General features: G+C 48.2%; 2 protein-coding genes across 5 annotated transcripts in view; one reads left to right on the top strand and one right to left on the bottom strand.

The window, feature by feature from the left end:
* The window catches only part of Kdm8 (lysine demethylase 8), a 22,928-nt gene extending 11,928 nt beyond the window's left edge, over positions 1–11,000 (top strand). For both annotated transcript variants that reach the window (XM_057778655.1, XM_057778656.1), the window contains 7 exons: positions 1,314–1,823; positions 4,486–4,652; positions 6,493–6,625; positions 7,060–7,104; positions 9,413–9,562; positions 10,420–10,512; positions 10,610–11,000. In XM_057778655.1, the coding sequence (XP_057634638.1) occupies positions 1,323–1,823; positions 4,486–4,652; positions 6,493–6,625; positions 7,060–7,104; positions 9,413–9,562; positions 10,420–10,512; positions 10,610–10,774 (1,254 nt within the window). In that variant the 5' untranslated portion in view covers positions 1,314–1,322 and the 3' untranslated portion in view covers positions 10,775–11,000. The remainder of the gene's footprint in view (positions 1–1,313; positions 1,824–4,485; positions 4,653–6,492; positions 6,626–7,059; positions 7,105–9,412; positions 9,563–10,419; positions 10,513–10,609) is intronic.
* Positions 11,001–13,941: 2,941 nt separating this feature from the next.
* Positions 13,942–44,954, bottom strand: Nsmce1 (NSE1 homolog, SMC5-SMC6 complex component). 3 transcript variants are annotated; one of them, XM_057778584.1, is made up of 8 exons: positions 44,921–44,954; positions 37,641–37,786; positions 20,850–20,971; positions 20,611–20,688; positions 19,624–19,770; positions 15,487–15,603; positions 14,621–14,741; positions 13,942–14,165 (listed from the first exon to the last, which is right to left on the bottom strand). In XM_057778584.1, exons 2-8 carry the CDS (start codon positions 37,774–37,776, stop codon positions 14,086–14,088), a joined length of 801 nt encoding a protein of 266 aa, XP_057634567.1. In that variant the 5' UTR covers positions 37,777–37,786; positions 44,921–44,954; the 3' UTR covers positions 13,942–14,085. The 3 variants fall into 3 exon arrangements, with proteins under 3 accessions (XP_057634567.1, XP_057634566.1, XP_057634568.1); XM_057778583.1 differs by lacking the exon at positions 44,921–44,954 and adding an exon at positions 44,758–44,914; XM_057778585.1 differs by lacking the exon at positions 44,921–44,954 and adding an exon at positions 42,557–42,575.
* Positions 44,955–70,965: the final 26,011 nt, after the last annotated feature.

Below are 70,965 nucleotides of genomic sequence, written 5' to 3'. Positions count from 1 at the left end.
TCAGAGAAACTAGCCCACTCTTGTAAGGTCGGTATTGATACCCTCCCACAGTGGTAACCTTAATGACCTAATCACCTCTTTCTGGGCCCATCTCTTAAACATCCCCTACTGAGGACCAGATTCCAAGCCTATGAAAGTTTAGGGATAAATCACATCTGACCCGTAGCAGATGACAGAGCTGTTAGGACAGTGCTAAGAACAGAGAGAAGGGCAGGTAGCCATGGTTGTCTGTGAGCTGCAGCTCCTGTTGTTAGCACAGTGACTGTCACGTACACACAACACTCAAGCTAAGCCACCAAGCTACCAGTGGTGAGCATTTTCTTTCTGCTTAGGTTGTTGTGTGTTTGTTAGCTTTCCATTTCTGTAACAGATACCTGGGATAAATTAAAAAGAAGAAAGATTTGTGTGAACTCACGGTTTTAGAGGTTTCAATCCAGAGCTACATGGCCATGTTGCTTTGGACCTGTGGCAGCTCAATGCATCATTGTGGGAGCATGAGGCAGAGGATGCCTCTTTACTTTATAGACCAAGAAATAAGGCTGGGGTCTTAATGTGTCCAACTTTACGGGCATGTCTCCACTACCTTAGTTTCTCCCCCTAGGCTCCAAGCCTAAGGGTACCAAGCCTTCAACACACAGTTCTTCGGGAACACTTAAACAGAGCACTTCCTTCTGCATCTGTATTGAGACTTAGCTTTAGGCTTTAGGGAAACCAACGTGGGATGTGCCACAGCCAAGATTTGGAGAGGCAAACCACACAAACATGCCTGTAAATGCCCTTTGGGACAAGTGTAGCGGGAAGAGCCCAACTGTGGGAACTCAAACACTACTGAAGAGTGTCCTCAAGAGTCCACATAGATGATGTAGGCTGGGCCTGCAGGATTGGGCAGGAGTTCATCAAGAGAGAAGGAGTGTTGGGGTCATTCCAGATGAGGACAGCACACATCTCTCCCTGAACAGACATCTGTCAAGTGTGCACTGAGAGCCAGGCAATGTGCAAGGCCCTGAAAGTAGAGCAGAGACCCCAAAAGACGGCCCTGCACCAGTGAGGCAGCCAGCAAGCAGCAAAGACTTTGTTTAAAAGCTCTGGTATAGCCGGGCGGTGGTGGCGCACGCCTTTAATCCCAGCACTCGGAAGGCAGAGGCAGGCGGATCTCTGTGAGTTCGAGACCAGCCTGGTCTACAAGAGCTAGTTCCAGGACAGGCTCCAAAACCACAGAGAAACCCTGTCTCGGAAAAAATAAAAAAAAATAAAAGCTCTGGTATGGGCCATAAGGGTAGTGTGGTCTTTGATTCCTGTCTTGTTCCTCTCAGGTGCTGACCATGTCAGAGGACACTAAGAGTCCCGCAAAGCCTTTGGTAGGGCCTAGCACCCTCTGGAAGGACCTCAGGGTACTCCTGCCTGACACAGAGGAGGAGCTGAAGCTGGAGCTCAGCGAGAAGGTAGACAGGAGCCTGACCATGCTGCTACAGCAAGCTGTAGGGTTGTTCTATGGAGGACATTGGCAGGAGTGCCTGCAGGCCAGCGAGGCCATCCTGGACTACTCCTGGGAGAAGCTCAACACTGGGCCCTGGCAAGATGTGGACAAGGAATGGCGCCGGGTATACTCCTTCGGCTGCCTCCTGAAGGCCCTGTGCCTGTGCCGGGCTCCACGGAAGGCCACTGCAGTGGCTGAAGCATTGCGGGTGTGTGACATGGGCCTGTTGATGGGGGCAGCCATCCTTGGAGACATCCTTCTCAAAGTTGTCACAGTCCTCCAGACACACCTGCTCCCAAGAAAGCAGCCTGCCTGTGGCCCCCACCAGGATGAGCCTGTTACTAAGGTATGTATGGGTAGTCAGTCATTGTCCATGCTGAACCGTTCAGCAGATCAACCCATCTTCTAGAAGAATCCAATCCTCTCCCTGAGTACAGCCTCTCACAGGCAGCCTCTCTGCTAAAAAGGGTGTTGTGTTGATTTGGGGAATGAACAGTTGGACCCATAAGTCTCTGCAAAGGCAGTGCCTTTTAAGAGGGGAGGTGGCAGCTTCGTTAATCTGAGAGGCAGCTCACAGGAATGAGGCAGAGCTAGGCTGCTGCAGCCTCTGGGAGATTGCTTCCAGCATGCCTTCTCACCTAGTCTGGAAAGATACTTCAGCCAGAGAATTGAGGCTCAAGAAGTCAGTGTATTCTTCCCCTCCAGTCCTCATGGAGGTTGGCCTGCTGTTTAAGTATCCCAGAGTTCCTTCCAGACCTGGAGCATGGTTTACAAACCTCACCCGGCTTCTGCTGGGTAAGCCAGAAACCATCTCCTTTGGGCTTCGGTGTCTACTTCTATAAATTGTCAGGGCTGTGCTGGATACCAGCCATGGAATTCTGGACTGTTTCCCATGGGTTTCTCAGTGCTTTCCTGCAGTTTTAGAATTTCCTATTGAGTGTGATTTACGTATAAGAAAGATATGATGGATGTCATAAGATATGATATGAGTGTGCCCACAGTGGAATGAGAGCCCAAGCCAGGAAGAGAGCCAGGGCTAAACCTTTCACCTGGGGACTTGGAGAGGTTGGTAGGGAAAAGCTAAAGCCTGGACGGCCAACTACTCATGAGGACATAGAGCCACTAATGAAATGGGCCTGGCCTCTGTTTACCCAGTGAAGAGAAGCTAGACATGGTGGCACACATCTGTAATCTGATCGCCTGGGAGGGAGAGGCACAGGATGAACAGTTTGCAGTCAGCAAGGTCTACAGTGAATAAAAAAACAGACAAACAAACAAAACAAAACAAAACAAACAAAAACCATGAAGTGAATCAATAGTAACAATAAGTCACAAATTAAGAAAGACGCACATAGCCTCGGGGACTGCCAGCCACCAGTGCTTATGTGATGCCCTTGCCATCTGTGGGGCCGTGGGTGGGGCCGTGGGGTGGTGTGCTGCTTCACTCTTCGGAGAGCAGGACAGTCTACAATTCAAGAGACAAATGTGTCCCCTCTGACCTAAAGGCACCCCCCCCATCTTCCCACCAAGTGTGTCCCAAGGGGATGTAACGGTGGAGTCCTGCCCAAAGTGGTCCTCTTTGGGGTGGGGTATGGGATGCATAACCATAGAGGAGGGAGCACAGGCCTTAAGTCAGCCTGTCTGGGCTCAGTTCCCATGCTCCACCCCGTCTGATCAGACAGGGTCTCTGTGCCTCAGTCCCTTACTGGAAGAGAGCACCGACAGTGCTGGATGAACCTGCTGAGCGTGTACACAGAATATCCCCATCTCCACCCCCAGAGCTACAGTCCTGAGAGGCTGTAGAAGAATCTTCTGTTGCTAGAAGAGGGCAGAGGAGGCTTCTGTGAGAGGCTGTACCAAGGCCTGTGCTGAGCGTGGTTTACAAAGGAAATGGCCAGTTCAGGCCAGCCAGTGGTCCTGGGTACCACACGTGAGTGCGGTTGTCACCACCAGGAATAGTGAATGACCCACTCAGCTTTCCTGAGGGAATGGATAAGGAAGGCATGGTGCAGCCATTGGGTGGCGGTGTGGAAATTCCTAGGGTAGTGCTTGGATGTGAAGGCAGAGCTACTCACTCTTCAGGACTGCGGCCAGCGGTGCTCTAAGACTACGAGATGGCTAAGAAAAACAGGGACCTTGAGCTGGTGAAAGCAATTGGTGTAGAAATGTTATCTACTGCTGGGTGTGGTAGGCACTCTGGAATTTGAGGCCAGAGGATTCTGGGTTCAAGGTCATGCTGGGCTTCCTAGTGAGACCCTGTCTCAAAAGCACAAAACATAACTCAGTGTAGTGGTGTACATCTCTATCCCTCGCACTTGGGAGGTAGAGGCAGGTGATGTCCATGGGTTTGAAGCTTGCCAGGGCTACACGTTGAGATCCCATCTCAAAAATAAAACAAAGCGGGCTGGAGAGATGGCTCAGTGGTTAAGAGCATTGCCTGCTCTTCCAAAGGTCCTGAGTTCAATTCTCGGAAACCACATGGTGGCTCACAACCATCTGTAATGAGGTCTGGTGCCCTCTTCTGGCCTGCAGACATACACACAGAATATTGTATACTTAATAAATAAATATTAAAAAAATAAAACAAAGCAAGGGACTGGGGAGATGCGCAAAACAAGGGAGATAGCTGAGTCAAGCTTCCCACACATGTAGGAGCACTGGAGTTTGTAGAACCACTTGGGATCAACTTGGCATGGTGGCATGTACTTGTCATCCCAGAGTTGGGGAGGTTGAGATGGGTGGATCCCAGGGGCTTGCCAGCCAGCCAGCCTAGCTGAATCAGTGAGCCCCAGGCCAGGGAGAAAACCCCATCTCAATAAGGTAGATAGTGCAGGAGAAAGAGTAACACCTGAGGTTGTCCCCTGCCACACACATGTGCACACACAAACCCACACAGATCAAAACAAAAAAGAAATGTCTGCTGTTTATAACGACACCAAAGACATCCTGCCAGTGATATAGCTTCCAGAAACAGTTGCCCAATCTTGCTTTGTTTGGATTCTAAACAGAAGACGAGGTGTGATGCCAACTCAGCTCCCGATGTGGTGTTAGAGCGGGCAGTGCCCAGGCTTCGCTGCCCAACCCTGCAGTACTTCAGGAAGCACTTTCTAGTCCCTGGGAGGCCTGTGATCTTGGAAGGTGTGGCTGACCACTGGCCGTGCATGAAGAAGTGGAGGTGAGTGGCCACTGTAGGGAGCTGAGTTCCTTCCTCCTATCTAAGTGTTCCCAGGATTCCTTAAAAGCCTCTTCTGGCCACTCATAAGTCCCCCTTCAAAAGCCCCTTGATTGATTGCAGAGGATTAATGAAGACTATAAAGTGGGATACTCTGGGACTGGCAAGACGGCTGTAAAAGCCTAGTGGCCTTGAATTCAAGCCCTGGGACCCACACAGGTAGAAGGAGAGAACCACAAAGTTGTCTTCTGACCTCCACCTGTGTCACAGTGGCATGCTTGCCTCCCACACAGAGTAATGAATTTTCCAAAATTAACTAAAACTGTAAGTGAGGTATCCTGAGCTCCAGGGGTCTAAGCTGCTCGCTGACATGTGCTTACCCAGAGCCCATCCTTAAGAGTACCCAGCGATGTGAGATTCCCCTCTGTATGCTGTGAATACCATTGGTTAATAAAGAAACTATTTTGGGCCTGCACAGGGCAGAATAGAGCTAGGCAGGGAAAACTAAACTGAATACTGGGAGAAAGGTGGTATCAGGAGAAGCCATGTAGCCCCACCAAATACAGACACAGGAGGGAACTTTACCTGGTAAGCCACAGCCATGTGGTGATATACAGATTAATGGAGATGGGTTAGTTTAAGATGTAAGAGATAACCATAAATATGCTTAAGCTATTGGCCAAACAGTGTTGCAAATAATATAGTTTCTGAGTGATTATTTTGAGTCAGGGAAGTCAAGAAATGAACAAGCAGCCTCTTGCTACAACCCAAGTTGTGGGCTCAGAAATGTTAGGTGTTAGTGTAGAGTTCATAAGTCCCACAGGTCTTCCTTCTCAGGACCCTGAGGCCATGACTGGAATCACCCAGGAGATGGCTCCTCCTGGGATTTGGTATCTGGGTACCTGAGATCTGCTGCCTGAGAGAGGTGTGTGGCTGCAGCTGAACATGGGTCTGGGAGTGAGGGGTACACTTGCCTCTTTCGTCCCTGTTCATGGGTCTTGTCCTCATACAGCAGGGACTGTGAGTGAGCAAGTGGGCTGCCTGGGCACCTTGTTTTCTCGTTATTCCCTAGCTACCCTAGTGAAGCAGCACTTCCGTAGCATTGGCATTACAGCGGGTAGCCCAAGTAGTCATGAGATGGCTTCAACACAGGAGATGCTCAGGTCCTTCACAAACACTGATGTTTCCAATGAGGACTGCAGAGTCCTGAGATTTCAGCATCCACAGTGGTCATGTAGGCAGTACCCTGGACACTCTCTGTGCAAGATAGCTGTAGCTCAAGGGAGTGGGTTGAGTTTGTGGGGGAAGTGGCCTGAGACTCCAGTGAGGAGTCTGTAGGAGTCACAGCATAGCCAAACGAAGCAGGCTGGCATCACCTCCTTTAACAGTTGTGGCTCAGGGACTCAGGAAGGTCAAGAAATTCACTGAAGTATCCCTACCTCACCCTATGCTATCAGAGTTCAGAGCCAGCACTTCACACACACACACACACACACACACACACACACACACACACACCCATACTGCCTTCCGTTTGTCACAGGTTTCTCAGCTTGGTGACAGGGTGAGAAAAGTGAAGAGATAGCAGGATCCTGGACACCAGAAGTTGTCAGCATACAATGTATGTGGCCGAGGTTGAACCTGAGGGTTGGGCTATGTGGGCTTGGACAAGTAGCTTCACCTCTCTATGGTGCAACCTCTGTCAGGAGAGTGAGGGCAACAGTGGTCTCCACCTCATGAGGTTTTATGAGCATGAGAGAGCCAAAGAAATCCATTCCTAGATGTCTGTAGCAACAATGCCTGCTGACGCCTATCCTGACGGTTCCAATGTCCACTCTTGTAGTCTGCAGTACATCCAGGAGGTTGCTGGCTGCCGCACTGTCCCTGTGGAAGTGGGTTCAAGGTACACAGATGAAGACTGGTCCCAGACCCTCATGACTGTCAACGAGTTCATCCACAAATACATCCTGAGTGAGGTATATAGGAGTTACTATTTAACAGGTAGACGGTGCAACTGAACTTAAAGGCAAAGTTTATATCATGTATATCACACTGTGATTTATTTATTTATTTATTTATTTATTACCGTGATTTTTAAAACAGCTTCTAATAAAAAGCAGCAGCCCTTGGCTGTGTGCCTGCCACACCTGCATTGTCTGCTTAAAGGAGAAGCTGCAGGGGCTGGTAGCTCATTCCAAAAGGACAGAGTTGCACCCCTGGCTCTAAGTCTCCTGCCCTTCACCTCTGTCCTGCCTGGGAGATCATTGATCATATCAGGTCCTGGGTTGGGGAAGGGGGCTCCACAGGACAGTGGCCGGTGGGACTCAGCAACCAACTAAGCAATAGGGCCATCAAGAGGACCCAGCACAAACTAACCAATAGTCATCTCTGCTTTCCTCCTCTGGCTCAGGCAAAGGATGTTGGGTACCTTGCTCAGCACCAGCTATTCGACCAGGTAAGCCTGAGATCATGTTCCTGTCCTGTACCCCTCACCTGCTCCTCTCCTCCCAGGGAGCTGCTGTCTGGAGTGAGGGCTCTCTCCATTACCATAGGCAGCAGCAAGGCAAGATGAACCCCCAGGCTTGAGATATTGAGTGTACTAAGTCTGGAGTCTTAGTTTGGATCCCCAGGATGAAGAGACTGAAGGAGGAGCCTGGCTGAGCTGGAGTGGGATAGGGTAGGAGAATGTTCCCATTGAGAAGCACCCCAGCCCCAAAGTACAGAGACCACTAGTCAGGAGGTTATTTACAAGAGCCAGAGAGCCAGGTGGTAGAGGTCCTGAAGGCCACCCCAGGACTCTGGGTTTAAAATGGACATGGTAGGGTCCTGGGAGGCCCCTGATGAGCAAGAAGGCTCCCTAGAGATCCTAGGCACCGTGAGAGACAATGCATGTGACTGCAGAGAGAGGTGCTGCAGCTTCCCTTCCCAGCACAGGCCCTGAAGAGCAGGTCACAAGGCCTGCCCCTCCTGGAGTAACCCACCCAACACAGGCCCTGAAGAACAGGTCACAAGGCCTGCCCCTCCTGGAGTAACCCACCCAGCACAGGCCCTGAAGAACAGGTCACAAGGCCTGCCCCTCCTGGAGTAACCCACCCAGCACAGGCCCTGAAGAACAGGTCACAAGGCCTGCCCCTCCTGGAGTAACCCACCCAGCACAGGCCCTGAAGAGCAGGTCACGAGGCCTGAAACAATGGCAGGGGCTCATCCTGGGGAAATTAGACTTCGGCTTCTTTCCTGCCCTGGCCCTTCCGCTTCTCTGGGGCCTTGACTGAGGTACACACTGGGAAGTCCGTGTCAGTGGGGGAGCATGCCAGAGGCCAGGCCAGCACACTGAGCCACACTGGAAGTGACAATGGCATTATTCCCTGGCAGAAGCTATCCCTGAAACTTTGTATATCACCTCTCAGTCAAATCCCTTTAGGTGGTTTCTTTGCTCAGCCCTATCCTGCCAGGAAGCAATTGCCATGGTTGCACAAGCCTAGGCTGTGAAAAGCCAGAAGCCAAGAAAAATCCACACCACTGTTAGAGATGCCCCCTCCCAGGGAGCTCAGAATGAAAACTGTTTAAAGAGGGTGGAGGAGGCTGGGGAGGGGAAAGTAGGGGCAGAAGCAAAGGGCATCGTGGAGGCAGACGATACTCACTGCTCCTTCTGAGAGGAGCTGAGACCACAGCATGTCCCCTTCCAGCTGGTCAGCCCATAGTGCTCTGGAAGTTTGTTCTGGTTACCAGGCCGTTGTCTGGACCAAGGTCCAGCAGTCTGTCCTATCCCCATTATACCAGGTCATCTTCAGCCTTGGCTGAAGTTAGTTAGTGGGATGTTGACTGCTGAGTCAATTCTGCTCACTTGCTAATAAGACCCAAAGCCTTCCTCACCACTGACTGGCTTCTGAGGGCCTGCCTTGGTCCCCTGGGGACTGGCAAGCGTTTGTACTTGGTCCTAAAGCTCTCTTTTCAGAACACGATCCCAGGGTGAGTTTAGTAAGCAGCCTACTTGGCTGGTCTTTGTAGGAACTTAAAATATACGAATTGTGAATCTGATTTCTTCACAGATAGTAACTTTTGAAGGCCATCCCCTCCAGATATCTGATGAATATCCAGTGCATTTGACTTTTGGTATTGTTTTTTGGTTTTGAAACAAGGTCTCACTATGTTACCCAGGCTGACCTCCAACTTGTCATGCTCCTGCCTCAGCCTTCCAAATGCTGGAATTATAGGTATGCACCAACAAGTTCAAAACCCGGGGTTGTTTTAGATTGTTGTTTTTAACTTAATGCTTTCCTGGTGTGCTGACTCAGGCCTTTAACTCCAGCGGAGGGGGGTGGAGTTCTGTGAGTTCGAGATCATTCTAATTTATGTGGTGAGTTCCAGGCCAGCCAGGGCTACAAAGCAAGCTTGTCTCAAAAACAAAACAAAACAAAAAGTCATTACCCTTTAATAACAGAATGATTTTGGGGGGATAATAAAGCAACAATACCAGGTTTCTAAAAAAAATCTATGTGATATAGAAACAAATATGAAGATTATAATTATTATCTATTGTTTACATCCTAAGATTTTATTCATTAGAATATGAACTTAAACTGGGCAGAATGGCACATACCTGCAATACCTGTACTTGTGAGGCTGAGGGAAGAGGATGAGAAGCAAAGAAACTGTCTCAAAAACAACAAAATGAATCAAGGAATGTATCAAGCAGTCAGGTATCAGCTGGGTCCTGGCTGGCATACCTAGCCCTGGCTTCTGCTTCCTCCCACTACCCTCAGATCCCAGAGTTGAAACAGGACATCAGCATCCCCGATTACTGTTGCCTGGGCAACGGGGAAGAGGAAGAGATCACTATCAATGCCTGGTTTGGTCCCAAAGGAACCATCTCCCCACTGCATCATGACCCCCAGCAGAACTTCCTGGTCCAGGTAGGAGTTGATGCCAGACAGGGGCTTAGTAAGGAGCTTGTTGTGGTAAATACCCATAATCTCAGCACTTGGAGGTTCAAGGTCATCCTCATCCACCTAGTCAGTTCAAGACCAGTCTGAGCTACAGGAGACCTGATCTCAAAAGGGGGTGGGGGAAGAAAGGGAAGTAAAAGGGATATAGACAGAAAAACCAAAAAATAGCCCTGAGGCCCTGGAATAGGGCTTCTCCCAAGTCAAGGCTACACTCAAGTGGGATTTCTCTGGGACCAGGCAGGAAAGCTCTTGGAAGGAGGACCTGGCACATTCTAGCAGCCCTGTGCCATCTCTGTCGCCTGCCAGCCACCCTCATCCCCACTGCTAGCTTGTATCTGTGGATTATGGCTGACAGGACAGGTCTCTTAGCCACTGTGATGTTCCAGAGACTCAAAGGTTGTCACAAGAACTTAGCACAGGCTCAGTTGCTAAGAAGACTTAATACATGAGCGCATGCTTGGAGAGCACTGAGCCAGCCCTGCACGGCAGCTCAGGGGCAGCTAAGAGCCAGGGCCCATGAGCCCACTGCCTGGATGGCTACCAGTTGTCACCTTAGTAAATGTGAACAACACTTTGTCTCCACATGAAGTGGAAACTCCTCTGAGATTTAGCCAGGTCCACACTCAGTGCTTGGCGAAGGTTAGCTACATGCAGAACACTGATCTGTAAGGTCCCTGAAGGGAGCACTCTCAGAATGCCAGCATGTGGTGGGATGAGGCGGCGGGACATTAGGCACCAGAAAGGCCTGGAAGGACGGGACCGTGGGCCTATAGTGAGCAGGACAGCCTTGCTGTCCTGAAGCTGACAGGCCTCTTCTCTCCCAGGTCTTAGGAAGGAAGTACATCCGGCTGTATTCCCCACAGGAGTCTGAGGCAGTGTACCCTCATGAGACACATCTTCTTCATAACACCAGCCAGGTGAACACATGGGGAATCGGTGGCATGGGGTCTGCTGTGCCTAGAGACCAGCAGGTGAATTTTTTTTTTTTTTTTTTTTTTTTTTTGCTTTCTACAGGTTGATGTGGAGAACCCCAACCTAGACAAGTTCCCCAAGTTTTCTGAGGCCCCATTCCTGTCCTGTATCCTGTCCCCAGGAGAGACCCTCTTTATACCTGCTAAGTATTGGCATTATGTGCGTTCCCTGGACCTGAGTTTCTCAGTCAGCTTCTGGTGGTCGTAGCCAGGGCCAGAGTGCAAAGGACCCACTGGGCAGATACCTCACCAAAGGAAGTGAGCCAGGTGGGAAGCCCTGGGTGGGCTAGAGTCCACGAGTCCCGTTCTCCCAGATACTCTCTGTAGGACACGTTGTGTGCAGAGCTGTGCGTACCCAGGTTATGGATCCCGATTATGGATGCTCCTTTTCTTTGTAACATACATTTTTTTCAATTAAATAAAAATATTTTCTAAATTCAACTAAATTCCCTTCCTGCCTGTGGCAGGGCAGGCAACCACAGAGGCATTGGGAAAGGAAGAGTGGGGAATATGGGCCCAAGGGAGACACCCCTGCCCATGAACTCTCTTGGTAAGTGGTGCTGAAGGAAGGGAGCCAAATGTGTCACACAGAGGCTGGCTCAGAAAAGCAGAGACCAAGGGGCCTGCACAGTAGGTGGGGACTCTGGAGCCTTGGGAGGCTGGCAGAGCAGGCTATAACTAAAGGTGTGTAGAGTGTGCAGGCCTAGCTCTCGATGGGCTGGCCTGGCTTGTTGGTGATGAAACTATCCTTAACTAGCTTACATAAGCCAGGTCTCCACTCCAGGCCACGGTTCCCGGCCTTCCCTCCTCCACCTCTCTGGTCTCCAGTTGGTTTCCCTTTTCTGGAACGGGGAAGAGGGCAGCTCTGACTTCATCTCCTTCTCCACATCTTGACCCCCAGTGTCAACTGCTGGACCCTTCACCTCAGACCAAGAATCACCAGTAAGGATGCTGGTGGCTAGGCCTGTGGCATCAGGGATGGCTGATGATTGACAGGCCTAGTTTCCAGCTCCACCCCACCCCAATGACAAGAAGATGACCAGGCCAAGAAATCTAAGCTTGGTCACACAGGATCTAGGAGTCTAGACCATCAGAGTATGCATTTTTAGACAGCTAGCTTTGGCAGGGAGGGATGTACATCAGGCTGAGGCAGCCAGAAGCCCAGGGAGTAGGCAGCAGGGGCCTTAGAGGTTGGCATCCTTTTGGCTATTAGCAGTTGCTTACGTCATCTCACTTGGACAATTACTACAACAGCAGTGCTGCTCGGAGCACTAAGGCATAGAGTAGGAAAGCCAACATTCCAGATGATGTGCCCTAATGATGAGCCACTCATCCCCAGGAGGGTGGGGGGCACTGGCCCAGCCTGTACCCCTATAACAACCAGCAAGTTCAATACTATCCTGGGCCACTGCTGAGCAGCACAGAGATGGCAATCACAGATGAGGGACAGGGAGGATGGAAAGGCTCTGCCTATGGACAGGTCCCAAGGCTGCTGCTGGAACCTGCCTGGACGGCTGCCTTCTGCTTACTGGCGAGAATGGACTCTCAAGCTGTCTTGGAAACACAGCACTAGCAGCCCTGTCCTGGTTGGGGTTTTGTTTGTTTGTTTGGCTGGCTGGCTGGCTGGCTGGCTGGCTGGGTTTTTTTCTTATCAACTTGACACAAGCTAGTCATCTAGGAAGAGGACTTTCAAGACAAGTCTGTAGGGCATGTTCTTTTTTTTTCTTTGTTTGTTCATTTGTTTTGGTTTTTCGAGACAGGGTTTCTCTGTGGCTTTGGTGCTTGTCCTGGAACTCGCTCTGCTCCACCTGCCTCTGCAGACTAAGTAAGGCACAGGGAGAGAACAAGCTAGTAAGCAGCACCCGTCGACGGCCTCTGCTTCAGTTCCTGCCTCTAGGTCTCTCCTACCTTGAGTTCCTGCCCTTCGTGATGGACTGGAAAGCTGTAAGGAGAAATAGTCTCTCCTCCCCAGGCTCCTTCTGGCTGTGGTATTTACCAGAGCAACAGAAGTGAACTAGGACAGGCCCAGGAAAGGGAAAGGAAGGGCAGCACAACTGGAGCAGTATCAGGGACGAGCACAGGGTGAAGCCACTGGTCTTTGATGTCACAGTGTAGACCGAGACCTGGAAGTGGGAAGGCTGGGAGCTGGGAAAGCAGGAGGGCCTGGTCTAGTCAGTGATTCCCACCCATGGCACCAGTGGGACCAGAGGGCACTGGCCGAGAGGGCAGAACAGACTGTAAAGGACATCAAACTAGGGTCTGGGGTAGTGAGGGTTTGGGGTGGAGAGTATTAATCCCTTTGAGATGTTTATATGGTACCCTGGGAAAACACTGGAGACAGGGAGACAGGTGGCAGGAGAGCTGCTATCTCCAGAGCTCCTTGGTCACCTCAGGGATGGCCTGAACTGTAACACTGCAACACAGGACAGGGAGGCAGTTGGACATCCCAGCGCAGGGACTGAAAAGGCACCATGCCCAGGGTAGTCCTAGGGCAGAGCTACAGGGATTGCTCCTGAGCTACACCTTAAAGGCCTGAGGGTACAGGACATCCTGGGACTGGGGACTCAAAAAAAGCCCTGGCCTTTCTAGATGGGCTCTGCTTTTCTGCCAGAGTTCGACAGAGGCAGAAAGTGACATCACAAAGGTTCCTCTGACATCACTGGAACCACAAGCCTAGCCCCTCCAGAAGGAACCTGTGACCACATCAGTCCTCATTTGGGCCAGTATGGGTTCTGACGTGTTGGGGCAAAATAGAAGCAGGCAGAGAACCACAGTATGGCAAGAGCTGATCAAGGAAGGGCACTGGGTACTATGGTGGTGAGTCCAGGGACCAAAGGGGAGGAGTTGAGAAAGGAAGGAAGGCTGAGGTGAGCAGGTGAGAACTACCACTGTGTGTCCTAATTCAATTCAATCATCCTAAATCAAAACAGGTCTCAGCAGGGTGTGGCATGTGACTGTTCAAGGGGAATGGAACCAGGACCAGAGCAGCTGCTAAGCTGGTGATGGGGTAGGTTCTGGTTTGGACAGCAGTTGTGGGGCCAAACAGCAAGGGCTTTGAAGACAACCTCATATAGATTGCCAGGGACAGAGACTGGGCTCTCAGGCTACTTGCTGAAATAACCAGTGGACAAAAGGCCCTATGTGAACAGCACAAAATGAGTCCAGCCCAGCCTGCAGGGGCTACTGTCCTACACTGGGGCCAGAGTAAGGTCCTATTGTAGCTATGGACACTAAGGCCAAGGTCATGGACCAAAACCACCCAGAGCCACAGAGACACCTGCCCAGGACTGGCAGTGACTCTGACCCAGTGCTGCCGTTCAGTTCACTTGCCTCAGCATGGGGAACCCAGCCCCACACAAACTCGAGATTGCAGAGTACAGCAACCATCAGGAAACATTTACTAAAAATATGTTAAGAGCAAATAACAAGGGAGGCAATTCATGTGCCATCTGTCAGGTCCCTGGTCTGAATGGGTCGTGAGGATCAGTCCACCAACAGCCAGAGCCATGCAGGGCACAGCTAGTGCTGACGGGTCCGCAAGGACTTTCTGCTTGACCTGGAGATGCCAGCCTCCCTCTCCTTCTCAGGGTCGAAGACTTCTGTGTATAGAACAGCAGGGAGACACAGTAAGCGGTGTGATCAATGGACTGATCACACAGAACACAGCTGATAGCTACAACTACTTCCTATGCAGAAGACCTGTCCTGTCTGTAATTCACTGCTAATCCCTCAGCACGTGAGCCAGGCAGCAAAGTTCACTGAGGGTGCTGGGAAATGGCTTTCCCATCCCTCTTCCTGGACGGGCTATAAGGCAAGCCTTTTTTGGGACTCTCACGAGCTTTTAGATTTCCCGTGGATATGGATCCCTTTAGAACAAGGCAGGCAAGCAGCTTTCACCTGTGCTTCAGCAGGTCACCAACACTGACCTTCATGCTCGGAGTCGTCCTCAGTCCTCCCTCCAAGGGTGCTCTTGGTGCCCAGCCTCAGAACTGAGGTCCCACAGACAGCCCATCACAAGGCCGCCCCCTCCCGTGGGCACTCTGGGGTCATGTACCTGGTATGTCATGGGGCCAGTAGTCATTGCAGTGGGGGCAGCGGGGCTCAGAGGTGGACTGGAAGTACTTGGCCACACAAGGCAAATGCATCCTAATACCACACGTCTCGCAGCTCTGACCCTGAAACAAGAAAGGCCGATGACCATGAAGCAAGGACATCCCTCAACTTCACAAACCTTCAGAAAGCTGCAAGAAAATGGTGAGCAGGCTGGAGAATTTAAACTTCTAGAACCCAGCTTAATGCTGGTAATAACCCCAAGCCCTACTGTAGGGCCTGCACTACAGAATTTTGAACAAGTGGAGACACTGAAAATCTCACTCCCTACTAGGCCCCTGTAGCTCCAGAGTCAGGCTCGCTGTTCAGAGATCCCCAGGTGGGAGGTATAGACGGAGCTGTGCAGTAGGCTGAATGACAACATGTATTGCACACTTAAGATCAACACAAGCATGGGATAAGCCACAGACTCCACCTCCCAGAGTCTGACCATGGAAAGACCACAGACACCTGTGGATACGCACTCAGAAGGTCAGCATGGAACCTGCTTGCCCACGATAAAACAAAGCAAATATGGGCAACCAGCCTGGCTGAATGGTGGGAAAGCCTACAGTGAGAAGCAGAACGGTGGGTGGGTACAGAGAGACATTTGTCACAGAGCCACCAAGACTTAAGGAACCCTTTCTACCAAAGTTATCAGCAACACCCAGCAGCACCCTGGGCTAGAGTGGAATGGCTAGGGAGAGAACCAGGGATGCACCAGCAAGAGAGTAGATCATGGCCTGTCCAGAAGGCGCCGACTGTTGGGGACACAACAGTGGAGGCCAAGTAGGCTGAGCATCAGAACCCTGTTCCCAGTGTCTCCAGTACCTGGATGAGGAGGCTGTGGCAAATGTTGCATATCTTCACGGCATCCGGGTAGGACTCTCGGATGAACTGCTCCATCTCCAAGATGGCCCGGCCATGCAAGGTGAACTCCCCCTCCTTCTGCGGGGACAAAACACACTCACACGCTGGCTCAGTGCTGACTCCCCTGATCCCACAGTACAGAGTGCAGGAGGACATGGTCTAGTCATTGCAGGATGTCACCAATCCCAGCCAACCAATGTCAGCAGCGTCCCCTTACCCAAACCTCAGAAATGGTAATCAAGGTAGAGATAGAAAAAGACAGCGGAGGTGAGGATCCTGTCACCCCCAGACCTCAGACCTTCCTGTCACCTTTATAGACTGATGACATCATGATCAGACAGCGGAGGTGAGGATCCTGTCACCCCTAGACCTCAGACCTTCCTGTCACCTTTATAGACTGATGACATCATGATCAGACAGCGGAGGTGAGGATCCTGTCACCCCCAGACCTCAGACCTTCCTGTCACCTTTATAGACTGATGACATCATGATCAGACAGCGGAGGTGAGGATCCTGTCACCCCTAGACCTCAGACCTTCCTGTCACCTTTATAGACTATTGACATCATGATCAGAGAGTGGAGGTGAGGATCCTGTCACCCCCAGACCTTCTGGTCTCCATATCTGGGTACAGTTCATACCTTAGGAAGGCCAGGCAACATGAACACGTAGTTATATAACTGTGGAGCAAACTCTGGCTTCCTTTGGAGGCTCTGCCACTCACACCAATATAGGGGCTCCTTCCAGCTTCATTTGTAAAATGACAGGACATGAAAATGGCTGTGACGTGGGAGCAGTGGTGGGAAGGGAAGAAGTGGGTACCTGACTGGATCTGTCTTGGGTCACCCTTTGGGACACTGTCTCCCTTACTTGCCTCAGTCTTCCTTTGCTGAAGCCACTGACTGTGACTCACTTGTGGGGCAGCGGTCATCACATCTGTAAAAGCACAGGTGTGGTCTGAGGTCTGGGGGTGACAGGATCCTCACCTCCACTGTGGAGTTTTGGTGGTCCTGGGCATGTGACGTGGGCTGAGGGAAGCTGACAGCTCAAGCCACATAAGATGGTGCTGCAGCAATGGAGGCTGAGCATACGGCCCCAACAGTCCTCCTGCTGTCGTTGTCTTTCATAGCAAGGGCTGACTTGAGTCTGGGACAGTTACACACCTCGGTTCCCTCCCAACCCATCACTTGGTGTGTGTGTGGGGGGGGGGGGTGCTTGTGGAAGCTGGGCTCCTTTCTGAGGCGGAAACTCAGAGATCCATGTATTATGATCTATTTGGCCTGGTGACCAAAGGAACAAGTAGAGGTGGGCTAGGAGCAAGAAGGGGCAGTGGAAAGGGAGTGCAAAATTAGGAAGGCCTGCCGGGCGGTGGTGGCGCACGCCTTTACGCCTTTAATCCCAGCACTTGGGAGGCAGAGGCAGGCGGATCTCTGGGAGTTCGAGACCAGCCTGGTCTACAAGAGCTAGTTCCGGGACAGGCACCAAAGCTACAGAGAAACCCTGTCTCGAAAAAAAAAAAATTAGGAAGGCCTTTGTACACAGATCACTAGTGTCCTGAGCAGTGGAGACTGAGCCGCCTCAGGTGTGGTGGGAGCGTGGCACTCTGGCTATTCTCAGTCCTGTGGCTATCATCTCCCAAAGATCCAGATCCACAGTGGCGGCCCACTACTTGGCTAGCTCGCTGACCCACCTTTCCCTGCTCTTGAGGCTAGACCCCACTGGAGGGAGCCAACCTGGCACGTGGAAAGATGTGGCTAATAAGGTGCCACCTTCCAGTCCAGAACCTCCCAGTGGACCACACAGCTGATAGCACCTCAGAGCCAAGCTAGGGCCCCAGGGAGGAAAAGTGCCCATGAGCGATACATGTGGGAAGCCTTCTTAGCAGATGCAGGCTGCATTTCTAAGGCCAAAGATGAGTCTAAAGTCCCTCTGATCAAGGATCCAGCTGCCCAGGAAGGCTCGTCAGGGATCAGCCAGCAACTCAGTCCTTCAGTGAGTCCCCCACAGACCTCACAGCTGCCCTGCCCAGGTTGTCCAATCAGAAAACACAGCCAGAGACAGTGGAGGAGCCAGAAGGTACTCTCCCAACCACAACCCGGACTGCCTGATGTTGCGGGAGGTCCTTCGGCTCCTCCAGCCAATAGCCGCTGAGATACCACGCCCCAACCTCCAGCCAATAGTCTGAGCCTACACCTTCCTTCACCAGATACATGGTGAACAAGAACTCAGAGGTGCCCAATGGCAAAGCTGAGGAGAATGAGGGGCTGAAGGGTGCCAAGGCAGGGGCAGCTGGCATGCTGGTTTCTGCAGCACTCCCTCCACAGTAGCTCACAGAATTCTTAAGAACTCTCATCAAGCCCAGGTAACAGCTCAGCTTTCCCTGCAGAAGGCAGAACCAGCATCTCCATTCTGAAAGGAAGGCACCAGAAGGATGGGGCCTGGATGCCATGGATACCATGGTAGGCCTCAAGACGCTGGAGGTGGGAACTTTCCTCTCAGCAGGAAAGCTGGGCAAAGAGAATTGTCCACGGCGAGCAAACTTTTCTCCTACCATCTCTCTGGAGCTTCATCTCTGCTAGCCTGGTCACCCGTTCAGCAAACATTTACTGAACACTACAGGAAAGAGGCACATTCTGCAACAGGGCAATTAAGTCTTAACCTCTGCTCTCAAAAAGTTCGCCTCAAAGAGAGCACACCAAGAACATTCGGCACTGACAACCCCAGCCCAGAGAGGACAAGAAACTGAAACTGTGAGAGCCATTGATGTGTGTTACAGGCACCTAGCCAGGCTTGTTACCTGGGCTTCATGTCTACAGGGTGTCAACATAAGCAAACCACCAAGCTGTGGTCAACACACACACACACACACCTTCAAGGGACACACAGGATGTCCCCGCCTGGCTCTTACTTCCCATGGGCACTCCTGCCTCTCTTCCCAGCAGATACCGAAGATTAGAATTCTAGCAAGGTTCCCAGAGAAGAGGTTAAGGGCCACTGAGGTTACAAATGGCAGCCTCAGACTATGGGTCTGACTTCCTAAGGAAGAAGTGGGGGACAAGGTAGCACTGCCAGCAGATGTAAGCCAGGGCTCTTGTGGGGGACAGAGTTGTGATCAACAGGGCCAACCTGAGCCCAGGCCTGGGCTTATGTGAACAGCAGTGCCTTTTATGGGGGAAAACCTGAGGCATTTGCTTCACTCCAGTCAGGAGGCCTCATCGCACAGCCTGCTTCTCTCAAAGACCCACCTCTTTGTACCTGTGGGTCAGTGTCCTAAGTGGAAGGGTGAAGAGCACTGGACCCCAGCAATGCCACACTGACAGCGCCATCACAACAAGCACTCTAAAGGCCTCCTGTGGCAGGTGGCTCTGCAAGGCACTCCACACTCACACTTGCCCCATCCTTGCCAGGGTTTGTTTCTCCCCAGGTACAGGAATGAAAGAGCGGTCCTCTGCACCAGCCATCGGAGCCAGGTAGGGGTCAGGGCCAGGATCCTCCCAGCCTCCTGCCCTTCATCTCAGTTACTTTTTCATTGCTGTGACTGAGGGAACTTATAGAAGAAAGCATCTGATTGGGAGCTTACAGTTCTGAGGGTTAGAGACCATGACCATCATGGCAGACAGGCCAGGCACTGACAGCTTACATCCTGATCCATAAGCAGGAGGCAGAGAGCATACTGGGGATGATGAGACTCTTCTAAAACCTCAAAGTGCCCCCCACCCAGTGACACACCTCCTCCAACAAGACCACACCTCTTCATATTTTCCAAACAGTTCCACTAGCTGGAGAACAAGCATTCAAACATATGAGCCGGTGGGGGCCTTTCTCACTCAAACCACCACACAATGCCTCTGTCTGCATCAGGGCTCAGAGGACCCCTTCAGCGACTCCAGCCTCTTCCATTTGTGGCTGCAGCACAAGACAGACCATGTGAGTGTCAGGAAACACAGGCTCTCCTCATAGGTCACAGACAACTTTCAGCAAAGAGGGGACTGCCACAGATGGGCCTCGTTCAGCTGACATCAGTTGGGTATAAATATGAATGCAGAAGAAAAACTGCTGGGCACCTTCAAGTGACCCAGGTGGAAGACCATCAGGGTACCTCAATCAGCCACTTGCTCTGCACGAACTTCTGCAACACCTGCTCCGCCTCTTTCTTCCTCATCTTTTTGCCTTTGAGTTGATCAACCAGGTTCAAAATGTTTGTAGAAGAAGCAAAGCCAGTCTCTGAGTCAACGATCAGTTCCAGCTGCAAGAGAAAGGTGTCTCATTCATCTACATCTATGTGATAGCAAACACAGTACCTAAGCCACCAGCTAGTCCTGGCAGGGATGGGTTAGAACAGCCCAACACATGCACACCACTGACAGCCCTTCAGGAAGATACTTTATAATATACATCACTAGACATGTCCAGTCCAACTGATGAGATGCCAGAATAGGGCTGTTGCCCTGCCCCCATCTCCCTGAAGGAGAAAAATGACTGGGCACCATAAGGCAGCACCTCTCCTCACTCAGAGGCGGAGGAGCAGACACAGTGTGAGTTAGGAGAAGAGGCTGCAAGGACTTGGGCAGGCCGGGCATGTTCCCTAAGACTTCTGTCTGTGGCAGGACAGGTATCCTGTGTCTATGTATGCACAGGTGTGCCCCAGCCTTATTCTCCACACCTTTGCTGACAGCCCAGGATCATTATGAAACCATAAAACTAGAAAGTTTACCTGTCCTGAAGGGCTCAGCTAAGGTGGGGCCAAAGAGGGCACTCCTTTCTTACCTTCTCAATAACTGCTATATGCTTCCAGGACAGAACCACTGTCGTAGCCATGTGTAACAGATGGGCTGAGCAAACTGCTCCAAAGCTTGGAAGAACAGGACCCTAGCACGTCAGCGTTCAGTGAGCACCTCATTAAAGTGCAGGTTTGGGTTTAACATTCCATGCATTCCAACAAGCACGATTTGGCAGGTGATTTAAGGTCTGTATCTCCCTGTGAGACCCAGGAAGCTGGAGCGTGACAGTGGCCTCCGCGGCTGCAGCTCCTCTTCCCTCCCGTTAGAAGCACAGCCAAGGCAGCAGTGGAAACTGCTGTACTCACAGCCTTTCTAAATAGGTCCAGCTCGTTCTCTGCAAAATCCGTGGCCATTTTGGAAATTGAAGTTGTAGCAAGATTCACCTAAAAATAAACCACACAAGAATGAGGCTGTGTCTCCATCAGAGTTGACCGCCACTGCCTCTTCCTCCACCCTCTCAGAAGAGTGGGTCAGGAATGCTACCTGTAGAGGCCTCTGCTCCAGTTTCCCAAAGTGCCACTAGAGGGCACTTCCTCACACATACCAGAGCATAGATGGGTCTCCCGTCGTCTTCCGTGGCTCCTTTCTTTATCTCAATATACAAAGACTCCAAGACACTGTTGATATTGCTGATGAAGTCCTCCAGCTTATCTACAGTAGCATTTCCTGGAAATATGGGGGGGAGGGAGAGTGGATTCATCAGAAAGCACACACAGCCTGTTTCAATAGCTCTGGCACCTGACCTCACTGGCAGCCCAGCCAGAAATGTTTGAGCTCTCTTGGGCTAATGCCAATGCTGTGCGGTTTCTTTCTTCCCGGAGTGCTCAAGAGATAAGCTGAGACACAGAGGGTGTAATAAGGCAGAAAGGCCCCAGAGATTACTATCTCAGACCACTGAGACTGTGGCCTTCCTTCCTCTGTCCCCAGGCTTCATCCCTAGCCAGTGGCCCTCATTCAAGGAAGCCATCCAAGGCCACAACTGCAGGCCCTGGGCCAGCCCAGGCCTAAGTACAGAGCCACAGCAGGGTAAGAGAGGCTCACAGACAGACCCATGGCCTAAGAGGTCCTATTCTGAGGCATATTCCTTGCAGCCATTGCTCAAACTGATCCTGCTCGGGCCCTAGCACCCTTCCGAGCACAGGCAGGGCTGGTATGAGCTGTGGGAGCCTGGTTCTAGCAGAAGTTCATGCTGTGCCACCAGCAGGAGGCCACAGCCTTAAGCGCCCTGAGTCTGAGGAGGGGCAAATCCAGAACCACTACTGTAAGGAACTCAGGTGAACAGACACCAATTAGCTGGTGAGGAAGGACAGGAGAGGCTGTAAAGGGAGGGGACACACCTTACACAGAAAAGGGAGATGGCCAGCTCTGTGCTGGAATTACGCTTCTACGATGTGATACCTTCAAACCAAGTATTACTGTTTTCATTTATTAAAATTGCAAGCTGGGCAGTGGGAGCACACGCCTTTAATCCCAGCACTCAGGGGGCAGAGGCAGACGGATCTCTGTGAGTTGGAGGCCAGCCCGGTCTACAGTGAATTCCAGTACAGTTATAACTGTTACACAGTGAAATCTTGTCTTGAAAAACAACAACAAAATCAGCTTGGTGTGATGGTGTACACCTTAATTCCCAGCACTCAGGAGGCAGGGGTACACAGGTCTCTGAAGCCACCCTGGTCTACATAGTTCCAGGCCAACCAGGGCTGCACTAAGAAATCCTGTCTCTAAAAGAACAAAACAAAACAAAATTTAAAATAAAAAAAAAAAACCGAAAACATGCCACCGTTTATGTTTAAAACAATAACAGAAACAAGTGAATCGCACACAAGGGAAGGGCTCAATTGCTCTCCTACTCTCTGTAGATTACTAAGGCTAGCACTAGGAAGGAGACTCAGAAAGGGCTCATCGCAGGGACATAAGCTGTGGCCATTTGGCTTCCTACAGAAAGTAGGTATTTCCAACCTTGTGTAATGAAAATGAAGATAGTTTAAAAACCAAAAGGTCGTATTGGTAGCAGAGGACATGCCACATTAAGGAACCAGGCTCACTGAGGTCACCAAAGGGACAGGTTGTACAGCTAATAACAGATCACCACTGTAACAGTAACATACACGTGTTTGCGTTGGCTTTCTTTTTAATAAATACAAGTTAAATGAAAAATCAATAGTAGCTAATAGGTGGAAAACAGTGATGCAGATGGAAGCCAGGACTTAGAACTGACAGTCTCACCTCCCACTGCTGTCTCCCACCATGAGAGCTTCCCTGGGCATGAGATGGCTCCCCACATAGCCCAGGCCCATTGCAGGCTGAGGACACTTTCTGACCCCCAAGCACCAACTCTGGAAGACTGACACTGACTCTGGCAAGGGAGCCAGGTGCTTGGGAGGCACTGTATTAGAAACAGCACTCCTTCCCAGGGAGGAATCACTGTACACGCTTAGACATGAATGACAAGTGTATCCGGCTCTGGCTGATGCTGAAGGAAGAGCTGGCCTTGAGCAGAAAGTTTCACTAACTTATATATACCATGAACTTATACATTTCACATACTCTATCATCCTTAAATCTCCTTCAGGTTCCAGCCCCAAGTCACACTTCAGACAATTTAAACAGAGACAGGCGACCGCAAGTCTGTCTACTTGGAAAGATGGGAGATTTACACAGAGGAAAAAATATTATCAGAAATAGCTCTTAGGCACACCAGTGTTATTCTTTTCCAATAGTTGTTGCTCAGATCTATCCTGCCCACCTGGCAGAATAGTGAGTGCTTTTCCTGCTAAAAGCACAGGGACTTAATGGTGACCAGAACTATTAATGATTGTGACCCTGTGCCCTTGAGTTGCTATTAGAAGTACATCTTTGGGGGATAGGCCTAATGCCTGGTTCTATATCAGTGCTATGTCCTTTGTTAAGAGAATGGAGCCTAAAAGCTGGTTAATCCTGGTGAACAAACATTTATACCCTAGCATCCAACAGGCCTGGTTGGCAGACCCTCTAGAGTGTTTTGGAGGCAGAGCTCCTTTAGCTAAGTTCCACTGTGTGACGGAAGGTCTCCTCAGCAAATCGACTTATGATCTCTTCAGATCGGTCCTATTACTCTGAGTTTCTTCTACATCACCACCTCTCACTGAGTAAATAACAATAACCCTTGTAAACAGGATCAGCCTGTTCACCCAAAGTGACATAAGGGACAAGTCTTACCTCCTTCTGAAAGGGACAATTCACATTTTCCACCAAAGAAATACCTCAAGGTGTCATTCAGAAAAATGTAGTCTGTGGGCAGATCAAAGGCACTCTAGCAAACTGTACTTTCCAAGTACTCTGGGGGCGAGATGAGATCCAACTCTCTTTTCACACAATCCTCCAGAGGGGCCAGGCTCTGTGGCTGCCTCCACTGATGACCTTGTATTCAACAGGTCCCCAAACCCCCACTGTCTCCAAACTGGCTTTGCTATTTGGTGGCAACAGGGCCAGCAGCAGAGACCTGCTTCTCTGAGCACACACGTCTCCCCTTTCATCTCTGAAGGCCAATACATTCTTCTTACCTCCGTCCCTCCCTCAACTACTCCAGCTGGCCTACACAGCTCTCAGCAGTGTAGGTGTGGCCTACACACCCTCTCTTCTCCACAACCTCCTGGCCAGGCTCATCCTCGATGAGCCTAGCCAGAGTTCCCAGCCCTGCCCTCCATAGTTCTCAAGCAGTACTTCAGCATGGTCCCCGCTTAATACATCTGGCCACCGAGGAGTCACCTGCACCTGATAATGTCTGGCTAACTCAGCCAATCAAGACCACAGCTTCCTCTCTTCTTCAATCTGTCTTTCTCTATCACATGGCTTAGGTGGGAGTAATTCTAGGGACTTCTATTCAGAAAAGCAGATACAGGAAGTCCCTGAGAAGCCAAGAGCTTAAGTCAGTCAGAAGGGGACCCAAAAGCCAATGGATGTGTGCTAGGACAAAGGCCAGCTGGTGCTGCTGCCAGCCCAGCAGCCACTAGGACAGGGAAGACCACTCTGGCATGTGTTTTGTGCCTGGTCCCTAGCCTGGCCCCGGATGTCAAGCAGCCCCGTGTCCTCCCAGAGGCCTCCCAGCACATTCCATTCTAATCTAGCCAGTACTGGGGTCTCTCTTGTGCTACCAAAACTGAGGATGCTGTCACCCGGTGCCAGGGCTACACAGGATGGTGCTTCCCACCCTTGCAGTCTTTGAACACTGAGTGGTCACTGGTCTGCCTCTATTGCTCCAAGAAGTCTTGGTCGGAAGCTACAGGCTGCAAGCCTGCAAAGTCACAGGAGATAGCATGTGGCCCCATGTGACTCCAGGGCAACTATTTCCAGTCATGAGATCCTAATGTGAAGGATTTAGAGTGTCGATTACCATTACTCACATCAAACCTCCTTTCAGCATCTTGAACCTCCTGAAAAATGGCACAAACTTCAAACACCAAGGGCCACGCGAGCTAATCAGTGTGGAGTACAGAGCTAGAGGAGAACAGGTTCTGGGCCTAACCAGGATCTCTCTCCTTACTTGTCATGCAGGCACCTGCTTTTCTTCTAGGCTGGGATTATGTAGCTGTGATGCACCTTACAGCCTGCTGGGCACCGGACACTGGTGGGGTGCACTTGGCATTACAACCACCCTGCCAGGTGCAATATTAATGTCCTCTTTATACACTGGCTGCCTCGAGAGTAAACAATGTGTTCAGAGTTTCCCTAACTTGGACATGGAGCTGACCCGCCAGACTCCAGATCCGCAGCCCCGGGCACTAAGCCACACGCCCTCAGTATAGAAAATCTGAGGCCTTCCCACACCAGCTCCCAGCCCCATCATATCACTTCAGTCACAAAACGGGGCTCTGCCAGAAGGGAGTGGAGCACAAAAGCTATAGTACCCCAGATGAAGTCACCAGAAGGGCTACTGAAGTCAGAGATGATGCGCTGGAAAGTAAGTGGCTGTCACCAGCATGCCAAGTCCAGCCCCCCTCCTTTGGTATAGTCCTTGTCTGGTCCCACACTAGGATGGGTTGCAGAAAGGCAAAGGCAAAGACCCATTGGCTCTGCTGCTTCTCTATTAGGGTATGCCTGACAGAGAAGCAATTAGAACCCAGGGCCCAGCTTTACGGGGTGGGTGTCGCACCAAACAAAGCAGTCCTCTGACTCGAGAGTTTAGTCCACTGAGACCACTTTCCCCTGGCTTAGATTTTTCCTTTTTTTATAATTGAGTTTAGTCTGCCTTTCCTGATGTACTTCCTGCTAAATCAGAGCCTGCTCCTAAGGCTATGGGACTACAGTTCACTGCACACTGTACCCTGACAGCAGGCAGCCAGGAAGTCTGCTGCCCTAACCACTGGCCAACAAGTATTTTTTGTTTTAAATGAGGCACCAAAGATAGAAAATGCTATTTTTGGGTAGAAAAAATAAGAGTAAAAATCAGCCCCTGGGGACCAAACCATTGTGAGCCAACTTGTCCTGTGATAACAGGAAGGCCCTGCTGAGTTTACCAGTGAGCCAGGCCCTGCCACAGATCCCAGTGCTGGGCAAAGCTGTCTGAGAGTTCAGACTCTTCAGCTGGAGCAGTGGTTCTCAACCTTCCTGATGCTGAGACCCTCTACTACAGTATCACAACCATAAAATTATTCCGCTACTTCATAACTAATCTTGCTACTGTTATAAATCATAATGTAAATATCTGATAAGACGGATATCTGATATGTGATCCTGTAAAAAGATCGTTCAACCCTCAAAGGGGTCTCGACCCACAGGTTGAGAACCCCTGAACAAAGGAAAGGCTGGCAAGAAGGACACAAAGGGTGCATAGGGGCTCTGGGTTTTCCCCTGCAGCATGATCGAGTGCAGCAGTGTGCCATGCTAGAGGGCAGGGTGAGAGGTGGAGCACCTTTCATGAAGCATAGAATAATCTGACAGTTCTCAGCACCAGCACATCGGCTCACCCCAGCACTGGTCTTTCTTCTGAGCCGACCCTCAGGAACCACCACCTAGGACAATATGCCGTGACAGGTCAGAGAGAATATCTTACAAAAGTCATCCTTCTGGTTCAGCATGGATTGAAGCCTCCTGCACTGGTCTCCATCTTCTGTGGCTGTTCTTCCATGCAACGACATTTAAAAGGAAAACCCCTGGGCTCACGACTGCCTAACTTGTCTCCTCCATTATCAGGAGTCAGGTCAAGAAATAGAAACATAGCCTGCAGGGCACCTGGCAGATTGACTCCAGGCTGGGATAAGGAGATGGACTTTCCTGCCTTACGCGGGTCCTAATCTTATGATAAAATACCATGACCAAATCAATCTGGGACGGAATAGGTTTATTTCTGCTTACAGTTCCACACCACAGTCTTATGCTAAGGGGAGGCAGGGCAGGAGCTCAGGGCAGGACCCTGGAAGCAGAACTGAAGCAGAGGATGTGAAGGAGTGCTGTTGACTGACTCAGTCCTCAGGACTTACTCAGCCTGCTTTCCTATGGCACCAAGGACCGCCAGCCCAAGGGTGGCACCCCCCACAATGAGCTGGGCCTGCCCACATCAATCAGTAGAGAAAAAGCACCACAGACTTGTCCATAGATCAGTCTGGTCTGGGCATTTTCTCAATCGATGTCCCCTCTTCCCAAATGACTCCAGCTTGTGTCAAGTTGACATAAAACTAACCAGCACAATACAAAAGGATGTGGGTATTTTTGTTTGGTTTTCAGACAGGGTCTCTTTGGCTGACCTCAACAGACTCATGGTCATCCTGCATGGTCTCTGCATGGGTCAGCCAGTTCAGGTTCTAGACACTTTGTTCAGAGGCCCATTTCCAAACATGCTGTAGCCACAGTTTACCATAGGAAGACATTCTAGCAAGCAAGTCTGTTCAGCTTCACCAAATAAGACAGGCGGCGTGCTCACTACAGAGCACCTAACTGTCCAGCCTCTGGCATGAATGCCCATGAGCACTGTCACCCGTGTACACAGTATACCCATGCAAGCACGTTCCTCTGGCCAGAGCTCTTCTGTGCAGCACTGCTCCACGCTGCCACTTTTCCAGCATGGTTGAATTCTGAACGTCAGCACAAATGGCCACAGACTATGCAAACTACTTGCAGCAGAATTTTACTGGTGACCTTGTTAGTATAGATTCTATACAACCACTCTTACAACCTACCCTCTAGAGAAGCAGCAGCTGTGACAGCTCTGTGCTTCCCAGTGCCCTCGAGGAGTATCTGATAGGGGGCACTTCAGGGGACAGGAGAGGCCCAGCTAAAACCAGAGCACCCCACTTTACTGTATCCCTGATGGGCAAGGTTCTTCTCAGGTTTCCACCTAAGGGGCAGGTTATGACAACTGCGCACTCAGCCAGGTTTTTATTAAACAACCAAGCAGACACACACGTGGTGTTTCCTTTTTTGCATGTTTACTGACTTAGACCCTTCAGGGCAGTGTACACCACAGGGCTCTACCAGTTCTCAAACTCCACTGTGGGCTGGAAGCCTCCTGTGAGGAGATTTAAAGATCCACCTTGGTCCCTGGCCATCTGATGAAGTTGTAATTTCTGACTGAGGCAGGATGAAGATATCTTCTCCAAAAACTGGACAGACAGGCAGTGGTCAACCATACTCAAAATTTAACCATGAGCTGGTAGCCCAGGCAGCCACACGCCTAGCTCAGGCAGCTTCTCAAGCTCCAACTAGACTTGTGAAGTCAGACCACAGCCCTAACAACCAACACAGGAAACAAAGCCCCTACTCAGAGCTAACAGGGTCATCATGGCCAGGACATATTAATTGAAAAGCTTCCCTGCTTCAACTCAGGCCAAGTGTGCATCCCCTGGATCTGCCTGCTTCCAGCTTCCCCAGGCCAGCAGTCTGCACCAACCTACCCAAGGCCTCCACACTCCTCCTCCCAGGGAGGAGCAGTCCCTGTACAGAACAGGCTCGAAGCCAACTGCTACACAGCCCAGCTGCTGTACAGCCCAGCTGTTGTCCTTCAATACTTTATCCTGCAGGTCTGAGGTGGAACACAATCCCTGGGGGCTAGATGTGGGTGGAGGCATGCACTGTCACCAGGACTCTGGGGTCCCCCTCTGCACAGGCCACTCGTTCACCTTCATTTGATACCCTGCACCTTGCACTCTGCCCTGCTCCATGTATTGTCTGAGTGGAGCCAAATGCAGTGTCCCACCTTCAGGCCAATCTCTTTACTCTTAACCACACCCTCTCTCCTTCCACAGTCCCTCTCCTGATGAAGTCCAGTGACTCGCCCACAGAACTCCACCCCATCTTAGCACCCCTTCCAGGGGAAACACACCCAGACTCAGGTGCGCCTATTAACTGTTCATCACAGCCACGGAAGATAGATGCACAATGAATTCATTAAAAATACAAGATCATTTTATTTGGAGCCAGCTTCTAATTACTCTGGGAAGGTGTTTACAATATGACAGAATGGAACATAGCTAAAAGGTCAGCATGACGTGACTCACCAGAACAAGGAAAGCAGTGCAGGTGTGTCAGCAGCTTGCTAGAGTCACAGCAGGGTGAGGCAGGGAAAGGTTTGCAAATGCTGGGAAGACTCCCATGTTCGGTGGATACCAAACTCACTGAGCTGTTTATACAGCAGATGGCAGGCACTTGTTGTGTGTTAGGCTTACTGCGAAGTTTTCAAATCTTCCCACTTTTTAGAGGTATTTATTTATTTAGTATCTGTGGGTGTTTTGCTTGCCTGGATGCTTATGCACTCCATATGCTAGAGGTCAAGAAAGGGTATTGGATCCCCTGGAACTGGAGTTCCAAATGTTTGTAAGCCACGGTGTGGATGCAGGGAACTGAGTACACAGGTCCTCTGCAAGAGTTGCCACCCCAAATGATAGGCAGTGGGGGCACACATCTTTAATTCCAGATTTTGGGAGGCAGAGGCAGGTAGATCTCTGTTTGAAGCTAACATAGTGAATTCCACAACAGTTTGGAGTACACAGAGATATCCTGTCTCAAAAAAAAAAAAAAAAAAAAAAAAAAAAAAAAAAAAAAAAAAAAAAAAAAAACAAGGAAAACAGAAAAAGAAAAGAGTAGCCATCCCTGAGCTCTTAATCCCTGGGTCATCTCTTTAGCCAAAAATATTTTTTGTTTGTCTGTTTGTTTGTTTGTTTGTTTGAGACAGGGTCTATACAGCCCTGGCTGTCCTGAAACTCGCTTTATAGACCAGGCTGGCCTCTATCTCAGAGATCTGACTGCCTCTGCCTCCCAAGTGCTGGGATTAAAGGCATTTGCCCAACCCTTAATTTTTTTATACCTAACATTTTAGATATTTTATCTTCAAAATGATAATTTTTAAACTTGACTAAAAATTAACATAAAACTTACAGGAAAATCAACACCAAGGTGTCAGTGGCACCAACAGTCCCTAGAGGAAGAATTTAGGGAGAAATGCTAGTGGGTGATGAGCCAGTGGGTCCAAGTGGACATTACCTTGTCTCAATATGTCTCCTGGCTTCAGAGATTCTCAGTTGGCAAAGCACTTGCCATGGAGGCAGTAGAACCAGAGTTCAGGCCCCAGAACCCAGGTAAAGGTGGAAGGACAGACTGCACAGAAGCTGACTTCCATAAGCACGCGTTGGCAGGCAACCCCTACACCACACACACACACACACACACACACACACACACACACACACAACAGTAAAACGTATTTCTTAAAGCATCTTCCCACATAATACGTATCAGTCACTTTAGTGAGCAGAATCCTAGCACAACATCTCCTCCATGCTGCAGCCCATCTGAGAGGGACACCCAGAACTCCATGCATGCTGGGTAAACACTAGCAGCTGAGCTCCATGACCTCACTGGTTGACTTTTCCTTTTTTTGTTTTTTGTTTGTTTTGTTTTTTTTTGTTTTTTTGAGACAGGGTTTCTCTGTGGCTTTGGAGCCTGTCCTGGAACTAGCTCTGTAGACCAGGCTGGTCTCGAACTCACAGAGATCCGCCTGCCTCTGCCTCCCGAGTGCTGGGATTAAAGGCGTGCGCCACCATCGCCCAGCACTGGTTGACTTTTCAAACACCAAACTCACCCTCCACTCCCAGAACAAGCCCACTTGATCATCTGTACCATCTTTTCATACATTGTTGGGTTCAGCTCATCAAGGTTTGAGATGCTCATGGTAAACCGCAGTCTATGACTTGTTTCTTGACGTGACAATGACACAGGACGCAGGCCTCATAAAATAAAGGAGCAGGTACTGCCTTCTCTTCACCACAATTCCCTCAGAGTCAGGGCAGACTTGGAATTACAGGCAGGCAGTCTGGATCTTTTTCAGACTTGACTATACATAACAAGACATCTTGGGATGAGAACCCAGTCTAATCACGAAATTTACTCACACCTGACGACAAAGACAATTTTATATAATAGCTTAAAGAATATGCATGCAAGTCTCGGTGAGGAACCTTCTATCTGTGCCAGGCTGGTACTCAGAAGGTTTCAAATTGTGGAGCATTTGCTTTAGGAATGCTTAATCTGTATTCTTTTGGTTTTTCTTTAAATATTTATTATTATACAATATTCTGTCTGTGTGTATGACTGCAGGTCAGAAGAGAGCACCAGACCTCATTACAGATGGTTGTGAGCCACCATGTGGTTGCTGGGAATTGAACTCAGGACCTTTGGAAGAGCAGGCAATGCTCTTAACCTCTGAGCCATCTCTCCAGCCCCTTAATCTGTATTCTTAATTTGATTTTCTTTTACAGTTGTTTATCTCTGCAAAGGCCAGAGAGTTAGTTTTCTCTTTCCACTACGTAGGTCCTGGGGAATGAACTCAAGTCATCAGGCTTAGTGGAAAGCACCTTTACCCACTGAGCCATCTTGCCAGCCAGCCACCAATCTATATCTCTTACTTAAATTTACGGAGAGGGTTCTTGGGCTTAGAAGTGGCAACTCTTCCAGTCTTCCCAGAAGCTGCCTGGCTCTCTGGCCTTCAAGAGGTCATTTCTCTGGTGACAGGGACTCTCCTGACACTGAGAACCTCTGAGGTGCTCTGGATGTGTCTCCAGCTCAGCTTGGGCAGGCTGCCATGGCTGTGCCCTGCACAGCTGACAGCCGGGTCAGCTGCAGTATTACCCCATTGCTGCCTATCATACAAGAAATGTCACCCAGCCTCTGCCCTGTTTCTGACACAGAACTCCTAAAAGCCCTGGAATTTCCAGGGTGAAAAAGGTGAAGGGGGTACCTTTTGTTCTAATGAGGAAACTCTAGGTAGCTTCAAGGTAGGGGTTGGTCACCAGAAAGATACTGTCAGCATCAAAATCCCCCAAACTCTAGAGAGAGGAAGGGCTAGAAACTGAGTTATAAATAGGTACAGTCTAATCAATTAGACCTATGGAATGAGACCCTCATAAAACCTTTGAGCAGTAGTGGGACCCCAGGAGCTTCAGGTTCCAGGAGGGTGGTATACTTAGAAGGCTCAAAAGCACCATGCCATCTCACCTTCCAAGCCCCACACTACACATTTCCTCTATCTGCCTATGTCTGAGCTATATAATTGACAGCAGACATGGCCAGCCTACAGCCAACATGCCACATGCATCTCAGAACAGCTATAAATGATGTCATATCACAACATCACTAGGGCGGATAATCCACTAATAATCAACCAGCAAATGTATATAGATAGAGTACTTTCCTGAGTGCTGAGTCAGTCTGGCAAATTATCTAACAGGGATGGGGTCACAAAAGCCCTTGATTTACAGTCAGAAGTGCAGGTGACCCAAGACTTGCAACTAGCACCTGGAATTGGGACAGTGTGTGGGACTGTCACCCTTTAACTTGTGGAATCTGATGTTAATCTCACAGAGTGTCAAACTTAAGTGAATTGCTGGATACCAGTCACTCTCTGGAGAATGGAGAAAGCAGTCTGTGTCTAGTGTGGGGCAGGGGACCCCACAGTATGTCTCTCAAGAGCTCACTGGCCTTCGCTGGCACCTTGTCCATCTCTGGACTGCTTGGGGTACACCCAATATGGAAATCCTCCACTTAGGTCGTGACCTCTGTTCTCTAAATGTCCTGTGTACCTATGATTACAAGGGGCGTCTGCAGACATGATATGTTTTGTGAGCCTCAGTCACCAGTTCCTAGCACAGAGCTGAGCTGGCAGCCTCAGGCTGTACTGCTGGAACAGTGTACATGCACATGGATAGAAACCCTGGATAGAATTTAAGTTCTCTCAAAACACAGACAAGTCTCCAGATTCTTTCTGAGGAGCCAGAAGGCTTTACACCAGAACTTCAGGACAATCTACACTCTGCCCTGGAAGGAGAATGAGGAATAAACTCCCCTACAGGCAGTAAAAGGGGAGGTTAGAACAAGCAGGGCTTTTGGTGTGCATGAACGCGGCAATAGCGGGGCAATGCCCTACAGGTCAGTTGCTGCTTTGTACCACACTTAAAATGCTTTTCTCATTGTACAAGGGACCTTCCTAGGCACTGTTTCAAAGTATAAAAGAAATAATACTCGGTCTTGTAAGCACTTTTAATTTCACATCATTTATCTCCATTATTATTTGTTTTAAAATCTCTAGTAACAAAAATTCTTGGAAAGTGGCCCTTTTATTTCTTTAATAGTGGGCAGGAAATGACAGACTGGCTATATCCTGTTTGCTTCAGCACGTGCAGGCACAAAAACTGGTGCACATGGCCAGGTGTGGTGGCACACACCTTTAATCCCAACACTCACAGGCAGATCTCTATGAATTCAAGGTCAACCTTGTCTACAGAGTGAGTTCCAGTACCACAGAGAGACCCTGTCTCAAACAAACAAAAAAAAAAAAGAAAAGAAAAGGAAGAGAGGCTGCACACAGTGTGACAGCTTCAGAAGCCTCGCCTAGCCAAGGTGCCACGTTCTGGTTCTTTACTTACCACGTGCCAGCCACAGTCGAGTGAGTACAGGACAGGACAGTGGCATGAGGACAGGAGTACACATTCTTGGTCTTTATCCTGCTGTGCTTACATCCATGCTTTAGTCCTAGTCCTAATTTCAGTCGTGCACTCGGGGATCTCGGAACATATCCCAGCAGATAAGGGAGTACTGCTGTAAATCCACTCCTAGACCACAGTCTACAGAACTTTCCAAAGTTAGGTCACAACTTAGAGGTCAAATAAAGGCAAGAACAGTTTGATTCCCAGCACTAAGGCATTGTACAGCACCAGCACAGCACCACAAACCTATCCTGTCAGCAAGAAACCAAAAGGAAGAGGCAGAAACTGCCCCGTAGCTAAGAGATGGTCTTGTGCTAGAGAGATGTGTCTCAGCTGTGCGAGCCTGAGGACTGAGCTGCAATACCCAGCAGTCAGGGAAAGCAGACACAGTGGTACACATCTAATCCCAGTGCTCACAGGAGGAGATGGGGCAGAGACAGAAGAATCCCGGAAGCTTGGGCAGGAGACCCTGCCTCAAACAAGGTAGAAGGTAAATGCCAACACCAGGGCTGCCCTCTGACCTCCACATGCATGAGAGAGAGAGCGCAAGCGCATGGCCAGGCCACCTCTGGAGGATGCTGAGGGGTACATGTCAAGTCCTGTGGGGCTTGAAGCAGGGAGACAGGTCTAAGACTCCCTCTCAGTAAGTCTCAAGTTCCCCTTCACTGCTGTTCAGGCAACTGCAGCTCACAGACTTCTTAGAGGTCAGCTCCCAAGCAGGCATTAATCACACTTCCCTGCTCCAAACCCTCCCGGGGCTCAGAGCTCTCATCATCTGACATAACTCCGTCCTATCTAGGCCAGTAAGCTCAGCTCCAGAGCAGAGGTCACTTCAGCAGGCTGCTCCACTCAGGCCTCCAGCCTCCACTTGCTCCTGGGCATCAGCCCGTTCCTGGAACTTCCCAGAGTGTTTCATGACCCACTGCTTTAGAGAGCAGGTTTCTTCCTGCCTTCCTTCACTCTTTCCCCACAGCACATCTCGAAGGAACCCCATTTCTACGGTCTGCCTTCCTCTCTCGGTCCACTCGCCCTCGTCTCTATGGGCACCACCTCCTTCTATAGAGCTCCAACTGCATGTGCTTTCCTGGTGTCCTCTCTTCTCTGTCCTCGGCCCCACCCCTGTCCTCACTCCTCCTGCCTGGGCTCACTTTTTTTAAAGCTATTTTTCCCTTGAAAATTAGAAATACAGGGAGGGAAACAAAAATGTAGAACAAAATCAAACACTTTCATTGCCATGAGCTAGAAGAGACTGTCAAGGGCTCACTAACAATACCAGGCAGTCTCAGCGCACTCCTTTAATACCAGAGGGGCAGAGGTGGGCCAGTGAACTCTCTGTGAGTTCAAGGCCAGCCTTGTCTAAGGAGCTAGCAAGCGAGTTCCAGGACAGCTAGGGCTATATTACACAGAGAAACCCTGTCTCAAAAAAACAAACAAAAAAAGAGTACAGTAACACTCTAATGTGTTCACTTTCAGTTTTCTTCCTTCATAAAGGAAGACAGCATAAGAAGTGTCTGGTTCCACTGACCATCTCCTTCTGCACCTTTCCACACAAAAGCCAGCACCTCTGACTACACAGCACAGCCTTCGAGTCCACTCTGGTACTTTCCTGAGCAAGGAAAGTAATTCTGCACTTTCCCAGAAACTAACAGTAATACTGCAAAGTAATGTCAACTTTCCTTTTCGGTTACCAATCTGCCCATATAGACACTCAGCAAGGTCGGCTTTCTGTGCTTCCAGGGATCTTTCACTACTGACCTCGTGTTTCTACTGTCTCCAGTGACTGGAGGCCTCAGTATGTGCCAACCCCCATCCCCAAGTACCATCTCACACCTCCCATGACCTGCAGAGGAGAGGCTCCAAATGCGTAAGGGTAGCCCAGGGAACAACTGGCACCTGTTCCATGGTTGGCTGTGTCTTAAGGCTGTGCCCCGCCAGTTTGCTAAGCTGCCCTCTTCCTAACAACAGCCACCTAGCACTCTTCCAGTGCCAGGCATTCTACTTTAAACACTCAACTCTCAGGATCCCATGAGTTACGCTCACTCTCCCCACCTTGAAGAAAAGGACACTGTGGTGGTTTGGAGGAACATGGCCCCCAAAGGGAGTGGTACTATAAGAAGATGTGGCCTTGTTGGAGTAAGTGTAGTCTTGTTGGAGGAAGTGTGTCCCTGTGAAGGCAGGCTTTGAGGGTCATATATGCTCAAGCCATGTCCCATAAGACAGACAAGATGTAGGGCACTTGGCTACTTCTCCAGCTCCATGTCTGTTAGCACGTCACCATGTCACACCATGATGACAATGGACTAAACCTCTGAAAATGGAAGTCACCCCAATTAAATGTTTTTTCTTTATAAAAGCTGCCATGGTCATTGTATCTCTTCATAGCAATTGAAAGCCTAAGGCAGAAGTTGATACCAGGGACTGAGGTATTGCTGTGGTAAACCTGACTGCGATTTTGTCTGAAGGAATACAGACCTTGGGACTGTGGATTAGAGAAGCAGTTGAATGCCTTAAGTGCTGCTTAAGGAAGTTTGGAAGACAGTGGTGCTGGGTGTGATTTGAACTGTGGGTGCCTGGATCAAGAAGTTTCAGAGAAGAATGTTAGTATGTGGCCTAGATATTTTGGTAAAGAACATGGCTGATTTTTGTCCTTGTCCAAAAGTCTGTCTGAGGTTAAAGTATTTTGGATTTATTCTGCTGGCAGAAGAAATCTACAAACAGCCCAGTATAGACTCTGTTGTGTGGTTATTAGTGTTAACTCTGATGGAGATTTATAATGAAAAGGAGAAAGCTAAGCAGGGTAAATAACAAAATGTAAAATTTGAGGAGAAAAGGAGCACCAGGAAGCAGAATAGAGCTAAATCCTGTGTTCAAGGAGATAAATATATTAAGAAATAGAATAAAGAGAATGGTGACTGCAGGGCAAGATCCCACCCAGCTAAGTTTCTAATTTGTGAGAAGGAACTAAAAGGAAGCTTAGAGCCAGGAATGGTGACCCACACCTTTCATCCCATCACATGGGAGGCAGAGGCCGGCAGATCTCTGAGTTTGAAGCCAGCCTGGTCTACAGAGCAAGTTCCAGAACAGCCAAGTTTAGACAGTGAAGGAAACCATGGAAAACAGAGAGCTGGTGAAGATGTAATTGAACAAGAAGGCCATGTTCCACCCCAATAAGCAGCAGAACTGGCAGCTTTGGCGATGTGGTTCTGGAATTAGGGACAGAAGAAAAGGAAAGGCTATGGAATTTGCCTCTGCGACTAAGGAAAGCCACTGAGGCCAGGCATGTGTCAGGAGTGTCCTTGAAAGAGGCCTAGAGAGGCCATTGCATGAAGCTGCGAAACTGAAGTCTGGTCTGTTGGAGACTGGAAGATGTTAGAGATGCCAGAGTCGTGGGACACCTGCTGAGGAGAGCTGCTGGCAGGGAGTGGAACCAACCCAAGAAAGGATGCGTGGTGCAGTCAGCAAAATGAAAGGGATTGGAGATCTCAAGGGTGTTTTGACATCAGACATGGAGACACAGAGTTTGGAGTTTGCCCAGCTGGTTTTCAGTCTTGATTTTATCCAGTGTTTCCTTGCTATGCTCCCTTCCTTGCATTTGGTAATGTTGAAAGTAAGTAATCTGCTTTTGGTTTTGATTTTATAGGGAACTACAGTTAAGAAATAAGAGACTTTGATCTCTGGACTTATAAATAGGTTTGAAACAATAATAGACTATGGGGACTTTTGAAGTTGGACTGAACGCATTTTTGCATTATGATATGGCTACAAGCCTTTGGGGACCAGGAGGTGGAATGTGGTAGTTTGAAAGAAAATGTTCCCCAAAGGGAGTGGTGCTATTAGGAGGTGTGGTTTTTTTGGGAGGAGGTGTAGTCTTGCTGGAGGAAGGGTGTCACTGTGGAGGCAGGCTTTGAGGTCTTTTATATGCTCAAGCCACACCCAGTGAGACAGACCAATTCCCTTGCCTGTAAATCAAGATGTAGGACACTTGGCTACTTCTCCAGCTCCACGTCTGCCTGCAGGCCACCATGTCACACCATGATAATGGACTAAACCTCTGAAAATGGAAGCCACCCCAACTAAATGTTTTCCTTTATAAGAGTTACTGTTTTCATTGTGTCTCTTCACAGCAATAGAAACCCTAGCTAAGACAGACAACAAAGCTGGAGTATACACTGGAGCCCTGTTGTGAACTGTAACTCACGCCTTCAGAGTCCAGGCTTCTGCTTGTCAGACTAAGTGTCAGAGTCACTTCAGGGAGGTGGAGAAAGATGAGACCAGAGTCTTGAATGGTCGGGTCAGGACTTCCAGATGACCTCTCATGCTGTTATCCCAACATCACTAGGTCAATACAGACCAGGGGCTGCTGGGAACAGGGACACAACACTTACGGTCGTGGACCTTGTAACAGTGGTTCTGCAGGCGCCTGACCTCCCACTCCTCCAGCACACCGTGGGTCATCAGCAGTTGGAGGAAGCGCCGATGAACATCCGTCATGGCACCCACTCTTCTCGTGCTGCCCTGCATGTCGGGGAAGCTGAAAAAGAAGAGCCACGGTCACCTGCATGCACGAGAGCAATGGTGGGGGGTCTGCCCTAGTCTGTGTTGATGAGCAAACACTGCTGCGGTTGTCAGAGCTCGGCTCCTTGTGCTGATGACTGCAGGAGTGAAGAGATCGGGTCAGGGCTCAAGCTCGTGCCACTGGTTTTGAGCAGTATGGACTGAGAGCTGCTGGAGCCACAACTGAACCACAGCCTCCTGGACTAACTGCGTATGAAGTGGTAAGCAGGCAGCTGAAGTCTCCATATGATTCAGTTTCTGGCCTGCAGAGTGGGAACGATGACAGAAATATTCTCCCAAGAACTTCCGTAACTTGGGTGACTTAACACAGGTAACAGCCTAGTGCCACAAAAGAACACCTAACCTGTGCCAATTACAACTGGACAGTTCTGAGTCTGGACCCTGGTTGGACCACTTACCAGCTCAAACAGCCTTGAGAAACTAAGTCAAAGCTTTGAATTCTCCCTATAAAAGTATAACACCCACTGCTGAGAACACACCCGAGAAGCACTTGACTCTGGTTTCCTTCCACTCTCCCCAGCTGCCAATAAAGCATCTATCGCCGGGCCCGGGCGGTGGTGGCGCACGCCTTTAATCCCAGCACTCGGGAGGCAGAGGCAGGCGGATCTCTGTGAGTTCGAGACCAGCCTGGTCTACAAGAGCTAGTTCCAGGACAGGCTCCAAAACCACAGAGAAACCCTGTCTCGAAAAACCAAAAAATAAATAAATAAATAAATAAATAAATAAATAAATATAAAGCATCTATCACAGAAGGACTGTGGGCTATTTCTACAGTCCACTGCACTCTCTCAGAAAGCTATCTTCTGGGTCTGGCAAGATGCCTTAGCAGGTAAAGACATTTGCCACTAAGGTTCACATCCTGAGTTCAATCCCCAGGACCCACATGGTAGAAGGAAAGAACCAACTCGTGCAAGTTGTCCTCTGACCACTACACAAATGCTACGCATGTGTCAATCCACGCCCACAGAGACACACACACAAAAATAAATGTAATAAAAACTTATCTTTCTACAAACCACAAAGATCAGAGCTGATAAACACACGACACAAGGCAGATCAAAACACCTGCTCCTGCCAGGCAGGTGGGGCCCAGTAAGCACTAAGCACATGGATGTGAAGCTGGGTGGAGGCACTGAGAGTCCTGCTTACCACGCCTGCCTGGTCCTCACACGCATCTACGCTGTACTACAACCGAGCCCCTTTGGCTGGCTGCTGCTCATGGCACAGCTCAGCACTGTGAAGCAGTTATCACTCATCTGAGGTGATCCTGTGTTCCAACAAGCATATTGCCAAGACGTTAGGCCAACAGACTGAGAACATTTTTAGCTATTATGCTCAGTCTGTTTGTCTATAAAGCAATAAAAAAACATATCTTTAAGGCAAAAAAACTGATTTTAAGTGAAATAACACTACCAAAGGCTTCCCAAGAACTTAATGAAAAAAAGACATAAAAATAAAAAACTGTGTCACTGTAGTCAGCTTCATGGGCTGGTTCTCTAAGCTGGAAAGGTACACTCCTCATAGCCACTTTCTCTGACTGCCTGCCAGCCATCTTCAAGAACACTTCACCAGCATATACACGTCAACAAGCCCTAAGTCTGCCCCTCTCCGTTATCTACTCTTGTCCATGCAGGCCCTGGCTGTTTGGACAGTGCAGGCCAGCAGCCACACACCCACGCATCGCACTCTGGTCCTCCTCTCCCCAAACACAAGGAAAGACTATAAAAGGGAAAACTTTGCAGAGGATACCCAGAAAAGCATCTTGAGCCCTGAATGTTAGGCTGACCACCAGAGCAGAGGGCCAAGACTGCACCCTGCAGTGATGCCAGCCTGTTTCCTGTCCCCTGTCAATTAACTTTCTGAAGATGAGAGAAGGAAGGTAGACTTGTGTTTGTTTTTGAGAAAAAGTCTCTGTATGCAGTCCTGGTGGCTTAAAATGAACTATGTAAAAGCACTATGTTGGCTAGCCTCAAACTCATAGAAATCCTCCTGCCTCTGCCTGCCTCTGTCTCCTGAGCACACTGAAACAAAAGACATGCACTACCGTGCCTGGCTTAGATTTTTCTTTTTTAATTTAATTCTGTCTTCCCAGTTTGCCAGCTCAATGAATAAGCATGGCTTAAAGATTCAATTTCTGCCTTTGCGTGACAGGCAACATGAATTTCTGGTTACACAATTAGATTAATAATAACAATGAAGAAAAATAGCTCAATAACAGAGAGCTCACCTAAAATGCACCAGGCCCTAGGTCCAACCCCTGGGATACAGAAGAGGAGAAAAGGGGAGGGGAAGAAAAGAGAAGAAAGGGAAACCAATTTAAAGATTAAAAACTCTTAGACAAGATTTTAAAGTATGTTCCATTATTTCTAAATGCTAGAAACCTAAATATCCTGCAAACTGAGAGAGCTTTTATTAAATTAATGAGTCAAAAGAGACTTTCTGGTAAAATAAACAAAGGATTAGCAGAAATAGAGAGCATCACAAAGTGGCAAAAGGTCACACAAGAACACACAACTGCTTAAAATGTTCGGCCTTTACAATGAGGCCTCATGAGCCTCAAGGTCAACTCATCAGGATCCTGGCAGCACACTAGGTGGGAGCTCACGGTCCTCAGGTTCACAAGGCGAATACAACACAGAGCACAGGGAGAGGTGGTGTACATAAGAGAAGAAGATGAAGGGGATGACTGTGCCCACCATGCTGGCTGCAGAACAGGACAAGCCAAGGCAGCTGGAGAGCCAGGCTACCGACTGGACTGACCGCGAGGCAATGAAGTCAGAAGCCAATACCAAAGAGGTGACTAAGAAAAGTCCATTTGTTCAGAGCTTAAGGAATGCAGTTATAAATAATCCCTCCTAGCCAGGTCTGGTGATACAGGGGCCCCAAGATCCTAGGCCTTGGTAGAGTGAAAGCAAGAGAGAAAGAAAGAAAAAGAGACATAAACAAATAATCCATTCCAACAACGATGTCAATCAACAAAGTGGGAATCAGAATAAAGGTAAAAAGCAAATATGGAGTCAGTTCACACAAAAAAACAAGTTGATAAAATGCATTCACACTAAAAAGGTAACAAAGATGAAAAGCAGGGGAACTACATGTATGCATGCATGTGTGTGATGCGGGGGGGGGGTCCAACATATTGCCACACCCATGATAGACAGGTTCTCTACCACGGAGCTCTTGTGCTGCACAAATTGTCTTAATCTACAAAATGGCACATAAAAATAACTGCAGCAAACATAAAAATGAAAGAAGCCACTTCAAAATGACACTGGATCAGTGCTATCAGACTAATACAAAGTCAATCAAAATTCAAGCAGGCTCTGTGAATTATCCAAATGTGATTGACGAGCTGATTCTAAAACTAACTACAGACAAAATGTCAAATATCTTTGAACAAAGTTGGGAAGACTAATCCCACCAGACATCAGAACAAAAATGGTGAACGAACCATGGCAAGGGTACAGAAACTGACAGACCAGTGGAGCAGAATGGGGAACTCAGAAGGAGGTATGCGTGAGTGTGGAGACACGACATGGTGGAGCACAGGGCTCAGGCCAAAGCAAACCTTCTGTGAAAGCTGCCAGGGTGGGCTCTCGGATGAGTCCGTCAGTGGTGGGGATGTTTGCTGCCAAGCCCAAGTCTGACATCCTGAACTTGATCCCCAGGCCCACACTGTGAAAGGAGAACCAATCCTAAAAGTAGGCCTCCAACTTACACCTGCATGCAGTGGTATATACTCCTGCTGTGTGTGCTGAGGCAAATGATAAGCCATATGTGAAAAATAAAATTTAACCCCTACCTCACACCATATACAAACTCAAACCTACAGGGTCATGGTTTTTTTTTTTTTTTTTTTTGGTTTTACGAGACAGGGTCTCTCTGTAGCTTTGGTGCCTGTCCCGGAACTAGCTCTTGTAGACCAGGCTGGCCTCGAACTCCCAGAGATCCACCTGCCTCTGCCTCCCAAGTGCTGGGATTAAAGGCGTGCGCCACCACCGCCCGGCAATGGTTTTTTTTTTTTAAAGATTTATTCATTTATGTATTTATTCATTCAGTCAGTCAGTCAAGTATCCTGCCTGTAGGCCAGAAGAGGGCACCAGATCTTATTATAGGTGGTTGTGAGCCACCATGTGGTTGCTGGGAATTGAACTCAGGACCTCTGGAAGAGCAGTCAGTGCTCTTAACCACTGAGCCATCTCTCCAGCCCCAGGGTCATGGTTTTTAAAAAGGAAAAACTTTACAACTTTAAATGACACTAGGAGAACATATAATCCAAGAGTAGAAAAAGATGTCCTTAGAAGATAAAAAAGTCACAAAAGACAAAGCATAAAATACATTACTGACTGATTCATTAAAGAACCCGCACCAAAAATACCAAAGGAGGGGAAGGAAGGGGAGGAGGCTACAAGCTGGAAGGTGTTTAAAATACACATAACTACAAGAATCTTCTTTAGAATATACTAAGAACGCCGACAGAACAAGAAGGAAGAACTGAAGAGAAGAGCACAGAAACAGTGTAAAAGTGCATTAAAAACCTGAGCAGTCAGCCGGTGGTGGTGGCACATGCCTTTAATCCCAGCACTCAGAAGGCAGAGGCAGGCGGATCTCTCTGTAAGTTCAAGGCCAGCCTGGTCTACGAGAGCTAGTTCCAGGACAGGCCACAAAGCTACAGAGAAACCTTGTCTTGGAAAAAAACGGGGGAAAAAAAAAAGAAAAAGCTTACTGATCAGTCTTACTGTGGTCGGGCAAGTGAATATAGCGCCACACTGACACCGCTACAGCAACACCCAGGAATCCTGGAATCCAGATGGCATTAGCAGAAGGAAGAGCAGGTTTGAGATCAGGCCAGTGTGGGCTAGAGAGACAGACTGCCTATCAAAAAAGAAAGAGAAAGGAGAGGCAGCTCAGGGATTAAAAACATGCCCTGCTCTTGCTGGGGACTGGAGTTCTGTTCCCAGCCCTCTCAACCACCTAAGTCCAGCTCAGGGGATCCAAGGCTCTGGCCTCTGAGGGCACCATGAACATACCCACACTCAGACACACATACACATATATATAATAAAGTAAATCCAAAGGAGAGAAGAAAACAGGAAGGGAAGGGAGAGGAACAGAAAGAAAGGGAGGGAACAGGAGGGAAAGGGATCTTCAGATGGGTAAGAGCAGAATGCCTGACTACGACTTCCTTCCACTTCTGGTGGAGTAGATTCCAGCAGTCTTGCGTGGCCCCAGAGACACTATTGTTATATACATACTGGCCCCAGGAAATGTGTCCATAGAGGCATCCCGTAACGGAACTCTGGCAACACTATGAATGCCTATCAACCAAGGAATAGCCATCTAAAGGGATTCTAATCACATCGTGGACCAGTACAGTGAAGAAAGCAGGGCTACTCACATCAGCATGAATGCTGCTCAAAACTGCATGAAAGCTGTACATAATGGCACATGCCTTTCTCTCCAGCAGCGAGGCAGAGACAGATGGATCTGAGTTCAAGGCCAGCCTGTTCTACAATGCGAGTGATAGAGACTCTGTCTCAAAAAAAAAAAAAAAAAAAAAAAACCAACAACAATAGAAAACTATACCAGATGCAAAGAGCAAGTCACACATTCACACAGGATGCCAAACACTGAAAATGGTATTCATCACAGGACCATACACGGTCAGTGAGACCTACCAATAGCAAGGAAGCCGAATCCAGAGCAGTGAGTACTCTGAGGAGGAGAGAGGACTCTGGTGGTGGTGGTGGTGTGTGTGTGTGTGTGTGTGTGTGTGTGTGTGTGAGAGAGAGAGAGAAAGAGAGAGAGAGAGAGAGAGAGAGAGAGAGAGAGAGGATTATAGGCATATAACATAAAAAATATGTAAATACAGTCAAAGAGAGAAGAGTGACAGAGGGAAAGGTCAAATGGGGTGACTTGGGGGAGGGGGTCAGAAGTGGGAGCAGGAAAGGTGCCCAGGAGCTGTGCCTACATGCTGCTATGACAGCCATCGAAGGAGAGAGACTGAGAGAGGATTAACCATAGGTACTGGCTGCTTACCCAAAGGACTTTAAAATTCAGGGGTCCACACGATAAGCAAAGCCTGGGCACCAACGAGCGGCCTGTGCTAGATAGTGTTGGTGCTCCGACCTCACAGCCTGGTTTCGAACTCACCAGAACCTCAAGAGGGGCATTTTCACAGAGGAGGGAACTGGAGTTACAAAGGGACACAGGTGACGGTGATGGAGAAGGGGGTGGGACAACAAAAGCAGTCTCTGTTCTTATGCCACTTCCAGTAGATTTAAAACAAAAAAACCAAACTCAACGAACAATAAAATCATGATTGCCGGGCAGCGGTGGAGTACACCGTTAAATCCAGGACTCAGGAGGCAGAGACGGGTGGATCTCTGAGTTTGGGGTAGTCTGGTCTACAGAGTGAATTCCAGGACAGTCAAGACTAAACAGAGAAACTCCGTATTGAAAAACATGATCGTACACATAATCACAAATAAGTAAAACCGCAGTCTAGGTTCCTTATCTATACTTCTCCAGTCTTCCGTTTGAGAACTTGGCTTGGGTTAGCCATGTGATCTGGGGTTATCAGTACTATGTGCAACATAAGACGGGAACCCCAAACCTTTCCCAAATCGGACAAACCGATAATTCTGAACACATTTAGCCTCGGGCTTTCAAATACCGGCTCCACAAACAAAACAAAGGGGGCACTGGGGGGCAGGCACGAGGCTGGGGTGGTCGTTTGGGACAGAGAGGTACATGCAGCTATCATCTGACAGTGAACACAGTGACGAGGCGCACTTTCTCCGCCTGGCCCACTAAGAGGCAAAGACAGGAGCTACACGAGTTCCAGAGCAACCTAGGCTACATGGTGAGACCACGTCTCAAAAAGTCAATTAAAAAAAAAAATTAAATTAGAAATAAACAATTAACTTGTTACGGAGCTAGGTCCCAATCTGTGCCCTTTGCGGGCCTCAATATCCCCGTCAGCGCCGGACACCGCTCTCGTACGCCCCGCAGACCCCACTGCCGTCCTCCCGTCGCCCCAACGACGCCCGCTTTGGTCCCCGCAGCGCCCCGCGGCCTTCATACGCACCGCACGCCCGGAAGCCGACCAGCAGCGGTCACGCCGGAAGTCGCTCTTGGGGCCCGCCTCCGAGGCGGGGAGAGCTGCAATAGGGAACACCTATTGGTGAGTTACGCACGTTCTCCCGCTCACCAGGGGAGTACTTCCGGCCCCCCGCCCCCCACCCCCGTTGCTATGGCGCCTCAACAGCTGTGGGTTGAGTCCCAAACTACGAAGTTTCCCGGGCGGCTTCTGTACTTCCCGGAACGACTTCCGCCGCCCCCGCTGCCAGCTCTGCGGAGGAGAGCCCACGTTCTGTCTTGTGGGTTAAAAATGCTGGCTTTAAACTGGAGAGGAAGAATGTGGGTTTTGTTTTCCTGTAGCCTGAGCTAGAAACTTGGCTCTGCCGTTACTAGTTGAGCGTTGACTATTCGTGGAGCTGCTAAACGAGGCTAATAACAGTCGGTTGCATAACTCTTGCCTGTAAAGTGCTTACTGGGCAGGCAGTGTGTTCGTGACCAGCCTGGTCTACAGAGAGGGTCCCGGGACTGGCTCCTGTGAAACCTCTCGGGGGGGGGGGGTAGAGAAAGAGACAGAGAGAGACAGAGAGAGGGGAGAGCATCTGAGGAACCACAGGGTTGACCTCCACATCACGCACACGAACACACACAAAAGTCCTGAATACGGAAGTGTTCGCGAGCTTTCAAAGAACTGATGTGCTGGCGGAGTTAGGAGAGCAGCTGAGACGTGTGGCATGGTGCTGGTTAAGCCTTAGCCACACTCGCCTAAGAATTGTGAGACCTGATGAAATTACCAAAAGGAGTCACTTCTTTGAAGTCTCTCCAGTTGACCGCTAAAAGCATTTCCTTTGCATACATTCCAGGCCTGACTCTCGAGCTGGAAATGCACCGTGGCCCAGGGAGAGTGACTAATGATGCAGTTGCACAAAGTGCGTAGTCAAATCTCTGAAAGCACATTCTTACTCTGCCTCTCGTCCACCTTGGAGAAGTCTTCAACTAAGTAGGTTGACTAATAGCATGGAGGTAGCTAAAAGCTTGATCTCTGGAGGTGGAAGGCCAGGGTCAAATCCTGGGTCTTGAACCCCAAATCTCTGCACTCTCGAACAAAGCACTCAATCAACCCCTGGCCTCAGCTTGCCCATCTGTAAAGGAAGACTAATAGTGTCAGACTGTGGACAGGCAGGGTTGTGAAGATGAATTGTGGACCACTGGGGGTGGGGTAAACCCTCGGTAACTGTAAACTATCATTCCTGCCAAAAAAAACTTATATAAACTGTCTCTGAAATGGGAGGTGAACAGCCTGGCACCACAGCGTTGACTTTATATCTTCTGTCTATAGGAGCTGAGGAAGTGCTGAGGGGGACGGGTTAGAGGATGGAGCCAAAAGATTTGGAACATACATCAAGATGAGTTCCAAAGAGAGGCTAAGGTTGGCACTCCAACTGCAAGTGTGATGGTTAGCTGAACCACGCTCCATCTCAGAGGAAAAGCTAATACAGAGTCATCTTACAGCGGCCTTTGGTTGGGCTTGCACAGCTGACTCTTGAGATGTGAAGCACCGGTGCTACACCGTGGTGATGGCAGAAACCAGAAGGATGCTGGCTATTCACATTCAACCCCTGACACGTTCCAGCAGATGAGGATGAGGAGGGTAAGTCAGCCCGGGGGCTCAGTTAGGTGAAGTGGTTCAGTGGGCCTAAGAATGTGGTATCGGAACCCATTTGTAGTGTCTGCCGGAGTTCCTCCCTCTCACAGAGGCAGGCAGCTTCTGAGACATGGTCTGTGAATCTCCAACAGTCTTTCAGTGCTGGGGAAGTGAGCTTACATCGAACAGAGTGTTGGTCTTGGAGTCACAAAGGGAGGCCTCAGACTTACACTGTGAAACCATCCGCATCCTCGTGAAAGTATTTTTCCTGTTTCTGCCTTGATTCCTCTCTTCACAGCTTGCTCCATGCTGCCGTCTGTCTGTCTATGGCATTAATAACACTTCTAATAAACGTCATACTCCCAACATTTTGTTTCAGTGTCCCTCTTGAACCCACAAACAAGACCGTTCCGTAGGAACAGATACTGAGAAATGACTGAGATCCACCAGGGAGAACAGACCTGTCACCCCAGTAACGAAGACTCAAAGTCTCGTTTTGGCTCTGTGTTTACCATTTTGATACCAAGCACTGAACTAACTGTCCACTCCAAGACAGCGTTGCTGCTCACGCGCTCCCGAGAAACGTTGAGTCTAAATGTGAGCGAGCTTTGCTCGCACAGAAGTGCTGTGCAAGACAAAGGACGCTGAGGAGGGTAGTCAAGGCCTGAGCTGAGGAGGAAGTTTCCGGTCAGGTGGGTCATTCGCCTCGATGCTCTGGAAGGGATCAGAGAAATTATGAGTTTAGCCTTGTAGTGTAGAGAAGGCGCTTTGATGTGTTCTCTTCAGTTATTCCTGGAACAGGTACAGAAGCTGACTGTATGTTGGACCTCAAAGCTTCGGCAACTTCCAGAGAATCTTCAGATCACATTCAACGAACCACAGCTCAGCGAGACTAGAAGTCAACAACATGCCAGGCCAGAAGCCCATGCGCAAACCGTGCCCAAATCCGTTACTGCAGCTGCTTCTGAGGAAGGGGCCAGGAAGTCAGGCGATTTTTTTTTCTTTTTTCTTTTTTACTGTAAGCACCTATTTGCAAAGAAATAAAATTAAAAATTGTAAGTATACACTTGAGTTTTCTTTCTGAAGAGAAGTGATGCTCATGGCAGATGTACCCACAGGTGTTTATTGTATTCATCTTTGTGGCCTGTCTGAACGATAAATATTTTTGTTATACATTTTTTTGGAAAAGAAAAATAACCTATCTGGAAAAACTGAAAATTACATGCAGGTTAACAAGAAAAGCAGGCTTGAAATTGCAAAATACTCAGTAGTGAGTGTCTAAAGCTAGGACGGCAAAGCAGCCTTCCGACCCAAGGAACAGAATCCGAAGGGAGCGAGTGCGAAAGCTATCATTGCAAGACTGTTGGACTGGGATCCAACAGACATTAGGAGGGAGCTCTTGCTAATGGCCTTCATCACAGAGATAAACTTCTCAGTGAAGCAGCAGGAAAATGTCAGCTAAATAAACACAGAGAAAGCAGAAGGAAGGGTATAATAATAAAAAAGCAGAAATGGCACAAAATGAAGTTATAGAAACCAAAAGCTGGTGCTCTGTTACAGACCTGTGAAATAAGGTGGATGAAGAAAGTATATATATGGAACCAAACATGGGTCCTCTGCAAGAGCTGAACATGCTCCTAACCACCAAGCTCCTCTCCACCTCCAGCACAGCTATATCAAAACACAGATGCAAAAATTCCGTTTACTGGTTGTGATGGCTATTCTTGGTTGCAAACTTGACTGTACCTCGAATTAACTAAAACCCAAGAAGCTGAGTATGGATGCACCTGTGAGGGATTTTTCTTATTTATTTGAAGTGAGAAGATGCACACCATTAATCTGGATTTTTTGAGGTGGGAAGATCCACCTTTAATCTGGACCACACCTTCCCACACCTCCCAGGACATGGGAGAAGGAAGCTTTTGCTCTTTGCTGCTTACCCTTGCTCTCAATTTGCTGGCATTAGAGCCTACGTCCTCAGGATTCCAATGAGACATCCAGCCTCAGGGACTGAACAACTGTTGGATTCTTGGACTTTTTGTTGGACTAGCTGGACCTCAGCCTGTAAGGCACTTTAATTAGTACCATATATATGAATGCATGTGTGTGTGTAAATACAGATATTCATTCTATCAGTTCTGCTTTTCTAGAGAACCCTGACCAGTACACTGGTGTAACAAAAGGTGTGGAGCGGCCTGGAGAGATGGCTCCATGGTTGAGAGCACTGGTTGCTCTTCCAGAGGTCCTGAGTTCAATTCCCAGCTCTCACATGGTGGCTCATGACCTTCCATAACTGTAGTCCCATTGGACCCAATGCCCTCTTCTATTGTGCAAATATACATGCAGGCAAAAAAAAAAAAAACATATACATAAAATAAATAAATATTTTAAAAAGATATTGGAAACATTCAACCTTACTCTCATTGAAAATAAAAACAAAAAAAGATAAACTTTCACCCATGAAAGTGGTGAACTGTTGCCAAGAGTAAGAAGAGACCAACATTTTGTGGTCACATGCCGAGATATAAGCATCCTAGCCACCACGGAGGACAGTTTGGTGTCTCTGACGTTGCAAGAGCTCATCCAGCAATTCGACTTTTGGAACTCGGCTGGAGAATCTCACTTGCATGCCAAGAAGATTGCTGCAAGAGAGAAAAGATAGGAACAGTCTACACATCCACTGACAAGGAAATGAAAAAGCAAAATATGTCCGTGCCAAGATCCTGTGACCTTAAAAGGAATGAGCTAACTCAGACTCATAAGCACCTTCGTGTGTGAGTCCTGAAAGCACAGGAGGAGGAAGAGAGAAGTGAGACCTGATTTTGATCACTGTGACCCACACAGTGGAAGGAGAGAACTGATTGCTTCAAACTATCCTCTGACCTTTGCACACACATGTGGCCACTCACAAGGATACACACGTGCACATGTGTGCGTATGCGCACACACACACACACACACACACACGCAAACATAAAACCACAAGACAAAAGGATGCATGCATTAGGGTTACTATCTATGCAAGATTGGTGAAATGCAAGAAAAAAAATGAGGGATGTGTGACATCTCTCCAGCCCAGGGCTCTAGTTACTAAAGATTTTAGTTGATTATTTGCTGTTTGTTTTGTTTTGAGACAGGATCTCTCTATTTAGTCTTGGCTGTCCTGCTTGTGTGTAGACTTGCTATGTAGACTAGGCTGGCCTCAAACTCACAGAGAAGTCTTGCCTGCCTCCCAAGTACTAGTATTAAAAGTATTTCCAGATCCAACTAGACCTTGAACTTCTACTTTAAACCCCTGAGTAGCTGGGATTACAGATATGCGTCCCCAATCCTAGTTCTAATCTTTGTCCTCTCGTTAAATATGATGCTGCATTGTGGCTCTTTTTCTGGCACTAAATACTCTCTGAAAACCTGATAATTAGGCTTCCAAACTTTGCAGAATTATCATTTGCTACCATCACTCTTTTTAAGCCCTTGCTGACAAGTGGATGTTCCCCAACACCGTGAAGTCTAAGATGCCTTCTGTGCACACTAACTAATAAGGACATCTCTGCTTACTCAGATGCCCAGAAGTAGAATTATGGGGTTGAAGGATGCACACACATCTGGGCTCTTGGTGAACACAGCCGACTGTCCTGAAGACAGTTGAACCATTTACATAAGCCTCTAATGTCTGTCACTCCAGGTCTGACTATTTGCTGACTTTAGATCAGAATCTTTGGAAAACTTAGCCTTGGGGGCCTTCACCATACCTCTAAGATGTTAGCCTGATGTATCTTGAGGATGCCTCTGTGTTGTGGCATTGTGTGTAACCGAAGCCTGGTTGGCACCTCATTTAGTAGGTCCTGGGTGGCCAGTGATGGATGGGGTCTTAGTTGATCACATGGATGGGGTCTTAGTTGATCACATGGATAGGGTCTTAGTTGATCACAGAGCTGAGCTCCCTCTAGCAGGTCTGACGTAGTGACTCCTCCACTTCTATCTGCTGGTGCTGGCTGATAGCCTTGGATTACTTTGAATTTGTTTAGTTACTGAATTAAACAAACAAACAAAAAGCCTAGCCAGGCACATTAAAAGAGTCTAAAAAAGGAAATCAAGACTACAGAGTGAATTCAAGGCTAGTCTAAGCAATTTAGTGAGACCCTACCTAAAGTAAAATATATATATATATGGCAAGAAATCTCAGCAGGTAAAGGTGCTTGCCAAGAAGCCTGCAATCAACTCTTAGGACCCATATGGTGTAAGGAGAGAGCCAACTCTGCAAACTGCCCTCTGGTCTCCACATCTGGGCCATGGGTGCATGCCCACACACATGCATACACACACACCAAATTAATGTAATAGAAACCTCTGGAGCAGCTGGGACTATGGATGCCCAGCTAATTACATTTTTTTAACTACATGTAGCCTGTGTGGTTAAACAGGCTAAAGTCAGTAAAGTGTCCAGGTGTAAGAACCTGCCTCAACCGATTGCTCTCCTCAGCCCTCGGTTTGGCCTACTTCCGCATTCTTAACTATTTCTGACTGCTTTCTGAAAAGGTAGAGGCTTTAGTTCCAGATAAGATGCCAGGTGATAATGATTTCCCAGTGTCTCAGCCAACACTGATGAAAAGCTGAATTCAGAGCAAGCTAATCAAAGTCCCAGATCGCCCTCTAAGGAGGCTTTACTGCGCCTCCTCCAATCTACAGTTAACCTGCGTACAGCGAACCACCTGGGAGCCGGGAGTCTACACAGTCAGGGGGCTGGAGTCTCCTCTCTTATATCTGCAAAGAGAAGAGGCACAATGAGACGGACCAGCGTGATCAGCCTCCACCCGGCATTAACTCCTTCCCACCCTGCCCCATGCCCTGTCTGTTCATTCTCTCACTGGGGGACGATCTCCACACTCAATGTTTTTAGAATGAAGACAGTGAGGAGTGGGCTCCTTGCCTTTCTCTTCAGGCTGCAGCAGCCTGGGAGGGGGAACCTTTTGTCTGATTGGAAGGTGATTCATTCCTCTGGGAACAGCAGACAATTCTTTTCAAATTTCCAAATCATTCCTGTTCCTTTTGTCTCCAGTAAGATGTTGGAAACCACCAGCCCCGGGGTGGGATGGAGTGGGCAGGGCATGAGGGGTGAAAAGATGTTTGTTAAAGGTTAGGAGCTGGTGAGCAACACTGTTTTAATATTTCAAACATCTTTACTATTTGGGGCCTAGCAAAGTTTTTTGAAGTATGATAGGACAAGACAGTGTAGAAGTTCCTGCATCTTGTGTTCTTGCTGAAATCATTTCAGGTTTAGCTAGAATTCGATCTCCTTGATAGAGAATCCCATGGAAAATTACCCAGCTCTATTCTGGGAACCCAAGGTCAAGATGCCCCCAGCTAAGTTATCTTAGCTACTGTTAACTGCTTGCCTGTGCAGAACCCCCTCCAGCTAACCACTTATCTCAGCTTCTGTCAAATTGCTTCTTATGAGAAGCCCCCATTGAGCTGCCACGCAAGATACCAGGACCAGGACGTGGCTTCTGCCGTCGAAAACCTGTGTTCCGGACACACGCTGTTCTACACTTCCGACCCAAATACTTGAGCGTGGTCCCAGCCGGCTGGAATAAAGACTTTTAGTTGGCTAAGCTACAAAATGTGTCAGAGTGGACATGTCTGGTGGGCTCCCTGTAGCAGAGGTATGAATATGAACTGTAAGATGACTGATCTCATAGACACATGCCACTACCATCATGAAACAGGTTCCCTGGAGCGTGACTGGAATGACAACGACAGTGTGATTCTAACGCGTATTACACATGTGGCGCTCATCTTCCCAAAGATGGAAGTCAAACCATGTTTTTAAGTCTCTCTTACTTAGAACTCACTTGAAAATAGATGAGGAAACCACAGTTGAAAAGAAAGTATCGAGTTGACTCATTGAAGTTTTCATTTTCATTCACTTTTGGCACTCATCGTAGCATTCATCAAGAGCTTTAGAAGCATACAGCAAGGTATATACATATATATGTATATAATATTATATATGTGTATATACATATATATATAAATACACACATACACACACACACACACACACACACACACATATATGTACGTATGTTGGGGATCAAACTCTGGACTTTGTTTCTACCAGACAAGCACACTACAGCAATGTGCCAGTCCCGCAGAGACAAACTTTAACATTCTAAGATGGCCAACAGTAGAAGGTGCTTGTTGCCAAGTCTGATGACCCAAGTTCAATCAGCCGTACCCACATCATAGAAGGAGAGAACTGGCTCCTGCTGGTGCCTCGGGCTGTGCTCTGACCTCCATGTCTGGGTCATTGCACATACTCACCAATCCCCTCCCACATACACAAAATAAATTAATGCAATAAGAACTTTTAAAAATAGCCTTTACAGTCAAGTTGCTTGAAACTGCTGAGAGGAGATTAGTAAGGAGAATCTAGACGGAAATTACTGAGTGCTAATAGAGTATAATTAAGTCATTAAGTGCAAAAATATTGTCTATAATTTAGGCAAAAAAGAGTTTATTAGTCAGGATAGGCTAGGTTATACAACTTTTGTTCTAGGCCATGTTACATATGCCGAAAGTCTATGACTCATGTTAGCTTTCTGTCACTATTACAAATGTTTGTGATAATAAAATTAAAAAATGTGTGTTTGGGGTCATATTTTAGAGGCCTCAGTTCATGATTTCTTGGCCCTGCTGCTTTGAAGCCTTTGGCAAGGCCCCCTGGGAGAAGCAGATGAGGGAGGAAATGTATTTACCTCATGACCAGAAAGTGAGGATGAGAAGGACAGAGAAGTTAAGGGTTCATAATCCCCCTTTAAGAGCATGCCCCAACAGCCTAAAGACCCCAGGTACTGTCTCTGAAAGGCTCCTGCACTTCCCAAAGCAGAAAGCTAGAGATCAAACTTGAGCCCATGGGCCTGCAGAGTGTTCCAGACCCATTCAGTGGTAGCTGGCTCTGCCCCCAAGCTCACCCAGGAACTCAGAGAAATGGAAACTCCACCATCTGCAGCTGTGCCATCTAAAATACAGTCTTGTGTGATGGGGTAGACAAACCAAAGCTGGACACAGGCTTTAAATATGTAGTGTATAGCCGGGTGGTAGTGGTGCACACCTTTAATCCCAGCACTCGGGAGGCAGAGGCAGGCGGATCTCTGGGAGTTTGAGGCCAGCCTGGTCTACAAGAGCTAGTTCTGGGACAGGCACCAAAGCTACAGAGAAACTCTGTCTCTAAAAAAAAAAAAAAAAAAAAAAAAAAAAAAAAAAATGTAGTGTATAAACACACACACACACACCCCACAACTCTAGTTTGTGGGGGGTGTTTTGCCTGTATGTCTATGCTCCAACTATATGCCCTTAGAGACCTGGAAAGGGCTTCAGATTCCTTGGGATTGAATGGCCTTGTAGATACTGTGAATTGAACCCATGTCCTCTTGGAGAGCAGCCAGCACTTGTAAGTGCTAAGCCATCTCTCTAGTGCCGTCCCCATCCTCCAGCCTACTGCCATCACCACCAAAAAAAAAAAAAAAAAAAAAAAGATGGTGTGAGAACCTTTCATTGTCAACTTGGTTGGATTTAGAATGTTCCAGGGGCTAGCAAAATGTTGAGCAGGAAAAGGCACCTGCCTCCTTGTCTGATGATCGTCTTCTGTGCCCACGCTGCCCATGCCCACGTGGTGAAGAAGAGAGCCCACTCCCACAGCTTGTCTTCAGGTCTCCACTTGCGTGCCTATTGCATGCTGTGTGTCAGTAAATAATAAATATAAAAGGAACTTAGAATGACCCTGGAGACAGGCTTCTGAGTGTCTGTGAAGTGTTTCCAGAGCGGGAAGAGCTACCCTGAGTGGAGCAGGCACCATCCCACAGGGAATGAGAAAAATCAGTGGATGTGAGCGTTCCCATGCCTCCCCACCTAGCCCCACCTTGACATTCATTGTGTTGCTCTTCTCCAGCCCACAATGTCAGGAACCACCTGGAACCTAAGCCAAAATAAATCCTTCCTTCCCATCAGATAGTTTGCCACAGCAAGAAGCAAAATTCCACAATGTCTTTACAAGAAGAGATAGCATTCAAGACCAGGTTTGACAAATGGGGTTGAGTCATTGAAAAGGGAGGCCTGCCCAGGCTAAGAGAGCAGAGTAGTCTTTAGCAAGGAAGGGAGGCTATGCAGATGACTAACAGAAGGGACCCCTGATTACTTTCCCACGTGGTTTGCTAACGTTCTGTGTGATGATGGTTTGGGGAGGTGGGGTGGTATGTGGCTGAATTTGGAGCCCCAGTCATACACCCGTTTGGGCGTTTCCTGGCAACCGTCCTACACTTCCTCACAGACTGGCTCAGGAAATCTGGGTGTCTTGTATCAGGGGCTCAAGGTTGCTGGCAGAACAGAAACGACATTAGCTAGGTCTTCTTAAGGCCCTGACTGTTGGGTGTGTTGTCCCCTTGAACGCTGCCTCTGTTGCTTTCCTCATTGCTCTGACCAAAGCAGCTTAAGAAAGAGGGTTTGTTTGGCTCACAGTTTGAAGGTTGAATGTAGCCCAGCTGCAGGAGCGTGAGGCAGCTGGTCACGTGGCACCTACAATCAGGAAGCAGAGGGAGAGAGAAATGCTGGTGTTAAGCTTGCTTCTCTCTCATTCCAAGATGATATTTTCATTGATTATTTGGGAATTTCACACAATGCACCCTGATCCACCTTTTGTCATCCCCCCCTTCAACCCCACAACAAAAGAAGAAAAAGTACACCAAGTTCAGTTTGTGTTGCCCATATCCTCTCTGAAGCATACTCAAACTCCCAGTGTTCAGTCCCTTAAAGAAAAGTGAGCCTCCCCCACCCACCCTGCCAGAAGCTATCGACTGTGAGGAGCTACACTTCAGCATTCCTATCACAATTTTAAGGGCTCTCTTCAATGGTTTCCTGTCCAGACTGTTTCCTCTGGTGGGAGTGGCAGGGGTTGTCACAGAAGCCTTCAATGGCTTTTATTCTCAATTGTGAGTCTGCAGTCACAGATGCCATTGTAAAAAAGTTTCCGTGCTTGTAACAAACAATGGTAGCACGGATCATGGACTTCCACATGGTTTCCGATGACAACATGGATCACGGACATCAACATAGCCTCCAGTGGGAGCACAGACCATGGACAACCACACAGCCACACGGACCACAGACCTCAACGTGACCACCAGCGGCAGCATAGACAACAAACATCAATAAGGTCCTCGACCAACGCACAGACTATGGACATCCTCATGGCCTCCAGCAGCAACAGGGAACATGGATATTAACGTGGTCCTCGGTGGCAGCACAGACCACAGACATCAACATGGTCTCGATCAGGAGCACAGACCACCATGGACATCTGCATGGCTTCTGGTGGTAACACTGACCACAGGCAATTGATACGGCCTCAGGTGGCAGCGTGGATCACAGGCATCAACACAGCCTCAGGCAACAGCCCAGGACACATACAGCCATAGGTCCTCCAGTGGTTAAATAGACCAGACATCACCGTGGTCTCCAGTGGTAGCAGAGACCATGAAGGTCTTTCAAGGAGGCCCAGTCCAGAAAATGAATCTATCTCTAGCTTGGACATCCTGCAGTTGCTCAGAGCCAGGGTGACTATGCAGCTGAGCTGCAAGTTTGGGGGCAGAGCCTGCCCTGCGCAAACACAAGCTGCTGCACACCACCCTTGGCCCTGCTCAGCATAATGCATTCCCTCAGTCACCGCAGCCAGGCTACACACCTGCTGCTGCCATTGTCTTTAATTCTGTCTCTGTGCACCCGCTTGCCCTGTTCCGATATCCTTCCCCTTCTCCATCACACATTTGTTCATCAAAGTAGCTTTGCAAACTGTTGTGTGTTACACAGTATATATATATTTTTTTCACTCAAACAGTTTACATGCAAATACTTATTACAATGAGTCATTGGTCTGGTTCAAGGTTTCTGCTTTCTGAAGCATCATAGATACTGGACTGTTGCTGAGACTCATCTCAGATATCCTGTTGTTGCCCAGAGTCAGAGAGATCTTGCAGCTCTGCAGGGCATCCCAGGGCAGGATCCAAGCAAGCACCAGGCCACTGCACACTTCCCTGCCCTCAGTGCTTGCTGCCCCTGGGCCTCCATGGGTCTCTCAGGCCTCTCAGAGTTTCCCCGAGGTCCCACATGGAATGGCAATGTCCGTATTCAAAGTAGTTTTCTAGCCTCAGTTCACCCAATCTAGAAACTTCCTCACAGACATGTTCAGAGATTTATCTCCAGGGGTTATCTTAGGTTCCATCAAATTGGTAATAACAATCATCACAGCCCGTGCTGTAAGTTAATCTGTTCAGAGGACCTGTGCAGGGTTAGGGTGGCAGTGGGGGAGAAGGATGGTGCCCGGGAGCAAGTGGCTGGGAAGCAGCTTCATCTAGGGACTTTGAAGGATGTAGGCACACTGTATTCCTGCCATAACCCAATGGAGAAGTTGGTGAGAGGCAGGGAATGCTGTAGGAAAGGGCATTGGAGCTGGACTGCTCAAGCAGTAAATGCTAGCTGAAAGAGCCCAAACTTCTAGAGCCTAAAGAAAATGTGATGTTGTGGGCAGGCCAGGCAGACAGTCTCTTCACAGACCCATCTCCAATTCATTCATTTCTTGTTTGTTTATTGTGCCCCCCCCATCTTCTCCTTTAGTCAGTGACATAGGATCTTGCTTTGTAGTTCATGTTGGTCTTGAACTCACCATGTAGCCTACATTGGTCTCGAATGCACAAAAGTGTGGTGTTCCAGTCTAAGTCCACAGAATGCTGAGGTTGCAGGCACAGACCACCACACTAATCCCGTTAGCTTTTATTAAAGAAAGAATCACAGTTAAGTTGTTAATAAGCAGGCAAAGAATCAATTACATAGCTTGACATTTAGGATGAAGCCCTGTAAAATGAGCACAATACACAAAACAGTGATACAGGATGCTCTTTTTGCAATACAAGCTGCCAATCATGAAAAAGGAACACATTTCTTCATGATGGGTGATACAAGAAACAACATTTTGGAACTTATTTTTCAAGAGGAAGAAAGAAAAGGATTTCAACAAAATTAAGATTGAACACATATCCTGAGAAAGGCATCATAAAACACATGGGCCATGTGCTTGTGTGGAAAACTTTATTTCCCACAATGGACAGAACGCAAGTCTGTAGTGGGTGCCTGTGTCGGCTACAGTCTACACTTGCTTTGTGGGTCACTAGTCTATAACAAGTGTTTCTCAGTCCATAAGTTCCGACATTCCACTGACCTAGAAATAACCCAAAATATCATATTTGCTCTTAAAAATCTCTAGGAAAACAACATCTAAAAATAACATTGACCATTTTCTCAGCTGTTCCAAAACTGGGCTTTGTAAAGGATGCAGATACCAGCAAAACCCTGCGATACATTCTCACCGCATTAGCCATGTTAGAAGTCATTGTTCTCTCTCTCTCTCTCTCTCTCTCTCTCTCTCTCTCTCTCTCTCTCTCTCTCATTTTTTTTCTTGGTTTTCAGGACAGAGCTTCTGTGTAACAGCCTGGCTGTCCTGGAACTCACTCTGTAGACCAAGCTGGCCTCAAACTCACAGAGATCCACCTGCCTCAGCCTCCTGTTGTGCATCACCACCTGTCTGGCAGAAGTCATTGATTTCAGAGGAAGAGGTGACCTTGAGTTCCGGACCCTGTACTGATGTGAAGAGTCCTTCCCATTTTCTTTTTTTCTCTCTCCAGAGATAAGGCAGAGGGCACCTTCCCAAAGCCTCCATTCTTGAAAGCTTAGTGATATATATGTTCTTTTTAGTGTTTGGTAATTTCATGTATATATGATCAAATCTGTCTCCCATCCTTTCCCTTCCAACTCCTCTGCTATTCCCCTCTAATTTCATATGTTCTTTAGCTTTGGAGCCTGTCCTGGAACTAGCTCTTATAGACCAGGCTGGTCTTGAACTCACAGAGATCTGCCTGTCTCTGCCTCCTGAGTGCTGGGATTAAAGGCGTGCGCCACCACCGCCTGGCTTCATATGTTCTTTTTTAAAAGTCCTCTAAGTCTACCTAGCGCTACCTCCATGTGCGAGTGTGTGTGTGTGTGTGTGTGTGTGTGTGGTGTGTGTGTGGTGTGTGTGTGTAGGAAGATCTACTGGAGCATGGGCAGCCTCACGGAGGCAACATCCTTGAAGAAAACAGGTTCTCCCTCTCCCAGAAGCCCACCGTTGCCAAAATCTTCTCAACTCGGGGTAGAACTTTATGATCCCTTCCCCTATCCATGCTGGAATTTTGACTGGCTTGATCGTTTGTAGGTCTTATACATGTTATCACAGGTGCTGTGGTCCTGTGTGTCAAATGCCTGTGCTGTTCAGAAGGGCACTTCCTGTATCTATAAGTTGATTTGGACTTCTATTTCAGGGTATCAGGTCTTATGCGGAGGTCCTTGACTCATCTGGAGTTGAGCTTTTGCGAAGTGAGAGGTAAGCCTCTAATTTCATTTTTCTATGTGTGGCTATCCAGTTTGAGCAGCACCATTTGTTGAAGATGCTAGCTTTTCTCCAGTGTATGTTTTGGGTATCTTTGTCAAAAATCAGGTGGCTGCAGGAGCATGAACTTATATTTGGGTCCTCAATGTTAGTCTATTGTTCTCTGTTTCATGCTAGTACCAAGCTGTTTTTAATCCCTCGGCAGTATAACTAGAAGTCAAGGGATGTTGATACCTTTGGTAGTTTTGTTGTTTTAGATTTATTTTTTTTTATTTTGTGTGTATGTACATATGTCTGCACACATACGAGTTTATGTGTGCCACATACGTACAGGTGCCCTGAGGGGCCATAGGGTTTAGGTCTCTGGAGTTACGGGCAATTGTGATCAACCTGACATAGATGGTAAGAACTGAACTTGGATCCTCTGCAAGAACAATTCACGCTTTTAACTGCTGAGTCAACACTCCAGACTCTCTAGTATTTTTATTGTGGACAATTGTTTTGTTTTGGTTCCTTGGTCTTTTATGTTTCCATATGAATTTGTAGACTGTTTTTCAATTTCTGTGAAAAGTTGCATTGGGATTTTGATGGAGAGTGCATTGTAATCTGTAGATTGATTTTCACAATCCTAATCCTACTTCCTAATCCAAGAACATAGAGTATCTTTCCATCTTCTGGTATCTTCTTCAATATCTTTCTTCATTGTCTTAAAGCTTTTGTTGTGTAAGTTCTTTTATTTCCTTGATGCCTCCCGTCTTAGGGTTTCTATTGCTGTAATGGAACACCATGACCAAAAGCAACTTGGGAAGGAAAGGGTTTTTTTGGCTTTCATTTCCATATTGCAGTTCATCATTGAAGGAAGTCAGGTCAGGACAGGAATTCAAACAGGGCTAGAACCTGGAGGCAGGGGCTGATGTAGAGGCCATGGAGGAGTGCTGCTTGTTGGCTCACACTCATGACTTTTCTCAGCCTGCTTTCTTATACAACTGAGGACTACCAGCCCAGTAGTGGCCCTATCCAAAGTGGCGTGGTCCCTCCCTTCATAAATCACTAAGTAAGAAAATGCCTTACAGCTGGATCTTAAGGAGGGTATTTTCTTAACTGCCTTTCCCTTCTCCCAGATGACTTTAGTGTGGGTCAAGTTGACATGAAACTAACAAGGACACCTCCCATTTCTTATTGGCCAGGACTGTATCACATCCACAGCTCACGATGTAGATTAGCCAGGAAAGTGACAGTTGATTTTAGGAATTCAGTCAATTAAATTAAGGAATACAGAACCATGGGTGGGCATATTTGTGCTCCCCCCCCCTCTCTGTGTGTGTGTGTGTGTTGAAGAACTAACTGTTTCTGACTCTCCATGGGGAAGGACTCCATCCGTGTGTGGGGGCAGCATTCAGTCTTCTGACCTTGGATGTCAGGACTCCAGACTCATGACCTGAGAACTCACAGAAGCAGCAGAGACAGCATTCTGAGTCCTCAGGCCTTCAGAATGAGACATAACATGCTCAGAGTGAAATGTCCAGATATGGAATAAGCCAATATATCAATACCCTTATATCTCTGTGACCTAATACCTAGAAAGACAAACTGAGGAGGAGAAAGATCTGTCTTGGCTCACAGAGTCAGACATTTCAATCCATGGTCCCTTGGCTCTGCTGTTCCTGAACTGTGGCATCACTTTGGGGAGCATATACAACACAGTGCTGCTCCCCTTATGGAAGCTAACAAAGAATCAGAGAGAATGGTCCAGGAACAAGACATACCTTTCAAAGGGATGCCCCAGGGACCTTTCTCCAGGCAGACCCTGCCTAATGACCTGCTCAGCTAGGAACTCATCAGTCGGTCACCCCAAGTTCTCAGCACCCACTTAGCTTCTTCTTTTTCAGATTACTACAACATTTTAAGTTAAAATATAATCACATCAGTTTTCCCCATCTCTTTCTCCTAACACCTGTATCTCCCACCTCTAACCCCTTACTCCCTCTCAAGTTGGTGATGCCTCTTTTTCTTCTATTATTACTGATACATGTATATGTATAAATAGATGCATACAACCTGCTTGGTCCATTTAGTGTGCCTTGTATGTACATGATTTCAGGACTGACTGACTGGCATTGGATAACCAGTTAGGGGGCTCATCCCTTGGAGAAAGAAGCTAATTCTCCCTCTCTTATACTCAGTTCCTTGCCTCTCATTCTTTGTCTAGGGGTGGAACCCCATGAGATTGCCTGTTTTTGTGTTATCGTGTCTATAAGGTACCCACTCTCAGAAGCCCAACAGCTGACAGGCAGACCCTTAATGTAAGCCACAGAGAAACCTGAGATTCCAAACATTGCCTTTCGGGCAGCATCCTGAGGTCTCCATCTGCAGAGGGAATTTCTATATGAGACGTTGGGTCTTTCATCACCGTAAGTGCCAGTTCATCCAGCAAACCCAAGCTCATCTTTTCTAGACAGGCATAGTTACACTATTAGTGCTGCGAAAGGTACCGAGCCATGCAGCTGACACAGACAAGAATTATGAGCTAATTTAGGGTGTGATAGTTAGTTAACAAGAAGCCTGAGCTAATAGCCCAACTAGTTTTATTATTAATGTAGACGTGTGTGTGTGTGTGTGTGTGTGTGTGTGTGTGTGTGTGTGTGTGTGTGTGTTGGGGGAGGGGACTGAACGGCTGCCGGACCAGGCCGGACAGAAACCTCTGTCGACAGCCTCTCTGGAGAACCTTGACAGACAGAGCAGGAACCCACTAAAGAAAGGTGAACTGCCAGGCCCCATTCATTCTCAGGCATCAAATAGCAAAGGAGATGGAGGGAAAGCTATTGTTAGGATCCATAAAAAGTATGTCGCAAGCAATGGAATGTGGCAGAGACAGGTGTGAGGGCCTGACTGGGACAGAGCAGTGGGAAGGGAAACAGGACACGTGAAAGTGAAACTGAGAGAGCGGAGTGGGGGGAGACAGCCCCCCTCCGCTCCCCCATCCTCCCTCCCCCCCTCCGCCATGTCAGGTCAGGGCGGTCGCCAGAGAGCAGGAAGTGAGGAAGGAAGGCAGGTGACAAATCACATCAGCTGGCTACACTGAACACTGACGCCATCCCTGAGGCTGAGCACACGGAAGGAGAACTTAGCCTAAGCCCAGACAATGACTTTGGTCAAAAGACTACTAAAGGTGAAGACTCTAGTCAGGACTGCGAGGGGTTGGTCCACCCACTGAGACAGTGTGCCTGATCTAATGGGAGTTCACCAAATCCAGCTGGACTGGGACTGAAAAAGCATTGGGATCAAACTGGACCATCCGAATGTGGCTGACATTGGGGGCTGACTGAGAAGCCAATGATAATGGCACTGGGATTTGTCTCTACTGCATGTACTGGCTTTTTGGGATCCTAGTCTATTGGATGCACACCTTCCTAAGCCTGGATGGAGGGGGGAGGGCTTTGGACTTCCCACAGGGCAGGGAACCCCACTTTCTCTTAGGACTGGAGGGGGAAGGGGAAGAGTGAGTGGGGGAGCAGGAGGGAAGTGGAAGGAGGGGAGGAAGTGGAAATTTTGAATGGTATTATTTATAAAGTAAAAAAATAAAATAAAATAAAAAAGTTTAAAAAAAAGGAAAAGAGAAACAAAGACTACTAAAGGGGTATGGCCACCAGGGTGGTCATAAAACTCTAGACTGCATGAACCAGGGCCACGCTAAAGCATGAGTCAAATGTCCCAGAAAGCTCTAGACAAAACACTCTTCACGTCCTCAAACCCTGCTTAGCCTGTTGTTGGCATCAGAAAACATCTGAGGCCAGCTACTGTATGAAGAAAAGTGGTTTATTTATGCTCTGGAGGCTGAAAGCCCAGGAGCTCTCTCAGCTCAGCTTCTAGAGAAAATCCTCCCTAACACACCACAAATATGGTGGGCGGCCACACAGGGAACATGTGCAAGAGAGAGGAAGTCATGCGGCAAGATAGGAATCAGAGGGACTCAAGTCAGACTCTCCCCTCCATCCCCCTTCTTTCTCCCTCCCCCTCCCCCGTCCTCTTTCTTTCTTCCTATCTTTTATTTAAGGATAGGTCTCCCACTCTTATGACCACAGACCAGCTCTACCGTCTGCCTCAGGACTAATGGGCAGGCAGGAGAGCATCATCCCCTCGCCCATAGCACACAAGACAGATGAGAGATGGGGCGAGCTCTCCCATGCTCACAGCTTCAGGGCTGGCTCACCCTCCTTGTCCGTCGTCGCTCCCCCCCCCCCCCGACCCACCCCTACCCGCTGCCTATATTCACAGGGTTGGCTCTATTGTGCTGCCCTGGAAGAGTACAGGGCCTGCTCTCCCGAGTGTTTTAGGGAGCAGGGGTAGCACTCCCACCCTTGTTACTTCAGGGTCCACTCTCCCATCTGCCTTAGACGTTGATAGACAGGGGTGAAGAGAGAGCATCTCTCCCCAGCCGATGCCAGCCTGTGGGAGATGAAGGGTGGTCACTTTCTCAGGGTTGGCTCCTCTGTGCTCCCATGCACAGGGCGATCTCTGCTGTGCTGCCCAGACAAAGTGCAGGGCAAGCTTTCCCATGTCTTGCCACTGATCAAGGGATCAGCTCCCTTGTCATCTCAGCCCACTCCCTTCCTCTCTCATCTCTTCAGATATGCCTCTGTCCACAGGACCTGGACCATTCTCTCTCTCTTTCCCCCATGAACAGCCATACCTCTTCCCACACTAACTGTATCCATCTGACTGGTGCTGCAAAGTACCAGGTGGGCCTGTGTTTTCTTTTCGGACCCTGGAACGGATAGGCCCAGACTGTGTGTAGGACTCCTTGGCCCATCTGGGACACCCTGGTGGCCTGCCGGACCATGCTTCCTCATCACACAGAGATTATTATAGTGCCCTACCACATAGGTGCCAGATAGGCTCCACATAGGTGCCGGGTAGGCTCCTGGTTGGTGTGTTTGGTTCCATGGTGTGGGGTGGGAGTTTCTCTGAAGTTCAATCATGGGCTGGGGGGTAGGAGGGTAGAATCCCCCAGCCCGTGGTGCTGATTGGCATGCAGGGTGGGGGATTTCTCTTTAATGATTTTTTAAACATGTGTTTGTCTGTGTATGTTTCTATATGTGTGTGTCTTTGTGTTTGTGTATCTGTGTGTGTGTGCTACATCTATCTATATAGGCACCTGTGGAAACCAGAAGAAAGCATCAGAAACCCTAAAGCTGGAGGTTTTTTTTTTTTTTTTTTTTGGTTTTTCGAGACAGGGTTTCTCTGTGGTTTTGGAGTCTGTCCTGGAACTAGCTCTTGTAGACCAGGCTGTGAAGCTGGAGTTATAGGTTTGTTATGAGCCACTTAATATAGGTGCCAGCAACCAAAGTGGGGTCCTCTACGAGAGCAGCAAATCATGAAGTCCTCTCTCTCTCTCTCTCTCTCTCTCTCTCTCTCATCTTTCTCTCCCATAATTTAGAGAATAATCATTCCCAGACCTTCCTACACACCCCAATCCAAGTTCTGTTGCCTTGGATTGGATCATGTATGTCCATGTCCCAGCTACAAGGGAGGTTGGAGTGAGCATCTGGCATGTTTGGTTGCTATGGTAGAAGAATGGAGCTGGAATGACTGTTTGATAGGTGACCAACATTATAATAATCAGGACAAAAAGGTACTGATACTGTCAGCCATGAGGATGCCATTTTGTAAAAGCTCCTCTATTATGGTTAAACAATGCATATCTCAGAACTGTATACAATGTGTTTTTTTCTAGATTGTTGCGTACTCTCCTCCATTCACCCAGTGGTGGCCAACAAAGAGAGTCATGTATCATTTGACTACATTTTTTTTTATCAGACTAAGAATTACATTTATTCTTTATAGTAACAAAAGCAACCCTATTTATATGCATAACCTGAAGTCACTTCTGGGGAAAAATCTCAGAAGTTGGCAAAATACATTGACTGACTTTTTTACAACTCCTTGCTCACCTTATTTCCCTAGCTACCCCCAAGCTCTAACCAACCACGGCCAAATAAGAAACCTTGTCAGCTCTGTCCCTTTCCTGTCTCTTAACTACTCCAGTATGTACACGGTCTTCAGCTCTAACTCCTACACCAGAGAGCCCGCTGTGGGGCCATTCTTTCCCAAACAAGGCCTGTCTTGTCATGAGTCATTTGTCCCTTTGTCTTCCTCTATGATCTGACAGTTACCACTTACTGGGCACAGTGCTATGCAGTCAACAGGCAGTAGCTTGGTTCAGGCCGGCAATTCTCAGTTGACACAAAATCATTGTTGGGAGCTGGGGAGATGGTCCAGCAGCTAAGTGCGCTTGCTGCTCTTCCCAAGGACCCTGCACTGATGTCAAGCTGCTCACGACACCTGACTCGAGCTCCAGAGGTTTGGCTCCTCACATGAACATAGTCACAACCCCCCGCCACACACACAAGCATGCACACATAATTAAAAATAAAATCTTTATTTTAAAGTCAGTGTTCTCTCTCCCTTGAATATATAACACTACAAGCTATATCTCCCTTGTATTGGCAGGAAAATGGAGGCTCAGAGAAGTACTGAAACCTTGCTCCTCGTCCTGTAGTTAGAAAGCCCAGACTCAGCCTTTCGATGCTAAGATCAGTGAGACCATCCATGACCTTAGAAACCACAGTTCAGAAGAAGGCCCCAAAGGGGAAATAAGTCCTCACAGCACAGTGAGCTAAGATACTGAGCAGGGGTCAGGGTGTGGCCTCTTCTGCAAGCCAGGTCAACAGGAGGGAGGGGTTACTGGCAAGTGCTCAGGAGATCTCAGTGCAATAGGGGGGCTTTGGCTTGGGCGAGCTCCCCCAAATGGAAGAAGCAAAGAAACAGAAGACTGTCTTCTCGTTAGGCAGTGGGAGTGTCTCCCTACCTTGATGGACCTTCCCTCACCTCAGTGGCACTCCAGAGGCACAGGCAATGTCTAGCTAACCACTGACAATGGTTTGTTAGACCCTAGGGCTTCAAACCTTGGCACCAGGCTTCGTTTTGTTTGGAAAGACAAATCCTATGGTGTTTCACACATTTCGAGGGAAGTCCCACCCGCAGGCAGCTGCAATCCCAGGAGAGTGGGAATGAGAAGCGCACTGTTGCCTGTGCCTAGGGGTGTATCCAGGGGGATCAGTCGCAGCCAGGTTCTCAGGGTGGAACAGGAGTTCAACGGGGGCTCTGGCAGAAGGAAAAGACAGAAAGAGGTAAGAAAGCCTGTCTTTTATCTTAGCTGTCAAACCCCGAAGCAGGGAAATACAGCTCTTCAGAAAGGCCGGAATGTGTTAGGGGTGCAGCTGAGAGCTACTGTCTGCTGAGCTCTCATGAGGCCTGCTTCCCCCCTCCTGGCCCCCAACTCCCACCCCTTACTGCATGAAAAGACAGCAGTGAACTCTATAACTTCAACACACAGTAAGTGGGCCAGCCATGGGCTTCCCAGATCCAACTGTTCTGGAAGAAACCAGCCCTGCTTTCATTAGCACTCAAACAGAGAAAGTTTCTGTTACTGTGAGGAGCCCTTCCCACTGGGGTCAGGTGCAGCCGAGTTCTGACCAAGGCCAGATAGTTGGTGGCTGTATCGTCACTGTCACAGTGGGCTGCCTACTCTCCCCCAAGCTAACTCCCTGGTACAGAATTTAGGTTCTTCCCTGAGACTCTCCTCTCCCGGAAATCTAGCTTCCCCAGGGACAAGGGGCAGCCGTTTCCCTCTGAGACAACTGGGAAGGAAAGAGGTCCTAGCCACCTTACCCTGCGCTTCAGGACCTTCAGCCAACCCTGGGAACAACGACGCTGGAACTGCGTCGCCATCCCAACCTCCTGACCCTGAGACCACAGACACCCTGGTTACAGCCTGCTCTAAACCAGTGTCGCAGCCATTGCTGGAGGATTAAATAGAATACACAGCACTGGGGGTTGTGTCACAGGCCTGTAACCTCAGCCCTCAGAGGCAGAGGCAGGAGGACTGCTGTAATGACAATCTCATTATCAACTTACCTGGCTTTAGATCAACGTGGCCAGTCTGTCTGTAGAAAGGTTAACTGAGCAGGGATGACCCACCCTAAATGTAGACAGAGCCATCCGTGTGGACTGAAACCTCAGAATTAATGAACGAAAAGGAGCAAGCAAGCAGAGAGCACCAACACTCATCGCCCGCTGCACCCTGATCACGTGATCAGCCAGTCCATATTTCTGCCACTGTGACTCTTCTGCATGACAGATTTGTTGCACAAATACACCCTTCCTTCTTCAAGTCACTTTGTCAAGTATTTTGTCACAGCCACAAGGAAAGCAATTTACACAATGACTAATAGGCTCTCTTGCGCCCACCCCACCCGTGCCTCTGTTCCCCTCCCCGCCCATACTAAGTTTCTCTGCTGATGCCCTAAGCCGAATCAAACCCAGTTGGAAAAGTACAGCAATAGGTATATGGAGCAAAGACACTCCTGGGAGGGCTCTCAGCTCCCAGAGATTGAGGCCAGAGAAGCTGTGCACCCAGACCAGGGCAGAAAAGTTTTATAGATTGTAGTCGAGTGGGGATGATGTGTCTGCTGCAGGCTGGATTTGTGCCCAAGTCTGGTCAAAAGCTGAGCATTTAGGCCGGGACCTGGGCGGCTGACAGCGTCATGGGAAGAAGCTAAAATAGTGCCCAAGAAAGAGGAACTGGGCTTTCAATGCCTTTCCTTTGTTCAGAGACTCTCTGAGCGGGTTGGATTTGGAGAGAGAGCCGGGATTGGGGCTTCCAGGACCATAAAGGGGCGAGCAAAGACTCCTACCAAAAAATATCCTCAAATTCAAGGCTAGCCTGGGCTACAGAGCTGAGAACTGTATCCTGATCCTTGGGCCAAGAGAGAGACTCTGGCCTGGTGGGGGATTTTGAAACCTCAAAGCCCACCCCCTGTGACGCACTTCCTCCAGCAGGGCCACCTTTCCAGAGTCCTTCTAATCCCTCTCAAATAGAGCCATTCCCTGATGACTGAGCACTCAAATATATGAGCCAATGAAGGCAATTCTTACTCAAACAACCACAGATCATGACCAGTAAGTACTACTTCAATATTATATTTACTATTATAATTTTAAGATTGTAGTGAAATGTCCACCTATTTTTTTCTATTTGTTTCATGTAGTCAATCATGAATTTATTTATTTTTATCAGCCATTCAACATGTTTTCAAGATTTTTTTCTCAAAGATCTGCTTATAAATGTGCTCAAACATACCAAAAAGTTAAAAAATTAGACCCTACACCTAGGTTCTACCAGTGGTATATATTTTTTAAAAAGGATATTTTTAGATTAAAGAATGATACAGTAAGGTTTACTCTGTTAAGACAGGTATATAATTATAATCCCAGAACTCAGGAGGCTGATGCTCTCGGCCATGAGACCAGAGGTCTTTGGTATACAGAACACCATGATGGATTGTAAATACTTCAAGAGTTATGCATCAGGAAAGGAGCCAGGTTCCAAATGCAGACTTCCACATGGTACTGTCTGTGTGAGAGAGCACAGGGACTGCAGACAGAGCAGTGATTGCCAGGGGTGGGGAAGGAGGTCAAGAGCAAAGGGTGTGGGAGAATGCTTTGGTTCAGTAAACTATTCTGCCTTGATTGTGGCAGTGGATGCTAAACTGTACATACAACTGCAGGCTAAGGGCTTGCTGGAGCTCACTGGCCGAGCAGTCTACTGTTCACTCTAGAAAAAAATAAACTCTTGTACTAGCACAGGCAAGACCCTTGGTTCCACCCCCCCAGCACCAAATACACACACACACACACACACATGCGCACGCGCGCACACACACACACAAGCATACGCATACATATACTCACACATGCACATGCCCAAATAGAAATATGAATACACATGTGCCTTAGGGTAAACTTACTTTTTAAAACATGTATTTAAATCAAAAACACCAATGATAGCCTTTGCTGGAGAGGTTGTGGAGTAAGGGGTACACTCATTCATTGCTGGTGGGAATGCAAACTTGTGCAACCACTTTGGAAAGCAGTATGGCGGTTTCTCAGGAAATTCGGGATCAACCCACCCCTGGACCCAGCAATACCACTCTTGGGAATGAATATACCCAAGAGATGCCTTATCATACAACAAAAGTATATGCTCAACTATGTTCATAGCAGCATTGTTTGTAATAGCCAGAACCTGGAAACAACCTAGATGCCCTTCAATGGAAGAATGGATGAAGAAAGTATGGAATATATACATATTAGAGTACTACTCAGCAGTAAAAAACAATGACTTCTTGAATTTTGCATGCAAATAGACGGAAATAGAAAACACTATCCTGAGTGAGGTAAGCCAGACCCAAAAAGAGGAACATGGGATGTACTCACTCATAATTGGTTTCTAGCCATAAATAAAGGACATTGAGCCTATAATTCGTGATCCTAGAGAAGCTAAATAAGATGGTGAACCCAAAGAAAAACCATATAGTTATCCTCCTGGATATTAACCTTCACCAGGCGATGAAAGGAGGCAGAGACAGAGACCCACATTGGAGCACCGGACTGAAATCTCAAGGTCCAAATCAGGAGCAGGAGGAGAGAGAGCACGAGCAAGGAACTCAGGACCACGAGGGGTGCACCCACACACAGAGACAAGGGGATGTTCTATCGGGAACTCACCAAGGCCAACAGGTCTGGGTCTGAAAAAGCATGGGATAAAACCGGACTCTCTGAACATCGAACAATGAGGGCTGCTGAGAAGTCAAGAACAATGGCACTGGGTTTTGATCCTACTGCAGGTACTGGCTTTGTGGGTGCCTAGGCTGTTTAGATGCTCACATGGAAGGAGGTGGGAGGTTCTTGGACTTCCCACAGGGCAGGGAAGTCCCTGACTGCTCTTCGGGCTGCTGAGGGAGGGGGAGTTGATTGGGGGAGGGGGAGGAAAATGGGAGGTGGTGGTGGGGAGGAGACAGAAATCTTTAATAAATAAATAAAAAAAAACAAAAAAAAAACCCATGTATTTATTTTATGTATGTGTGTGCACATGCCATGACTCACATGTGTAGATCAGAGAACAAATTTGGGTTTCAGGACCAAACTCAGGTTGTCAAGTTTGGTGGCAAATGCTTTTGCCTACTGAGACATCTCATTGGCCCAATCTTTAAAAAGATAGATTTATTGATTGTTTTCTTTTTTGATTTATTTTTATTTTATGTACATTGATGTTTTGACTACATTTGTATCTATATGGGGGTATCAGACCCTCTGGAACTGAAGTTATAGACAGTTGTGAGCTGCCATGTAGATGCTGGGAATTGAACCTGGGTCCTCTGAAAGAGACACCAATGCTCTTAACCACTGAGCCATCTCTCCAGCCCCAGATTTATTGATTTTTATTTTATGTTCATGAATGTTTTGATTACATGTGTGTATACCCCATGGGTGCCTGGTTCCTGCAGAGATCAGACAAAGGTCTTGACTCCCTTAGAACTGGAGTTACAGAAGGTTGTGAGTCACCATATGGATGCTGAGACCTGAACCCAGGTCCTCTGGAAGAACAAATTCTCTTAACCACTGAGCCATCTCTCTAGATTCCACCTCCCAGTTTTAGTCACAGTCTTGCTATGTCACTCAGGATAAACTCAAACTCTTACAGTCAAGCTCTTCCTTGATTGGGCAGATCCCACCCACTTTTTAGCTCACCAATAGCAAGGAACAGCCAACTGAATCTACTTTTTGGCAGTTTGTGAATAAAGCCACTTATATATTTGAACACATTGTTTTAAAAAAAAATACAAACAGGAGTTTTTGTTTCTCTAAGATGAATAACAAGGGGTAGAAGGGGAAGAAAAATTGACTGTGTTTTGCCAGACATTTAACTGTGTGAGATGCCCTCAGATCTCTGAATCAGTCTGCATTCCTATTAGTAGCACAATAAAATGTTCAGTTATTCCAGTATTTCAACAAATTTGTATTACATTTCATTCTT

This window comes from Chionomys nivalis, chromosome 8 (genome assembly GCF_950005125.1).
Source record: "Chionomys nivalis chromosome 8, mChiNiv1.1, whole genome shotgun sequence".
Classification (NCBI taxonomy): Eukaryota; Metazoa; Chordata; class Mammalia; order Rodentia; family Cricetidae; genus Chionomys; species Chionomys nivalis.
Note: the sequence above shows the minus strand (reverse complement) of the source record. Positions and strands in the feature narration are given on the sequence as shown.

What these genes read in the sequence shown, in the direction of transcription:
- Nsmce1 (XM_057778584.1), bottom strand. Translation starts at nt 37,776, where the DNA reads ATGCAGGGCAGCACGAGAAGAGTGGGTGCCATGACGGATGTTCATCGG. An exon ending in TGGACCTATTTAGAAAGGCT is followed by an intron (nt 19,771 to 20,610) that starts GTGAGTACAGCA and finishes TTTCTCTTGCAG; the next exon opens with CTGGAACTGATCGTTGACTC. An exon ending in GCCACAGCCTCCTCATCCAG is followed by an intron (nt 14,742 to 15,486) that starts GTACTGGAGACA and finishes TTCTTGTTTCAG; the next exon opens with GGTCAGAGCTGCGAGACGTG.